This window comes from Phocoena sinus, chromosome 14, assembly GCF_008692025.1.
Source record: "Phocoena sinus isolate mPhoSin1 chromosome 14, mPhoSin1.pri, whole genome shotgun sequence".
Lineage (NCBI taxonomy): Eukaryota > Metazoa > Chordata > Mammalia > Artiodactyla > Phocoenidae > Phocoena > Phocoena sinus.
In genome coordinates this window covers 41,714,590-41,786,678 of record NC_045776.1, presented here as the reverse complement: position 1 = coordinate 41,786,678, position 72,089 = coordinate 41,714,590, and the positions used below count along the sequence as shown (strand labels likewise).

The following is a 72,089-nucleotide window of genomic DNA, read 5'->3' as shown; positions in this document are numbered from 1 at the left end:
AAATTTTGTAAGAAATAGTGAAAAGATTTCTTAAACAAGTTCCAAAACACTTAAAATAAAGGGAAAATGATAAATTTAAGTACATTAAAATTAAGAACTTTTTTTAATAAAAGATAACATAAAAGGACAAGTCAAATGAGAGAATATGTTTAAAACCTACACAACAAACTAAAGATAATCATTTATCCTACAAGTCAATAAGAAATTACAAATAAACCAGAAGGAAAATGGCAAATGATAAACAGGCAGAGAAGAGAATGAACATTTGATGAGTATATTAATAGATGCGAAACTAATTAATAATTGGGAAAAATGACATCACTTGATTATGGAAACTCAAGAGTCCTACATAGTGCAGATACCTGTAATCAGGCTAACTTATGTGATACTAGTTCTAAGAAGCCATTTGAAGCTGAAGTATCACAAGAAAGGAAATTGGTTAAGAGACATTTTAATGTACTGTGACATAACTGTCCCAAATTTTAAAGTGAATAATGCTTAATTGAGTGAGTAATGCTTAATTAATATTCTGTTTGATCCTCTTTATAGCACATTTTCTATGATATAGAAAATGATGTATTTTATAATGATAAAAACATGCTACCTAAATTTTTAGAAATAGAGTTATATTTGGTACGGAGAAATATATTAAGATGAAAAACTTACCCTCGCAACATTTATTTTTAAAGATTTTTTTAATATAGTCCATTTTTTGAAGTCTTTATTGAATCTGTTACAATATTGCTTCTGTTTTATGTTTTGGTTTTTTGGCCACGAAGCATGTGGGATCTTAGCTCTCTGACCAGGGATCAAAACCACACCCCCTGCATTGGAAGGCAGTCTTAACCACTGGATCACCAGGGAAGTCCTGACCCTCACAACATTTTTGTAGAGGTAAGTGATAAAGCAATAAAGAAAAATTATTTTAATCGGTTTTTGATCTGATGGTAGAAGGCAAAATTTCAGGTACCTAGTAATCAAATTATCAGGATACTTAAATGGTTCACATAGGGAAGGCCTACAATACCAGAGGAAAATTTGAGTTTCCCATATATAGCTTCCTATCTGAAATATTTAGACAAGTCTTAGAAATCTCTCAAAGTCACTTTAAATTATTTTTAATAAAATTTCTGTTATTATTAAGCTTAGAATATTACTTATTACCATAAATATTTGAGATATTTAGAAATATTGATTACAACTTATAATCAATTTTATCCAACTAACCACAAAATCCTATGCATTTCCTATTTCTGTCTCTTTCAAAGAGCAAAGAGAAACAAAAGGGGGGGACTAAAAATGTCAAATTGGACATACTTTAAATATGTATGATATTAAGAGTCATCAAATTATGGGTGAAATAAAATACTTTATTTACTTATAGCTCTAAACCACATTGCCCACAAACTCCTGCTTGATACATGTAACATTCTAACTGACCCTGATTTTTCAACTCCATATTTTTATTGGAAATTATTACCAAATATTTTGAATATTTAGATGCTATTTAAGTTCTTGAGACAAAGTATTCATAAAACCTTCTAAATATTTTCTACTCGAAAAAATTAACTTCATGTTGGGAATCTCCCTTTTACTGTAAAATATTTGTAGATGTGAGTACTAACACTGAATACTATCTCCCACAACTGTGACCTACTTTCATCTGAAAAGACTACTCATACCTTTAAACTCACAGTCAATGGGAGGTTTCCTATAACTACCCTATTCAAAAGTCCAAATCATCTCAAAAGCACAGGCAATATTTATCAAACAACACACCAAATTATTTTTAAACTTAAGAACAAGTACATCCTTCCCATGCATTTAAAAGCATGTGCAAAATCTGACATAATTTTTAAAAAATCATTCCTGAATCCACACATTCAGAAGTATTTAATGCCTATAATCTGCCAGGTTTTAGTAGGTACTATGGTTAGTGGTGAATTATAAATAGACTTTAACTTCCTAGATCTTACAATCACATAGGACAGAGATATGAAGAAACAAATAAAATACACTGTGCTAATTTGGTCAGTAAAATGTCATATGAGATTCAAGGGAAGACAGCTATCCAAAGCTTTGGAGGGCAAAGGTAGTTTGTGGGAAGAAATGAGGGTTAAACAGAGATAAGAGAAGATGCATGGGTTAAGGTCCAGGGTTAAGAGAGTTAATCAAAGCTAAAATAGAGTATATGAAGGGACATGAAGCTTAAGAGTAAATATTATTTTATAAAGGACTTTTATGGCATGCCAAGGAATATGAAATAAGCACTGTGACATGAGACATTCAGAAGAGGGTTTTAGGCAGATTACTGGCAACAATACATTTAGAAAAGAGAAGGCATATGGCCTATTTTATGGAAGAAAGAAGGGAGGAGGAAATGACTAAAGCAGAGGTACCAGTGAAGGGCTCTTACAGTAACACTGGCAAAAATGAGAATGGCCTGAATGAAGATCCTACAGTATGGATGGGAAGCACTGTCTGCATTTGAGACACATTCTAGAGGTGGAATAAAAACAAATTAGTAGGAGACTGGTTCAACATGGTGGAGTAGAAGGACATGCGCTCATTCCCTCTTGCGAGAGCACTGGAATCACAACTAACTGCTGAACAATCATCGACAGGAAGACACTGGAACTCACCAAATAAGATACTCCACATCCAAAGACAAAAGAGAAGCCACACTGAGACGGGAGGAGGGGTGCACTCACAATAAAACCAAATCCCATAACTGCTGGGTGGGTGACTCACAAACTGGAGAACACGTATACCACAAAAGTCCACCCACTGGAGTGAAGGTTCTGAGCCCCACATTAGGCTTCCCAACCTGGGGGTCCAGCAACGAGAGGAGGAATTCCCAGAGAATCAGACACGGAAGGCTAGCGGGATTTGATTGCAAGACTTCAACAGGACTGGGAGAAACACAGACTCCACTCTTGGAGGACACACACAAAACAGTGTGCACATCAGGACCCAGGGGGAAGGAGCAGTGACCCCATAGGAGACTGAACCAGACCCACCTGCTAGTGTTGGAGGGTCTCCTGCAGAAACGGGGGGCATGTGGCTCACCGCAGGGACAAGGACACTGGCAGCAGAAGTTCTGGAAAGTACTCCTTGGCATGAGCCCTCCCAGGGTCCACCATTAACCCCACCAAAGAGCCTGGTAGGCTCCAGTGCTGGGTTGCAAGGAGGGAACTCAGCCCCACCCATCAGAGGACAAGCAGATTAAAGTTTTACCGAGCTCTGCCCAACAGAGCAACAACCAGCTCTACCCACCACCAGTCCCTCCCATCAGGAAGCTTGCACAAGCCTCTTAGATAGCCTCATCCACCAGAGGGCAGACAGCAGAAGCAAGAACTACAATCCTGCAGCCTGTGGAACAAAAACCACGTTCACAGAAAGATAGACAAGATGAAAAGGCAGAGGGCTATATACCAGATGAAGGAACAAGATAAAACCTGAACTAAATGAAGTGGAGATAGGCAGCCTTCCAGAAAAAGAATTCAGAAAAATGATAGTGAAGATGATCCAGGGCCTCGGAAAAAGAATGGAGGCAAAAATCAAGAAGACGCAAGAAATGTTTAACAAAGACCTAGAAGAATTACAGAACAAACACCTAGACGAATTAAAGAACAAACAAACAGAGATGAACAATACAGTAACAATACAGTAAAATGAACAATACAGTAAAATGAAAAATACACTAGAAGGAATCAATAGCAGAATAACTGAGGTAGAAGAACAGGTAAGTAACCTGGAAGACAAAATGGTGGAATTCACTGCCACGGAACAGGATAAAGAAAAAAGAAGGAAAAGAAATGGGGCTTCCCTGGTGGCGCAGTGGTTGAGAGTCTGCCTGCCGATGCAGGGGGCGCGGGTTCATGCCCCAGTCCAGGAAGATCTCACATGCCACAGAGCGGCTGGGCCCGTGAGCCATGGCCGCTGAGCCTGCACGTCTGGAGCCTGTGCTCTGCAACGGGAGAGGCCACAACAGTGAGAGGCCCGCATACCACAAAAAAAAAAAAAAAAAAAATGAAGACAGCCTAAGAGACCACTGGGACAACATTAAACACACTAACATTTGCATTATAGGGGTCCCAGAAGGAGAAGAGAGAGAGAAGCGACCCAAGAAAACATTTGAAGAGACTATAGTTGAAAATTTCCCTAACATGGGAAAGGAAATAGCCACCCAAGTCCAGGAGCACAGAGAGTCCCAGGCAGGATAAACCCAAGGAGAGACATGCCAAGACACATAGTAATCAAATTGACAAAAATTAAAGACAAAGAAAATTATGAAAAGCAGCAAGGGAAAAATGACAAATAACATACAAGGGAACTCCCATAAGGTTAACAGCTGATTTCTCAGCAGAAACTCTATAAGCCGGAAGGGAGTGGCATGATATATTTAAAGTGATGAAAGGGAAGAACCTACAACCAAGGTTACTCTACCCAGCAAGGATCTCATTCAGATTTGACAGAGAAATCAAAAGCTTTACAGACAAGCAAAAGCTAAGAGAATTCAGCACCACCAAACTGGCTCTACAACAAATGCTGAAGGAACTTCTCTAGGTGGGAAAAACAAGAGAAGAAAAGGACCTACAAAAACAAACCCCAAACAATTAAGAAATTGGTAATAGGAACATACATATCCATAATTACCTTAAATGGGATTGGATTAAATGCCCCAACCAAGAGACACAGGCTTGCTGAATGGATACAAAAACAACACCCATATATATGCTGTTGACAAAAGACCCACTTCAAACCTCGGGACACATACAGACTGCAAAAGAGGGGATGTAAAAAGATATTCCATGCAAATGGACATCAAAAGAAAGCTGGAGTAGAAATACTCATATTAGATAACATAGACTTTAAAATAAAGAACGGTACAGGAGACAAGGAAGGACACTGCATATTGATCAAAGGATCAATCCAAGAAGATTTAAGAATTATAAATATATATGCACCCAACATAGAAGCACCTCAATACATAAGGCAAATGTTAACAGCTGTAGAAGAGGAAATTGACAGTAACACAATAATAGTGGGGGACTTTAACACCTCACTTACACCAATGGACAGATCATCCAGACTTAAAATTAATAAGGAAACATAAGCTTTAAATGACACAATAGACTAGATAGATTTAATTGATATTTATAGGAAATTCCATCTGAAAACAGCAGATTACACTTTCTTCTCAAGTGTACATGGACCATTCTCCAGGATAGATCTCATCTTAGGTCACAAATCAAGCCTCGGTAAATTGAAGGAAACTGAAATCATATCAAGCATCTTTTCCAACAACAATGATATGAGATTAGAAATAAATTACAAGGGAAAAGAAGTGTAAAAAGCACAAACACATGGAGGTTAAACAATACATTGGTAAATAATCAAGAGATCACTGAAGAAATCAAAGAGGAAATTGAAAAATACCTAGAAACAAATGACAATGAAAACACAGCGACCCAAAACCTATGGGATGCAGCAAAAGCAGTTCTAAGAGTGAGGTTTAAAGCAATACAATCCTACCTCAAGAATCAAAAAAAATCTCAAATAAACAATTTAACCTTATATTTAAAAGAACCAGAGAAAGAAAAACAAACAAGACCCAAAGCTACTAGAAGGAAAGAGATCATAAAAATCAGAGCAGAAATAAATGAAACAGAAACAAAGAAAACAGTAAGAAAGATAAATAAAGCTAAAAGCTGGTTCTTTGGGAAGATAAACAAAATTGATAAACCTTTAGCCAGACTTATCAAGAAAATGAGGGAGAGGAATCAAATCAATAAAATTAGAAATGAAAAAGGAGAAGTTCCAACGGACACTGCAGAAATACACAGCATCATAAGAGACTACTACAAGCAACTCTATGCCAATAAAATGGACGACCTGGGAGAAATGGACAAATTCTTAGAAAATTATAACCTACCAAGACTGAACCAGGAAGAATTAGAAAATATGAACAGAACAATCACAGGTAATGAAATTGAAACTGTAATTAAAAATCTTCCAACAAACAAAAGTCCAGGACCAGATGGCTTCACAGGTGAATTCTATCAAACATTTAGAGAAGAGCTAACACCAATCCTTCTCAAACTCTTCCAAAAAATTGCAGAGGAAGGAACACTCTCAAACTCATTCTACGAGGCCACCAACACCCTGATACCAAAACCAGACAAAGATATTACAAAAAAAGAAAATTACAGACCAATATCTTTGATGAATATAGAGGCAAAAATCCTCAACAAAATACTAGCAAACAGAATGCAACAATACATTAAAAGGATCACAGACCATGATCAAGTGGGATTTACCCCAGGAATGCAAGGATTTTTCAATATACACAAATCAATCAATGTGATACAACTTATTAACAAACTGAAGAATAAAAACCATAAGATCATCTCAATAGATGCAGAAATAGCTTTTGACAAAATTCAACACCCAGTTATGATAAAAACTCTCCAGAAAGTGGGCATAGAGGGAACCTACCTCAACATAATAAAGTCCATATATGACAAACCCAAAGCCAATATCATTCTCAATGGTGAAATACTGAAAGCATTTCCTCTAAGATCAGGAACAATACAAAGATGCCCACTCTCGCCACTATTATTCAAAATAGCTTTGGAAGTCCTAGCCATGGCAGTCAGAGAAGAAAAAGAAATAAAAGGAATACAAATCAGAAAAGAAGAAGTAAATCTGTCACTGTTTGCAGATGACATGATCCTATACATAGAGAATCCTAAATATGATACCAGAAAAGTACTAGAGCTAATCAATGAATTTGGCAAAGTAGCAGGATACCAAATTAATGCACAGAAATCTCTTGCATTCCTATACACTAACGATGAAAAATCTGAAAGAGAAATTAAGGAAACACTCCCATTTACCATTGCAACAAAAAGATTAAAGTACCTAGGAATAAACCTTCCTAAGGAGACAAAAGACCTGTATGCAGAAAGCTAGAAGACACTGATGAAAGAAATTAAAGATGATAGAAACTGATGGAGCAATATACCACGCTCTTGGATTGGAAGAATCAACATTGTGAAAATGACTAGACTACCCAAAGCAATCTACAGATTCAAAGCAATCCCTATCAAATTACCAATAGTATTCTCACAGAATTAGAACAAAAAATATTACAATTTGTATGAAAACATAGAAGATTACGAATAGCCAAAGCAATCTTGAAAAAGAAAAATGGAGCTGGAGGAATCATGCTCCCCAACTTCAGACTATACTACAAAGCTACGGTAATCAAGACACTATGGTACTGGCACAAAAACAGAAACATAGATCAATGGAACAGGATAGAAAGCTCAGAGGTAAACCCACGCACCTATGGTCACTTTATCTATGACAAAGGAGGCAAGAATATCCAATGGAGAAAAGACAACCTGTTCAATAAGTGGTGCTTGGAAAACTGAACAGCTACATTTAAAAGAATGAAATTAGAACACTCCCTAACACCATACACAAAAATAAACTCAAAATGGATTAGAGACCTAAATGTAAGACTGGACACTATAAAACTCTTAGTGGAAAACATAGGAAGAACACTCTTTGACATAAATGACAGCAAGATCTTTTTTGATCCACTTCCCAGAGTAATGGAAATAAAAACAAAAATAAACAAATGGGGGGCTTCCCTGGTGGCGCAGTGGTTGAGAGTCCACCTGCCAATGCAGGGGACACGGGTTCGTGCCCCGGTCCAGGAGGATCCCACATGCCGCAGAGTGGATGGGCCCATGAGCCATGGCCGCTGGGCCTGTATGTCTGGAGCCTGTGCTCCACAGCGGGAGAGGCCACAACAGTGAGAGGCCTGCGCACTGCAAAAAATAATAATAATAAAAAAATAAAAATAATAAAAATAAACAAATGGGACCTAATGAAACTTAAATGCTTTTGCACTGCAAAGGAAACCATAAACAAGACAAAAAGACACCCTAAGAATGGGAGGCAATATTCGCAAATCAATCAACACACAAAGGATTAATCTCCAAAATATATAAACAGCTCATGCAGCTCAATATTTTTTTTCAAAAGCATATAATATTTAATCTTTATAGATCAACAGGCTACATGTTCTTTTCTGTTTTTCTTTACAAACCTTAAAAATGTTAACACCATTCTAAGCTCATTGGCATTACAAATACAGGCTTTGGGCTGAAGTTGGCCCATGGGCTGTAATTGGTTGATTCTTACTATAAAACATTCTCCATGCAGCTCAGTATTAAACAAAATACAACCAATCAAAAAATGGGCAGAAGACATAAATAGGCATTACTCCAAAGAAGACATTCAGATGGCCAAGAGGCACATAAAAAGCTGCTCAACAGCACTAATTATTAGAGAAACGCAAATCAAAACTACAGTGAGGTATCACCTCACACCAGTTAGAATGGGCATCATCAGAAAATCTACAAACAACAAATGCTGGAGAGGGTGTGGAGAACAGGGAACCCTCTTGCACCGTTGGTGGGAATGTAAACTGATACAGCCACTATGGAGAACAGTATGAAGGTTCCTTAAAAAACTAGAAAAAGAACTAGCATATGACCCAGCAATCCCACTACTGGGCATATACCCAGCGAAAACCATAATTCAAAAAGACACATGCACCCCACTGTTCACTGCAGTACTATTTACAATAGCCAGGTCATGGAATCAACCTAAATGCCCATCGACAGACGAATGGATAAAGAAGATGTGGTACATATATACAACGAATATTATTTAGCCATAGAAAGGAACAAAATTGGGTCCTTTGTAGAGACATGGATGGACCTAGAGTCTGTCATACAGAGTGAAGTAAGTCAGAAAGAGAAAAACAAACATCATATATTCAGGCATATATGCGGAATCTAGAAAAATGCTACAGATGAACTGGTTTTCAAAGTAGAAACAGAGACACAGATGTAGAAAACAAACGTATGGACACCAAGGAGGGGAGAGCAGGGCAGGTGGTGGTGGTGGTGTGATGAATTGGGAGACTGGGATTGACATATATACACTAATATGTATAAAATAGATAATAATAAGAGTCTGCTGTATAAAAAATAAAATTAAATTTAAAAAACCAAAAAATTAGTAATTGTATATAAAGGAAAAGTGAACAGTCATTATAATTAATCAACTTTCTGGCTTAGGTTACTGGGTGAATAATGTTCCTTTAATTGTACCTGGGAACACAGAAGAAAGAAATAACTACTTTCATATGTTTTGAATTTGAGGTGCTTCAAAGATATATATAAAAAGATGTTCAGTAGGCATTGGGTATACGGGTCTTATAAAAAAAAGTGAAATCTGAGCTGGGAATCTCAAATTGGTATAAGCATACAGTACATAAATAAAATAACATACATTCAAATGGTATTATCCAAAGGGAGAGTAAAATGAGAAGAGGACATGTCTGGGGAGCACGAGTATTTTCAATATGGTCAGAGGAAAAATGATCTGCCATACAGACTGGAGGGAATATCTACCAAAGTAGGAATAAAGCCTGTTAGAGTCAAGTTAGCAAAATACATTAAAAAAAAAATAGAAATGGGATATTTCCAGAAGGAGAAAGTGGTCAACAGTTTCATTTTCAACACTACACAGAATAAAATTTTCCATTTTACTCACTTTAATGTGGTGTATACACACACATGCCTGTACATTTCAGTGTCGTATTCAACAATGCATAAGTTACTGCTGCAATAATAAGCCACTCTTAAACTTAGTGGCTATAAATATTCCCCATTTTATTTGCTCATAATTTTGTGAGTCACCATGTAAGATGGGCTCAGTTGTGTGGTTTTTTTGGTCACTAATGTGACCTCAAACTAATGCAGTCATCTGGCAGCTTGACTAGGATAGAAGTGTTCAAAACAACTTCACTCACAAGTCTGATGGTTTGTGCTTGCTGTGGGTTGGGTCTATCTCTCTACTTGGTCATTCATCCTCAAAGAGGCTAGATTATGCTTCTTTACCTGGGGAACTTACAGCAGCAAGAGAGTGAAAGCAGAAGCTTCAAGGCTTCTTGACACTCTGCTTAGCAGTTATATGACATTTCTTCTGACATATTTGTTCAAAACAAGTCACAAGTCCAGTCTATGTTTAAAGGTTGAGAGAATAGACTGTTAATGGAAGGAGGTATAAAGGAGGAGGGTAGTCATTTTTAATCCACCATTATCTTACCTTTGACTCCAAGGATATACATGTCTCCTATACGTAAAATGTATCAAAGATTTAAATATAAGTGCTAAAACCATAAAACCCAAAGAAGAAAACATAAAGGTAAATCTTCATTACCTGGGATTTGGTAATGAATTCTTAGATATGACAACAAAAGCATGAGCAACAAAAGAAAAAAGAAGATAAACTGAACTTCATCAAAATTAAAAACCTTTGTACATCAGGGAACATGATCAAGAAAGTGAGACAACCTACATAACTGGAGAAAATGTTCACAAATCATATATTTGATTAGGGTCTAGTAATCCAAAATATATAAAGAACTCTCACAACTCAAGAACAAAAATATTTGAGCTATGAAGAAGAGTTTGGTGGTTCTCAATAAGTTAAACATACAACTACCATATGATAAAGTAATTCTACCCCTAGGTATATACCCAAAAGAATTGAAAACAGGTGCTCAAATAAATCCTTGTATATGAAGGTTCATTTCAGCCATATTTACAATAGACAAAAGGTAGAAACAACCCAAATGTCCATTAACAGATGAACAGTTAAACAAATTGTCATATATATATACAGTAGAATATTATTAAGCCATAAAAAAGGAAGTACTGATACATGGCGCAATGCAGATGAACCTGAAAATGTTATGCTAAGCAAGAGAAGCCAGACACAAAAGATCACATATTGTATGATTTCCTTTATACAAAAACTCCAGAAAAGGTAAATACATAGAAATAGAAAGCAGATTGTGGTTGCCAGGCCAGAGTAGAGAGTTAAATGACGATTAAATCTTTAATGTGTGTGAGGCTTTATTTTGCAGTGGTGAAAATGTCCTGGAACTAGATAGAAGTGGTGACAGCACAGCTTTGCGAATGTACTAAATGCTGCCAAGTTGTTCACTTTAAAACGGTTAATTTTATGTTACATGAATTTCATCTCAAATAAGCCTAAAGAAATTAAAATAAAGTATGAACTACAGTTAGTAATAATGTACAAATATTGGTTCATTAATTACAACAAATGTACCATACCACAAATGTACTGCACTAATATAAGAGATTATGCAATGTAAGTATATATGAAATCTCTGTATCATCATCCCAATTTTTCTAGACGTCTCAATCTGTTCTAAAATAAAGTTTATTTTAAAAAACCAATACTATTTAGGAGAATATAAAAAATTACCTAACTAAAAGAAATTATGTTAAATAAAGAAAAAAAAAGAATATGGCCACAGCTTTTAAGTTGTGGGGTTAAACCCAATGAGATTAATATGAAACCCTGAAGTTCTTAGGAGAATTGAAACATTTTGGCCTAAAAAACAAGAGAGAGTTCAAAATACAAAAAAGCTTCTGAGCTTCCAGCTTATTATGGCAGTGTTATGGACTGAGCTGTCTGCCCCCAAAATTCATATGTTGAAGCCTTAATCTCCAATGTGTCTATATTAGCAGATAAAGTTAAATGATGTCACAAGGGTGGGGTCCTAATACAATAACGCCTGTGTTCTTATAAGAAGGGGAAGAGACACCAGAGCTCTCTCTCAGCATATGGGCACAGAGGAAAGGCCATGTGGGGACACAGTGAGAAGGAGGCTGTTTACAAACCAGGAAGAGATTCCCCAATAGAAACCAACCCTGACAGCACCTTGACCTTGGACTTCCAGACTCTAGAAGAACTGTGAGAAAATAAATTTCTGTTGTTTAAGCCACCAGGTCTATGGTATTTTGTTATGGCAGCATGAGCAGACTAATACAGGAAAAAGCCTGAGATAGCTATTCAGGTCTATTATGAAAATCAAAGAGCAAAGAGCTCAGATAGTAGATTAAAGAGACAAGGAGAACAAATTCAGAAACTATTCCCAGGAAGCAGAACTGAGTCCTAAACCAAGAAACATTCCTTGGTTCCAGGTGTGGTAGACCTAACATCATGTGCTCTGATAAATTTCAAAATTTTATGCGTTAGTGAAAGCTATGTGCCTTTCATTCCTCCCCTTATGTAAATGAGAATGTTTTTTGTGATGATTCTGTACCTGCTTCACCATTATATGCTAAGTATGCAGGAACAGTATTTAACTTCTCATTTTAATTCATATATTTCTGGGTCAAAAAGAAGCTGCACCTAAGAAACACTGCCTGCGTCAGATCTTTTGCAGTATGTGTGACCATGGACGTCTGCATGATACCATTATGGAATAAGACTTTTGGGGAGCTGGTGATTATAGTTTGTATTTGGATGGATGGTTCATCATGTTGCCAATGGACTAGCTAATAGATTGCTACATAAATAGTTCCCAAAGAATCATGTCTCCTGGTATCCACATTTTCTCTAATACTCTACTGGATTAACAGGGGGACTGATTATAAGCTTGGCTTTGGCCAGTGGGACTTGAGCAAACATAACACAAACAAAGCTTTACTAAGCACTTACCCATTGAGATTTGTCCTCTTAAAATACTCTCCCAACCACCAGGCATGTGAGCGAGGCCATTCTTATCACTATTTCCAGTTGACTTAGCAGATATGTGCAGCCACATGATTGGCCCCAGGCAAGAACCAACAAAATTATCCAGCTGAGCCCAGAACAAACTGCTCAACGGTAACCAAATAAATGCTTGCTCTAGCCACGAAGTTTTAGAGTGTGTGTGTTTGTGTGTGTGTACACGTGCACATGCTTGTAGCAATAGATAACAGGAAAAACAGTGGTTATTTTTCTGAAGATATTTTCATTAGAATAATGAGGACCAAATATAGATTGCAATGAATAAATGAGCAACTGGGAGGTGAGGGATCAGAGATAGTAAATTTAGGCAACTCTTTTCAGATGTTTCATGGAATGAGAAGAGAAAGTGAAAAGGGGATATATTTAAAGGGATGTATGGGATGAAAAAATTTCTTGAAAACAGGAGTAATGTCAATATTTTAAATGTTGACAGGAGTGAGTTAATAAAAAACGAGATTTGGAACATAGGATGGTTGGAACAACGCCTGATGGAACAAGATCCTTGCAAAGGCACAAGACAGAACACAGGTGAAGGGAGAGCCATTGTGGGGGGGGCAGTGGAATCTTCCATGGAAGGACAAAGGGTATTATGTTTGTGGAATTCAAGGACGTGCATAGGTGAGATAACAGGGGTTTGAGGCATTTCTATTATTTTATCTCCTATTTTCTTTGGGAAGTAAGAGATGACTGAGCAGTGAGGTGGAGGATTTGGAAACCTGAACAAAAGAGAGGAATAGAGTAGCCACCAAAGAATACTAGGGAAAGTTCTGATTGACAAATAGAATAATATCAGAGCACTTTGAAAGGTCCCATTGAGGTTGGAAACCATGAATGCATAATATCTCAGATTTGGATTATTGTGTAATGTTCTCCATCACTATTCAGCAGCCTGGGTGTAGGAGTGAAGATGGCTGACCATCAGCGAGAGCTCATTAGATATGGCACTTTGTCAGACTAAAAGGACGGCAGGATAAAGAAATAAAGGACCAAATATACCAACTGGTGAGTGTTTTAAGAGATGAACTGGTTAGGCGAGGAAGTAGAAGAAAATGGGTATGATAGAATGCGAAATGGTACATGTGTCAGGTGTGAAGTTTCAAATGAAATAGAATTAACAGAATGAGAGAACTCAAAGTATTTGGTCAAGAGGGTCAGATGATCAAACATTAGGTTTCGGAGTTAAAAACGGATACAAAATGGTGTAAGCAAAGCAACGTTTTCCAAGTATAAGCATTTTAACATTTATGTTATTGGGTCCTCATAGCTGACATGCCTTCAGGCATAGAGATGACTCAGTACAGTGGTGAACAGAGTGGTCATAGGTCTCAGACACACCTAGTCTGGATGCTAGCACTGGGAGAAAGGAGAAATCAACCTTTGCAATCATTTTCCTCATCTATAATTGGGGATAATGGCACTTTCTACCACACAAGGCTTCCATAAAGATTTAATAAAATCATGCATATTAAGTGTTTAATACAGCCTATGACATACAGTAAGCACTTAATAAACATTAGCTTTATTATCATTGTTATTAATGATAGTTATTATTTTTGTACAATATATTCTTTATATTTTAAAGAATGATTTCTAAATACTTTCTCTCTAAGCCATTCTTTTAAATCATAGTAGCATCTTAATGACTTGTATTGATTAAATGAAGAAGAAATTTTCAATTTAGTAGAGATCATTCCAAATGAAATAAAACTATCTCTATTCTAGGCAGTCTGGGAGAATCAGGTGCAAGAAAAATAAAACAAAAACTCTTATTTGTATAGGAAGTTATCCAGGTAATTATTTCCATCATTTTTCCATGTCTTCTCATTCTTTGCAAAAAGAAGTATAGATAAAACGTTCACAGTAACTGTACTCTGAAAAATTTTCTTTTCAAGATTCAGAATTGCAGTTAAACGTCTATGAGTGGATGGACAAACTTAATAGCAGCTGGCTCATTTACATAATATATTTACACAAAAAGGCTGGTTTTTCAGTTTTCCTGAAGATAAGCTATAAAATAACTTAGCTTATTTTGTGAATTACTTTTATCTAAGGTAATATTTTAGCTGGTGCCTTATCCATAGTGTTTAACAGTTCATTAACTGCTCAGAATCCCAAGCAAGATTGGGTAATGAACATGGGCTTTGATAAAAGAGGGAGTGTGTTCAAATCCCAATTCTGTCATGACCTTGAACACGATTCTCAACTACTTTAAATTATTATTTCCCCATCTATCAGTTAGACATAACATTAACAATTCAACAACAGTTTTGAGTTATTACAATGGTTTATAATAGCTATTATAGTACAGTTACTATAATTGTTTATTAAAATACCTATGAATCTATTTTCATCATTTTTAACAACAAGCATAATTGTTAATTAAAACACATGTGATGTGTACAGCATATCATATTAATTAATATTAATTCTCTTCTATCTATTTAATATACTCTTCAAGGCCCAGGCCACCATTAGACCTGTGACCTGTGAAGGGGTATTCTGGTTTGGGGAAACAAAAAAGCAACAGAGATAAATATAATACTAATACAGAATGATATAAATAATATTGTAGAAATAACAATACACATAGCTAATATCATATGCTAGCACTTTATCTAACACAATATTATTATCACGATTCCCATCTAAGTTCACAGAATATATGGCTCTAAGGGCTGTGATCTTAAAGACGGCACTCTAATGCCTCTGGAAGGAAACTATACCCTAGATCAAGCATGATGAGGGCCCATCAGAACTCTCTCAGAGCCAGATCCAGTAACAGCGGTGAAGGAAGGGAAAGAGCACAAATCTCTGACAAACTTATCTTCCTGTCTGGGCAGCACAGTTGTGCATTAATTGCTTAGAAACATAATATTAATAAAATGTATGAGAAGGTTTTTTAATCATTCCTAAATCATCCTTTGAAAATAAATGAAAGTTTCAGTGATTTCAAGATTGAACTCCCTTCAGAATAATAAAGGCAAACTTCATCAGTTTAAAAAGACAAAGGAAGAATCATTATATTCTCTTTTAACAGACTTGTTGAGTATTTCTTTAGAACAAAATAACTCATTAAAGAGGGCATTCTGTCCTTTTATACACCAATGTACTCAGCTAATCATCTAATCAGTTTAGTGTCCCTAAAAAGGATGTAAATGCTATTTAATTTACTAGTCAAGTTGGCTATGGAAATTACTACTTAGCATGATTGCCTGTGGATAAAGAACAAACACGTAGGAAAAAAAAATCTATTTAATAAGGTCATTTCGCCCTTCTGAAATGACACTATCAAAAACATGTCTAGATTAGTAAATTATGTAACTGAGCCAAGATTCTATAAAGTAGTCCAAGAATCATTAAAAAAAAATAATAATTCCCCGGGTTCTTTAAGTAACAGACACTTACAGGCCCTATAGTGCTTACAAAAATGTTAGCATGTTAATTATCACTTACCTGTTTCAGATGCTTCTGTATTTTAGACTCCACATCTTCAATGTGTGAAATCATTTTGTTGACACATGGTGCTGGGATGTTTACTAAAGCACAGCTTTTACGTCGGCATGGGTGGCTAAAGTAAATGCCTGCATTCACCCCTATAGATAAAGCAGACAGAGGACATCAGTTCACAGTCATATACAGAATAGTAAACCCTGATGTTCAGAATGTACAAAAAGTATTCTGCTTTACTAGTACTAACACTCAAACTTTCTTTAATCAACAGATTGATAAATGTCAGAGAATTATAGAATTAACCTTCAAATAATCTGAAAGCTAAAATAAAATGATCATTTATAACTTAAACTGTAACAAATAAAAATAAATCTAAGAAGCAAGAATAAAACTTCAAGCAAGTTAAAAAGTTAAAGTGTTCCACAGCATCACGAAAAAATTTAGAAAAAGGTAGAAACCAGTTAATCCATTTTTCTAAATAGATCCTGAATCACTTAAAACATGACTTTGACATGTATTTTAAATTCTCCCCTTAAAGAGACCCCACATGTTCCAATGTAAATAATATCTAACCACTCAGGCATTGAAGAACTTCTTCCTTAAATCCAGCATGGTTTCTCTTGCTGAAAAAAAGTAAAAGCGGGTCCCTATCATCCTCATAATAACCTCATTTTCTACCTTCCATCTCTAAAAATTGAAGTCTCATGTAAAGAGTGACTGATGTTCTCACTATGGCATTCAAGTTGTACTCATCATAAAATCCACTCAGTCTGATGTGCCTCAGTGATTCTAACCCTGGCATGTTCCGAATCAACTGAAGGTTGCAGCAGCACAGCAAAGTTGTCCGTGAAGACTCCACCAAAGTGCTTACTTGCAGTCTTTTTGCCTCTAAGGACTCTACTGGTCTGGATTACAGCTGCAATCACTGATCTTAAATACAAGACACAGAATAGGCTCGGTGCCTCAATAAGAACAGTCTGATGTCCTCATTGCAGTTAACCTTGAGGAACACAGAGTAATGCTGTTGTCTCCAGTCTGTGCCTTTTGTTTCAATGTCAACACACAGAGATGGTAAATATTTTAGATAGCTTCATTTAAACTGCAATCTTTTAAATATCTTTAAATGATATCTCATAATATCCTCCTCCAAAAATGCAATCTCTGTCAAAATGGCATGTGTTTAATTTATAAGTGTTTACTCTATTCCATATATATTCCTATCCCATATATAAAATAATAGGCCATATAGAAATATATATATATATAAACAGTTTTGAGCACTAAAATATGTGCCAAACATGGAACTGTACTAAGTTTTGTTTTTTGGTTTTTTTTTTGCGGTAGGCGGGCCTCTCACTGTGGTGGCCTCTACCGTTGCAGAGCACAGGCTCCGGACGCGCAGGCTCAGCGGCCATGGCTCACGGGCCCAGCCGCTCCGCGGCATGTGGGATCTTCCCGGACCAGGGCACGAACCCGCGTCCCCTGCATCGGCAGGCGGACTCTCAACCACTGCGCCACCAGGGAAACCCTGTGCTAAGTATCTTTGATGTCACATATTATTTAATCCTCACAACAATCTTATGAAATGGGATTATTCTCTTGATTTCACATGTGAGGAAATCAAAGCTTAGAGAGGTTATATAAAGTGCCCTATTCCACAGAGCTGGGATGTGGGAGAGCTGGGACTTGAACTATATTTCTCTGGCTTTAGAGTGTAAGCAATACCATGAAGGTTGTTTTTATATTTTTTTAAATGTGGCAAAATAAAGAGAAGCAGTTCTTAAAATATATTTCAGGGCACCTCTCAAAAGTTTCACATATCACTTGTTTTTGAAATTCAAATGTTCCTTCAAGATATCAATGCTGATATTCTAATGTATTTTACCATGGTTTGACCATAGTGAACGCATATACTCAGTATGACTATTTTTTTGTGTTATATTCCATTTTACCTCTTTAGTTCATACACACACACACACACACACACACATATATATATATATATATATATATATATATAGTTTTTTTCATCTCTGTAACAGTCAAAGGACCAAAAAATAAGCTGGTAAAAAGTACATATTGATCTCTTATCCAAACGGCCTGATAAGGGCATGTTGCCCTTCCCCAAGAAATAAGGTTTTAATATAGTACATTTAGCAACCAGGGAATTGCCCTTATACTCAAAAGCATTGTTTTGCTTCATTAAATGTGGAGAAAACAAGGACAGCAATGACTCATTTAACATTTTTCTACGTGTGCCATTCTCAACCTACTAGGTGAGTATTAATTAATTTCCACCACACTCCATGGTTTAGGATTAACATTTTACATATGGTTAAGTGGGGAAAATGAAATACTGTGAAGTTAAATTTTGCACTGAAAGTCTACAGAAGACATGGCATCACAAGCAGCACAAGAAAGAACAAGAATTCAGGAGTTCTTATTACTGCTTTATTCTAAGACATGCACAGTGTAAGTTAAAACTTTCCTTTCCACTTCTTTTTAATTTTGCCCACATTATAGATACACTTAGGTCACAAAACTAGGTGTCCATGGTCACTCATTTTTCAACTTGACTGATAAGTAACTGTGCTTTTTTAAGCTAAAACTACTCAGTTGCTAACCTCAGATTTCTCACTGAATAAATGAACTAGTTGGCAGTGTGTTATATAAGATCATTTTCACCTAAAATTCCATGATACAATGAAGCCACAGTTTCAGTTAAACATAAATGGATAGAACTCCTCCTCTTGAAGCCTGTGCACAAAGGATCAGGGTGAGTATTTCAAGAATTAAGCTCAGGCAGGACACTCGCTCTAAAAATCTGCCCAACTCCAATTTCCTCGCTCAGAATCAATGCATAAGAGCAAGATCCTGCTGGACCTAGGCCAGAGCTGAGGTTTGTTGAGACTGCAACATGAAACTTTCGTTTGAGAAAAAATACCGTCAGCCTGACTGTGCGGGCAAATGGCAGTTTATGTTCATTAACTGTCAACTCTCCTTGCTCAATGAATTTGATCCTTACATAATTAGTTACTCACACAGGCCCAATAATTTAAGATTTTATCACTACCATCCTTCCTTCTCTTCTGATTTTAATATGTAATTCCTTTACATCCATCACCCCAGTTACTGTATCATTCCTTTATCTGACCTCAGCACTCTGAGTAAAAAACTTATCTGAACACAGATTTCTTTTCCACATTTGATTATCCCTTTTAACATCTTGATTTTCTTCCCAAAATGTAGAATAAGCTAGTGCTCTTAAGTTAAGCAATAATTTCTTGTCCTTGCAAAGCCTCTGTGTGATAAACAGAAAGTACCTTTAACTTTTTTTGTGAAAAACAAAGTTCCTTTTAGTTTTGTTATACACTGGGGGTGGGGGAAGGGAGAAGGAGACCTTTCCCTGAGTAAAGAATGAATGGGACGATTAACTGATAAAAATTATCCAATCTAGAGACTTCCCTTGTGGTGCAGTGGTTGAGGGTCTGCCTGCCAGTGCAGAGGACATAGGTTCGAGCCCTGCTCCAGGAAGATCTCACATACCGCAGAGCAACGAACCCTGTGCACCACAACTACTGAGCCTGTGCTCTAGAGCCCGCGAGCCACAACTACTGAGCCTGTGTGCCACAACTACTGAAGCCTGCATGCCCAGAGCTTGTGTCCTACAACAAGAGAAGCCCCCACTCGCCGCAACTAGAGAAAGCCCAGGTGCAGCAACGAAGACCCAACGCAGCCAAAAATAAACAAATAAAATAAATTTTAAAAAATTATCCAATCTGAAGAAGAGAAACAAAAATGAACAAAAAAGAACAGATCCTCAAGGAATTGTAGGAAAAAATCCATCAGTCCAACACATGTGAAGCTGAGGTTCTGTAAGAAGAGGAGAATGAAATTTGGAGTGAAAAATAACAGAATAACAGCCAAAAAATTTTCAAAATTTGATGAAAAACATCAATTCACACATCCAAGAAGCTCAACAAATCTCATACAATTAAAATATAAAGAGAACTATGTCTGGGAACATCATAGCCAAACTGCTGAAAACCAATTGAAGAGGAAATCTTTAAAGCAGCCAGATAACAAAAGGACACATTACATATAGGGGACATGGATATGAGTAACTGCTACATTTGCCATCAGAAACAATATAGGCCAGGACATAATAGAAAAATATTTTTAAAATACAGGCAAGAAAGAAGGAAGGAAGGGAGGGGAGAGAGAAACATTTAAAAAATAAATTTGACTTCATCAAAGTCAAAACATTCATCATGCCTCAAAAAGGTATTACAATATGAAACGACAAGCAAGAGAGTGGGAGAAAACATGTATATATCCAACAAATGATTTATATCTGGAATGTGCAGAGAAAATTTACAACTTCCTATATAGGAAGACAACCCAATAAAGAATGGGCATAAGACTTGGAATCTTCCAAAAGACAATACACAAATGACTAATAAGCATGTAAAAAGATGCTCAGCTTCATTAATCATCAGAAAAATGCAAATTTAATTAACAGTGCAGTACAACTTCACAATCACTAGAATACCTAAAATTTGAAAGACTGGCAAAGCCAATATTAGTGAGGATATAGAACAACTATAACTCATATATTGCTGGTGGAACTGTAAATGACTTTTGGAAAATAGTTTGGAAATTTCTTATAAAAGTTAAGCATACACTTATCATATGACTCAGCATTCCACTTCTATGTATTTACCCAAGATAAATAAAAATCCATCTATAAAAAGACTTGTGTGTAAATATTCATAACAGCTTTATTTATAATAGCCCCAAATTAGAAAATCCCAAATTTCCATCAATGGTTGAATAGATAAACTATACAGCACTCATGCAAGGGAATAATACTGAGTAATAAAATGAACAACTACTAATATATGCAACATTGAAACTACTAATATATTCAACAACATGGATGAATCTCACAGACCTCTTTCTGAGTCTTTGAAAGAAACTGGACACAAAAGAGCACAAATGGAATGATTCCACTTATTTAAAATTTTTAAATGTTAAAACTAAAATCATATCAGTGGATATGAGGGGTGGAGTGAAGAGACAGTGACCACAAAGAACATGAATGAACTTTCTGAAAAGAGTATCTATATCCTGTTTAAGACGGTGGTTAAATGGATGTATACATTTGTTAAGTCATTGAACTGTATACTTAAAATGAGTAGATTTTATTACACTTAAATTTTACCTCAACAAATTTGTTTGATTACAAAGACCACCAGCCATTCCCTAGTGACAGAATTCAATAACCTTGTACCACTCTCCTTCTCTTTTAACTCATACAGAATATAGTAGAAAATACTTCTTTGAAATGTTCTTTAATAGCTTTCTTTTACTTCCTCATTGCCTATTTCTCCTCATATTCCTTAATCATGACTACTTGGTAAGAAATAATCTTTCCCCTTTATAGTCTCTCCCTTGGTCATCTCCTCTGAGTGCTTGACTCCTAAGTAAACATCTTTAGACTTAACTTTACACTGAACTCCTTGCCAAATGTATTCCAAAACCTGTCCTTCCTAGAGCCCAAGCCTAGCACTGAATGTAGGGAAGGGAAGGATGGACTTGCTAGATCCTATGCAGTAGGGGAGGAAGAGAATTAAAATTAGAATGTACTCTTTGAGAAATTGATATACCACAAACAAGGAAATAAATTCATGACATCAGTAAACTAAAATGCCAAAGTCAGAAAGGCTACAGAGGAAAATGAGCACATTTGTATGACCAGATATAGAGCTGGAAAAGATTAGGGAGATGTACAGAGGGAGGTGGCAGGGTGGCAGGGATCTGATACATTCCAAGCAGTGAGCATAGTGTCTGGCACAGAGTCGATAATCAGGAACTATTTGGCAAATAAAAGACTGATGAGAGAGTAAAGACATACCCAGATGAAAATTTCGGTTTCAGGCCCATCTCCAATATACTTGGTATTAAACATTTGGACTTTGTCAAGGACAGCAAGCCAGAGGTAGTCTTAAAAGGACCAAACCCATTCGCAAAGCCAGTATTTCTAAAACTAAACTCATCTTCATTCCTTTCCTTTCTTACTTCTCTGTTCCCATTATCAAAGTTTGCAACAGTTAAACCATTGTTGAATCCTCCTTTTCAAGTTCCTGTAACAATATACCCAGTCGGTTTACCAAATCTTAACAATTCCTTTGTAATCTCTTTAATTCCTATCTTTCATATCCGTTTATCATTCATAGATCAAACCCTTATTACCTTAAGCACAAACCATAATAAAATAATCGTTTTTATAACAATTAATAAACAGAAACCTCAATTAGAGTCACGAGACCAGCAGGGGGAGCTCTCACACCCTGCGATGATAACAGAGCCCAACAAGGAGGAGGACTCCTCTTCCTTCCTGGCAAGGACTCAGCCAATGAAAAGCCATGGGCTCTTTGTTTACTATAGCCCTCCCAACTTCCTTTTCCCTTATATAAAAGAGTTCTCCTTCTCTTGCCTTGGGGGAACTTGCACATGGCTCACTGTGGTTTCACACCCCAAATCTGCTGACCCCAAATAAACCTATCTTTTCTGGAGAACTATCCAGCAGCTCATTTGTTTAGGTGAATAGTTTCCATATTTCCTTCTGTAACCAAATAATTCTGCATAGTGCACTCAGACTCATACTTTCAAGCAAAGAATTTGGTAACATAATATCTCCAATCGAATCTATATAGGACCAGAGACTGAGCAATAATGAAGTTCACACTTTTGAGCCCGAAATTCAAAATGCTGCTTGACTGCCCCTCAATCATCTCTAGCTTTATTTTAACCAATTATCTTTAAATTTCTGAATCTTTCCTATGCTATAGTCAAAGTAATCTATTTTTTCTGTATTTTGTGTTATTTCATCACATTATTTGACTCATTCTGTGGTTCCTGCTTAATTTCCCTGCTCACGTTTCTTTTCATATACAAATACATCCTTCAAGATTCATTTCAAATCCATCCTTATCCATTAACAATCCTCTTAATTCTTAGAGGCCATACAAACTGGTGTTACTCGAAACACTAAAGATTCTTGTCCACAGTATTCATTTGTCATACACTACTGTGATACTGTGATTTAGAATAAGCAATATATATTTGGTCTTCATGTGTTTGTAGCACAGAGTTCCTAAAACCCTTGTAATTTCCTAACTGATGAGAGCAATTAAAGTGTCCTTTGTTATGTTAATGAGGTGACTTTTGGACCCCACCTAAGGATGGGGACTCCTGAGAACCAATCTTGTGATTACAGAGTTGGAACTTTCAGTCCCGCCCCGAACTCTAGGGAGGGGAGAGGGGCTGCAGGGTGCATCAATAGCCAATGGCCAATGATTTAATCAATCTTGCCCATGTAACGTAGACTCCATAAAAACTCAAAAGGACAGGGATCGGAGAGCTTCTGGGCTGGTGAACACATGAAGATTTGGGGAGACCAGCACACTTCGAGAGGACATGTAAGCTCTGTGCCCTTCCTCCATATCTCACCTTACGCATCTCTTCCATCTGCTGTTGCTGAGTTATATCCTTTTATAATAAACCAGTGATCTACTAAATAAAATGTTTCTCTGAGTTCTGTGAGCCACTCTAGCAGATTAGCCAAAACCAAGGCAGGGAGGGGTGTAATTGGAACCACCAATTTATAGTGGTTGGTCAGAAGCACAGGTGACAAACTGGGCTTTTGACTGGCATCTGAAGTGGGGCAAGGGGTAGACTTGTAGGACTAAGCCCTTAACCTATGGGATCTGACACTATCTCTGGGTAGCTGATGTTAGAATTGAGCTGAATTGTAGGACATCCAGCTGGTGTCCAAGAATGGCTTAGTGGTGGGGAAACCCCATGGTCACAAACTGGAATTGGCTGCAGAACCTTTTAAATACTTTGTGTCATCTTTGTTGTTACTCTATACAACCATCCATTTCTATTGTTTTGTACTAATTGGTGTATAATTATATTTCATTTGGCTTGCAAGATTATACATTCCATATAAGAATCATTTCTTAAATATCTCTGCACCCTAATAGCACATGTATATTCCAGTGTCTTTAATTAATTGGTTAATAAATCAATAATTTGATATTTTAAAAAATTTGTCTAAAACTAACTATGGCCCATAACTAACATTGGGCAATAAACTCTAAGCCAGAACATTAAAATTCTATTCAAGATTTCTATTGAACAAAAATAGATAAATAATCAGAAGGGTAACTTATACCAATTTTATCCTGTCAAACTAACAACCTGCAGAGCAGAGATTTACCAAAATTTAGATTAAATATTTTAATAAATATGGAGTTCTCCACCAGAATGATCTGAGAAGAAACAAATATGAAACTCTATACATAAAATGTATACATTTCATCATCTCTTTCTACTTCTTACAACATAAGATACCAGAAACACTTTCTGAGCTAATGTTTCATGGATTTTCAATAAACAATTTTTAATTCTGGATTTCACACACCAAAAACATTAGTCCTTATTCTTTTTCTTCTAAGAAACATATCCTCAATGAACTAGAAAGCTTCTAGCACTTGCCAATCCTGGCATGAAGGATAAAGAAAATGTTTATTTCAAAAATTCATACATTTCTGAAATTGTAAACAATTCTTATGAACCAAATTTTAATTAACAATATACTATTAATAAAATTTATTAAAATATTATATTCTTATATATCATTACTCTGCTAACTATTAATGATATTTACAGTGTATTTCTTAATAAAAATTTAACACTGACATTACAAACTAATGAGTGAATATAAATATAGCTTATATAGGTTACTATACAATTTAGATTCAGTCCTTACCTTCAGTATTTGTCATTTTATTTTCAAGAATAATCTCAACAGCTTCCTTAGGGGCACCAAATAAAACCAAAGCTTGTGATGTGGCATTGTCTTTTTAAAAGAAAACAAAAATTTCAGTGAACAGTTAATATTCATTTTTAAAATAAGCAAAATAATGTACAAAACTATGTTGTGAAAGTGCTGTCCTTGAAAAAGCAACTAAAATATTGATATTAAACAAAACCCACAGTAGAATATCTTTAGATGTTTTCCGTGTTATTCATTTGGCTTAACTCTCACAAGTAGGTATTCAAAATAGCATGCAGCTATTAAAAGCAGAGAGATCATCCAGAGTGACATCACCAAAATGGTGGGGTAGGAGACCCTAGACTCCATCCAACAAACTTCAACAATTAGACAGCTATCCACAAACAAAAGTAGCTCTGGGAGAGCTCAAGAGTCCACTAAAAAAACTTCAGCAACACAGTGGAACAACAACAACAACAACAGAGAATAACCACACAAAAAGGAAAGGAAGACAGTTTCATTTTGTCTGCATTATCCCACCCCCTAGGTCCACACTGCTCAGTGCCAAGAGGGAACTCTCTGGTCTGAAATAGTTCCTCTCACTAGGAAAGGGTGAGCAACCAGCTTCCCCACCCTTTTGGGGCACTGCACAAAGGACCATCTTTGGTTTCATTCCACCCAGAGATCAGCAAAGCTGAGAAGTATAAAGATGGCTTGGCACAAGGAAGAATGGCAGAGGCTACCAGTATCAGTCATGCAGCAGCAGTGATCATGCTTTACAGTGGCCTGCTCTGCAGAGGACCTCAGCTTCTTTGCTGGCAAAGTTGTCCTTCAGAAATGAAGGAGAAAGAGTTTCCCAAACAAGAGCTGAGGGAGTTCATCAACATTTGACTTTCTTTACAAGAAATGCTGAAAGGAGTTCTTCAAGTTAAAAGAACACAAATTAGCAACACACAAAGATGAAAATATAAAACACATCAGTAAAAGTAAGTATATATTCAAATGTAGAATACTCCAGTACTACAGTGGCATATTAATCACTTAACCCTAGAATAAAAGTTAAAGGGCAAAAGTACTAAAATAGCTATAACTGCAATAATTTATTAATAGATACCAAATATAAAAGATGTAAATTGTGACATCAAAAACACAAAATGTGGAGGGTGGGGTATAAAAGGGCAGAGATTTTGTATGTGATTGAAATTTAGTTGCTATCAGCTCCAAACAGACTGTTATATCTATAAAATGTTTCATTTAAGCCTTAAGGTAACCACACAGCAAAAACCTATAGTATTACAGATACACAAAAGAGAAAAAGAAGGGAGTCAGGGTATACCGCTATATTCGATAAGGAAGACGGCGAGAGGAAGAAATGAACAAAGGAACTACAAAACAGGCAGAAAACAATCAACAAGATGCCATTAGGAAATCCTTTCCTATCAATAATCACTTTAAATGTAAATGAATTAAACTCTCCAATCAAAAGGCACAGAGTAGTTGAGCAAATTAAAAAAAAAACAAGACTCAACTATATATATATATCCTATTACAAGAGACTCATTTCAGCTTTAAGGGCACATAGAGGCTCAAAGTGAAGGGATGAAAAAAGATATTCCATGCAAATGGAAACCAAGAGATATCAGAGGTAGCTGATCATATATATATATCTTATGACCTCATATAGATTTACGTCAGACAAAACAGTCTCATTTACAATAGCATGAAAAGAACAAAATATTTAGGAATAAATTTCACCAAGAAATTGAAACATCTATATACCAAAAACTGTAAGATATTGATGAAAGAGATTGAAGAACGCAAAAATTGGAAAGAGTTACTCTTCATGGATGAGAAGAGTAAATATTGTTAAAATGTCCATTCAATTCAATTCTTATCAAAATTTCAATAGCATTTCTCACAGAAATTTTTTTTAAATCCTAAAATTCATTTGGAACATCAAAAGACTCCTAATAGCCAAAGCAATCTTGACAAAGAAGAATAAAGCTAGAGGCATCACACTTCCTTATTTCAAACTGTGTTACAAAGCTCTAACAGTCAAAACAATATGGTACTGGCATGAAAACCGACACATAGATCAGTGGAACAAAACAGAGAATCCAGAAATAAACCCATGCATATACAATCAATTAATATTTGACAAGGGAGTCAAAGCTACTCAATGAGGAAAGGATAATCTCTTCAATATATGTTGCTGGGAAAACTGGATATTTAAATACAAAAGAATGAAACTGGACCCCTATCTTACATCACTCACAGAAATTAACTTGAAATGTATTAAAGACTTAAAAGTAAGACCTGAAATCATAAAATTCCTAAAAGAAAGCACAGGGAAAAAGCTCCTTGACATTGTTCTTGTAAGGACCTTTTGGCTATGACACCAAAAACACAACCAACTAAAACAAAAATCAATAAATGGGACTACATCAAGCTAAAAAGCTTCTGCACAGGGACTTCCCTGGTGGCACAGTGCTTAAGAATCCACCTGCCAATGCTGGGGACATGGGTTCGATCCCTGGTCTGAGAAGATCTCACATGTCACAGAGTAACTAAGCCCGTGTGACAAACTACTGAGCCCATGTGCCACAACTACTGAGGCCCGCGTGCCTAGGGCCCATGCTCCACAAGAAGAAGCCACCGCAATGAGAAGCCCGTGCACTGCAACAAAGAGTAGCTCCCGTTCAATGCAACTAGAGAAAGCCTGCACACAGCAACGAAGACCCAACACAACCAAAATAAGTGATAAATAAAAAGTTTAAAAAATAAATATAAATAAATAAAAAAGCTTCTGTACAGCAAAAGAAACAATCAACATAATGAAAAGGCAACCTATAGAATGGGAGAAAATATTTGCACACCATATATCTGATAAGGGGTTAATATCCAAAATACACAAGGAATTCATACAATTCACCAGCAGTAAAACAAATAATCTGATTATAAAATGGGCAAAGGACCTGAGTAGCCATTTCTCCCATGAGTACTAACCAAGGGAACACAAAACAAAAGACAGTACTCCAAGTACTAAAACCAAGAATGAAAGAAGGGTATTACTATCTTACAGAGTGGTTTACCAGGGAATACTATAAACAAGATTCTACCAATAAATTAGATAACCTGGATGAAATGAACAAGTTCTTAGAAAGCCACTAGCTATCAAAATTGACTCAAGAAAAAACAGAAAATCTGAACAGAACTATAACAAGTAAAGAAATTAAATCAGTAATAAAAAATCCTCCCACAAAGAAAAGGCCTTGGCCAAATGGCTTCACTGGTGAATATCACCAAATAGTTAAAGAATGCCTCACTGATGCCTTTTTAACTTTGCCAAAAATTATACAGAAGAGAGAACACTTGCCAACTCATTCTATGAGCCCCATATTATCCTGACAGCAAAATCAGACAAAATATTATAAGAAAATAAAATTATACACGAAATATTTCCTTATGCACATGGATCCTCAAAAACACTACCAAACCAAATCTAGTGGCATATAAAAAGAATTATACATCATGTCCAAGTGAGATGTATTCCAGAAATGTTTCAACGTATGAAAATCAATCAATGCAATACTAACCACACATTTCAATAGATGCAGAAAAAGTGTTTGACAAAATTCAATCCCATTCATGATAAAAACACTCATCAAAATAGGAACAGTACGAAACTTCCTTCACAAAGGTGAAAAATCCACAGCTAACATCAGATATTACAGGAAAGAATGAAGTTTTTCCCCTAAGATCAGGAAAAAGATAATCATAGCTACACTTTGCCACTTTTATTCAATACTGTTCTGAAGATTGGAGCCAGAGTCATTAGGCAAGAAAATTAAAGGCATCCAAAATACAATTTAATAAAGGCATCAAAAAGAATAAAATATTTAGGAATAAAATTAACAAAAGAAGTGCAAGACTTGTTTGGTTAAACAAGTTTCACTAGAATCTACAAAACTGTTGAAAAAATTAAATACCTAAATAAATAGAAATATATCCTGTGTTAGTGGATTCTAAGACAATTTTGTTAAGACACCAAAACTCTTCAAATTGATCTATAGGTTCAATGCAATTTCTATCAAATTTCAGCAGCTTTTTGTTGTTGCTGTTTTTCAGAAATTCTCAAACTGACCCTAAAAATAACATGGAAATGCCAGGGACCCAGATTAGCTGAAATAATATTGAAAAAGAAGAGCAAAGTTGGAGGAATCATACTTCCTGATTTCAAAAATTATTACAAATCTAAATAATCAAGATGGTGTGGTACTGGCATAAGGACAAACATGTAGATCAATGAAATAGAAGTGAGATTCCTGATATAAACCCATATTTATGGTCCGTTGAATTTTAAAAGGGTGCAAAGACTATTCAATGAGAAAAGAATAGTCTTTTTATCAACAGATAGTACTGAATATATGAATGTAAAAGAATGAATTTTGATTTCTACCTCAAACCATGTACAAAAATTAACTCATAATGGATCATAAACTTAAATGCAAGAGCTAAAACTATAAAACTCTTATAAGAAAATGAAGGGGTAAATATGACATCAAAGGAACAAGCAATTTAAAAAATTAAATTGGCTTCATGAAAATAAAAATTTTTGTGCTGCAAAGGACACTATCAAGAAAGTGAAAATAACTGAATTACTTTGCTGTACACCTGAAACACTGTACATCAACTGTAGCTCAATTTTTAAAAACTCACATAAAAACTCCCCAAAAAAGAGAAAACACAACCCTACTATGAGCAAAAACATTCATAAATCACATATCTCATAAAGGTCTAGTTTCTAAAAGATATAAAGAATTATTATGACTCAAGAACAGAAAAAGACTAATAACCCAATTTAAAAACGGGCAAAAGATTTAAAGAGACATTTCTCCAAAGAACACATACAAGTGACAGTAAACATATTTTAAAATCCTGATCATTATTTGTGATTAGGGAAATGCAAATCAAAACCACAGTAAGATGCCACTTCACACCCACTAAAATGGCTATAATAAAGTTTAAAAAAAATAAAATTTAATAAGTGTTGACAAGGGGGTAGAAAAACTAGAATCCTCATACATTGCCATTTGGAACATAAAACCCTGCAGCTGCTTTGGAAAAAAATTGGCAATTAGAAAGTTAAATATCAAGTTACCAAATGACCTAGCAATTCCAGTCCAAAGTGTAGACTCAACAGAAATGAAAATAGACGTCCACATAAGAACTTGTACTTGAATATTCATAACAACATTATTCATAATAGTCCAAAAGTGGAAACAACCCAAACACCCATCTACTGATGAATTTATAAAACAATATGTGGGGGGCTTCCCTGGTGGCGCAGTGGTTGAGAGTCCGCCTGCCGATGCAAGGGACGCGGGTTCCTGCCCCGGTCCGGGAGGATCCCGCATGCCGCGGAGCGGCTGGGCCCGTGGGCCACGGCCTCTGGGCCTGCGCGTCCGGAGCCTGTGCTCTGCGACGGGAGAGAACGCAGCGGTGAGAGGCCCGTGTACGGCAAAAACAACAACAACAACAACAATATGTGGAATATACATACAATGGAATATTTCTCCGCCACAAAAAAAGAATCTCGACAGAATTCCAGTTTAAAAGAAGGCAGACACACAATGCCAGCTATTTTATCAATTAATTTCTATGAAAAGTCCAAAACGGTCTCCCAACCCCCCTCCCCACACCCTCCACTTGCCAAATAAATCCCTGCTGTGAGGGCAATTCTGTTACCTCGGAAGTCCTTGCTATAAATGTCAGCAGAAAAGGTTATCAGGCGTTAACGTTGAGAGGTGGCACCGAGTGGAACCTAAAATCCCGTAGGCGGAGCATCACTGCGTCCGGACGTTCTCGCGGTGTCTTGAAGAGAATGCGCGGCTCGATGCTGCAGTCACTCACGGCGGAGCAGATGCTGCTCCGTGAGTTGTTCAGGAAATTGTACGGCTGGACTCCCTTGCTTTAGGCTTCTGCTCTTGCGCGTCTCCGCCACGACCTGGCTGGGGCGCTGGTGTTGGCGAAGGGGCCTCCGGGCAGGACTGAAAGTGGTCACACACACACACACACGGGGGAAGGCCTGGCCGCCCGCGCGTGTGGGACCGCAGGTTGGCGGTGATGCCAAAGGGCTCGCTGACTGGCAGGTAGGCCTTCACGACATGGGGGTGCGGGCCACCTGGGACTCCTCGAAGACGCGGCTCCGCTTCTGTACAGGACACCACCAAGCACTTGTTCCTGACCCCGGCTCTCCGCAAGGTACTGGGCTCCAGGAGCCCGCGCTGGCTGTCAGCATGCGGCGTAGAGGCGGCGCCGGGCGGACGGTGGGAGCGATCTGAGTAGCATCCCGGGCGGTGTCGCATCTAGGACCTCGAAGCGCACGCCCCGCGTGTTCTCCTGGCACAGCGCCCCCACTGGAGGCCGGCCACGACGCTGTACTTGCTCTCGTTGAGGGACTGCACACCCCTGGTGATGTCGGTGGGGATATCGGGGCTGGTGCCGGCGCACGAGATCTTGCGGGCCTAGGCCACATCCCACTCGTACTTCTCTTCCAGGTAGTTGGCCCCAATACTTGACCTCCTGGTGGGCGGACACCGCGCTCCTACTGTCCACCGCCAGGTCATTGGGGACGGGCCACGCTTCCATGTGCAACGGATTGCACTTGTTGCAGGTCTTGGACAGGCAAAGCACATTCGACTTTTCGGAGACGGTCTCACGGTACCAGATGACATGGTTGGATTTCTTGATAGGGGATGCAAGTGTGGTCCTTCAGGCAGATCACCAGGTGCAGCTCAACGGCACCTGCAGTGATGTGCTCCCCGACTCCTTGATGATGCACTGCTCCCTGGGATCCGACTTGGCCTGCGGCTTCAGCCCCTCCACCTGACCAGTTTGGGCAGGTTAGCCGGGTTCTTGGCTTCCACAGCGAGCCTGAAGACCAGGCTTACACTGAACTTCATCACGTGCGTGTAGTGGGCATGCTCAAAGGTCGTGATGGTGCCTGTCTTCACCAGGAACTGGTCGACACCCACTAGGCCGACGATGTTACCGAAAGGCAAGTAGCTTTGTGGTTGCCAGGGGCTGGGATGGGGGGTGGCAGCTAATGGTATAGGGCTGCTTTTTGGGGTTATGAAAGTGTACTGGAATTAGATAATGGTGTTGGTTGCACAACCTTGTGATTATACTGAAAATACCCAATTGAAAGAGGTGAATTTTTATGGTAGTGTATGAATTATAATTCAAGTTTTTAAAGTTAAATACAGTATTATTGATACCAGCACTGAATAAAGCTACACATGCTGAGTGAATCTCTGCATGATGAGTCAATTTTCATGTGAGTCTGATTTGACATCCAGTCCTTTTTATTATCTCTATGATATGTGAAGGGAAATTTGTAACTTCAAGAAATTTATATTAGAAAAGAAAAAAGGCTGAAAATTAGTGATTTAAGCATCCAAATTAAGAATATATGGGAAAACAAACCCAAAGAAAGTAGAAGGAAGATAAGGGGGCAATATCTGAAATTAACAGAAAGCAAACCAACAACAACAAGAAAACAACCCTAGAGATTATTTAAAAGGTGAGAAATTACCACTTTGAAAAATATAGCACCAATGAATACATCTGGCAAAATTGATCAAGACAAAAGAGAAGAAACAGAAGAAACAAATACAACTTATGAATGTAAAGCAGAAATATTGCATACAGAGGATATAAAAATAAAACATTATTAACAATATTGTATCAATACCTGTAAAGTTTAATCAAATGAAATAAATACAATTCAATACATGTTCACAATTTATAGTAAACTATAAAAAAAACTAAAAAAATCATATTTAGTGGTGAAACATTAAAAGTCTCATCTTAAAAATCAGGAACAGGGAGATAAGTGAGCACATTTTTATTGCCTACATTTAACAGAGTACTAAAGGATCTAGACTAAACAATAGAAGAAAGTAAAACTATTAACTCATTTTCAGATTGTCTAATATTAGTGAATTAATGACAGTTAAAATTAGGAGATTAAATATGGTAAACTATATAATAAAGGTATATTAGCATATTTACATATAATATATAAAACTAAATGTGATTTGGAAGAGATGAGAGAACACAGTGTACTGTTTCTTAATGTGCATTATGAGTGCACAGATACTCGATTTTATCAATGTTTGTTGTCCTTTACATATATGTTACAGATATTTTTACATGTATGAAATATTTCCTATTTCAACATAGAAAGGTGCTATTCTCTAAAAACACAGTATTATACAGTCTCTGCCTTTTATATGGAAAGGATGCATTATGAAAAAGAATACATAGAAAAATTAAGGCAATATCAGTATCTTAATACAAATAAATAAGTGATGCTGCCATGAAATGCACTTTAGTGAATATATTGCCTGAGTATCCAAATATTACAGGTGGTAAGTTTGTAAAAACGTACTTTTAATTGTAATAGAAATTAGTATCCCAGAGCTAACTGTTTGTAAACAGGAGTCATGTGAAAATACTGTTGGTCAGCATGTTTAAGATATGGCTGTGACTCTACAGAACAATTGGAAAGTTTAATAATTTGTTTTATTTTTTATTTCAACTGAGAGCACAGAATAATCATCCAGTTTGCTAAGCTTATTTATAGTATAATAAGAATTTTGATATAACCACAGTAGTTGCAGGGTGATTTACACAATATAAGGAAGGGATTTATTTTTCATGTGAAGAAGAGTATTATTATGTTGAATATCATCTGGTGGAAGTTAATAAATAAGATCTGAGGTTGTCTTCTTGTGATGTTAATGACAAACCTTTTCAAAGGTTGGTGCATAATTAGGTTCAATACATCATCCAGCAAAGATTGCTTTGGGCTTAAAAGTTTAAAATTTGCTAAGACTGCTAAGTTTCTGTAGTTTGAACATGGACATCTCAATGCTTTGCTTGATAAGCTGAATGTTCTTTATAGTATTTGTTGTTGTCTTACAAAGAGGATAGGGAGCTTAATGATGGTATGATGCCAAAGAGATAGAAATCAATTTTAACTGATAATCACTGTTTATGCCAGCGTTCCAAATATTGGTCCTAATGTCATTTAAATACAAATATCCTGAACTTACTGAGTACATTTCAAAAGACAATTTATTAACCATATTATTTTCTACACAGTTAGCCAGCCAGATGTATTTCCATTTTGTATGCATTTGCAGGAATAATCTATATCAAAGAACCCTTAGATTCCACTGTATAATGTGATGTGTGGTTTTATCTGACTGTATATTTCTCCATTGCATAGACAGAAAGTAGGTGTCCTGTCGTGTTTAACATGATTAACTTTCTCCTAATGTACCACACACAAGAGCTTTTGCTTGCAATCCAGTATGGACTGGTCATTTTATGTTCCAGTACAAAATAAAGAGTCTTTGTCAGGTTATTCAGAGGGAAATCACCAGCTCAGCTCTATGAAGTCTTGGAACAAACTATTAGTTTTTAATTAACATTATAATTAATCCAAAAATGTTCAATAGTTCTTTTCAAATATTTAAACATGAGATAGGCACAAGTATAATTTGATTATCCTATCTCTTTCCAAATTGTATCTTTGGGAAAATTGTTTTATGTGAGAAACCTAGTCCATTTTGCTAATCTAAGGTTGAAGTCATTTTCCAGACATGAAAAGGTTTTGCTTAAACATCACTACACAAAATCTGTAAAAATGAAATAACATCAATTTTGTTACATAATATTGATAGAATGAATAAAGAGATAAAAAACAAACTTACTGAAATATTCTGAAAGTAACTGTGGTGCTAAGCCACTAAAAATCCTACACGAGATTCGTAATCCTACATGAAATCCATGGTGTGATATCCTCAACTATGTTTGGAATACTAAATGACTGCTTTCTTTTATAGCCCAAATAAGACTGTGGTGCTTTGATTGCAGTAATAGCCCCACTAATTTTCTCCTTCCAGTGTTCACCTTCTGCAATGTGACTTTGCAGCATCTACCACTAAGAGGTGGAGTCTAATCCCTTGCCTTTTGACTCTAGGCTGGGCCTATGACTTGCTTTGGCTGATAAAATATAGCAGAAATGATAGGGTGCCAGTTCTGAGCCTTGGCCTTGTGACCTTCTGTTCCCCCTCGTACACCACGAGGTCAGGCTGCTGTAAGAGTATGAGAGACAACATGGTGCAGGGCTGAGTCAGTGTGGTTTTCCCAGCCAACACCCTAGGCCTGTGAAGGCCCAGCTCAAATGAGCAAGATCTGTAATGATGCTTAGCTGGCCTGTGGCTTACTGCAGTTGCGTGAGTGAGCCTTCCTGGGCCCACTTGAGAACCACCCAGTACAAGTGAGCTAAAATGAATGTTTATGATGCTCTATGTACCTGCATTTTTTGTGGTTGGTTGTTACATGGCCTTAGGGCAGCAATGGATAACTCATATGAAGACTATTGTTCCCAGTTAAGTATTCGAGACAAAATTCTATACCAAGGATTGGTAGACTTTTTTTATAAAGGTCCAGGTAGTAAAAATTTTTGGTTTAGTGAGTCACATGCTGTCTCTGTTGCATATTCGTCTTTGTTTCGTTTCTTTTTACAATCCTTTACAAATGTAAAAACTATTCTTAGCTTTTGGGCTGTACAAAAAGGGTTGCTGACCAGATTTGGCCCATGGGCTGTAATTTACTGACCTCTGTTCTATATCAGGCAAAGACATGATATTGCTAACATGATGCAGAATAAAAGATGCAAAAGGGGCCCAAGTTGTAAAGTAATGTGGTAAAATCTAATACAATTTTTAGAATAGAATTATACAAGTATTTTTTTCATTTTTCATTTTGTATGTTTCTCTTCAGTGGTGTACTGGTAAAATTTTAATAACCACCTGTCACCATACCACCAATTTCAACCAGTCAGTGGAGTGGAATTGAGAAGAGATGTATATAATTGGCTCACATGAGCTAGTAAGAGCTGACTCCAGCAGACCATTGTACTACCTACCTATGGTACTGCTTATACTGTAGTTCAGTAGTAATTATATAAGAAATTGATTATAATCCATACAGTAGGTTTTCCTTAAACTGATTTACTCCTTTTGCTTACCTCACCTTCCTGATGCCAGTAAATTTTGGTTTTGTGACCCCTGGTCCTGGAGAACACTACTGTCCTAACAACTGTCTTCTGTGAGTGACCTGAGTCACATTTATCTATGACCTAGTTTCAAAGAAAATCACTTAAGGATAAACTTACCTTTCTTTGTTTGCTCTCCTCCAGTGGAAGGATAGGAAATTATCTTATTTTCAGGCATGGTTATTTACAGTCCTTTGAAACCTAATTAAAAAGAAAAACATTTAACTATCATGAATCAAAATTAGTTTTAATTATACTAAAAATTGTCAACTCAAGAACTGGTAATGTCAAGATAGGTTTCTAATAGTATGCAAGTTATATATGTAAAAATCAGTACTAAATTATGTTAAAATGTAAGGAAACCAACAATATACTCTTTTTCCTGTGATGACTTCTATGAACCTAGTTAGGAAAACGAAATATAAAAATTCTCATTAAAGAGGCATCTTTGATCCCCTGCTCTGCTGTTAGCTTAAACAGACACTGGGCCTGAGTACTAGATAATTTAGCATTCATCATTGAAGTTGTGGGCTCAAAGCCCTTTGGGAATTCTAGAACCTACATTGTTTCATTTCATATGATAAAGTTAAACCTTGCTGTCATCTCTTCTTTACATTCCCTCAGTTCCTTTTTGTAAAATATGTTTTATTATGGACCAAGTCAAATATATACAGAGGTAGAGAGAATTACCAATGTAATTTGGTTGCAATAATAGCCTCAAAATCTCACATGACGAAAGTGAATTAAGGTGACTCTTACCCAGCACAACTCAAAGGAAACCCAGCACACAAAAGGACTAGATAACACAAGTCAACAGAAAAGGAAAGATAGCAGAAACTGATCCAAAGTTACTCCAGAGTGTGAAATTACCAGATATAAACCACCTAACAACTATGCTTAACATGTTTATAAATATAACATCAACATTTTAAATTTCAGAACTAAAAATTATGTAAATTGATATTGCAGATTTGAAAAGAAGCTAGTTAGAAATCCGTGAACTGCAAACTGCTATGTAACTGCAATTCTAAACTCACTGGTTCAATTTAAAAGCAGGTATGACAAGACTGAAGAAAGAATTAGTGAAAAAGTTCAGGAAAAAAACTATCTTGAATATAACAATACAGAAAATACAGAAGCAAGCATAAAATTCAGTGTGCTCAATCTCCACTTTCAGGAAGATGGAGTGAATGTAGTTATCCCTATTCCTTTCTCTACATACAACAAAAAACCCTGGACATTATATGTAAAACAATCATAAGACTTTGAAAGGTGGAGAGAAGAAGGCAGACTGGCTAGGCACCTTGAGATCAGAGGAACAATGAGGTGGTGAGTTTCCAAGATTTTCTTTTTGTCTGAAACATCCCATACTTGAAGCTAAAGAAACCAGATATGCCAATGCATGCAGACCAAATAACGCTTTCTCTAGCCAAGGGACCAGGAAAGGGGCAGCTTAGCAAGAGAGAATAAATTTGGATAATAACCTCTCCACTCCAGCCAAACACCACAGAAACAACTGACCCCACAAAGGCAGAGTGAGGAGCCTAGATGATTTCCACTCTTGCTAGGTGGAAACGAGGCACCCCCAATTTCCTGCTGGGGTAATGTCAGAAGACTCTGATGTCCTGTAGGAATCCAGGACTTCCATCCCCACTGGTTGGAGGCAAGGCTCCCCCATCTCAGCATCAGTGGATACTGTGTGGGGAGACTGGACTTCCACACCTCCCAACAGCACTAGTGAGTACCTCTTGCCTTCCCCACTGGGGTGGCCTCAGAGCAAGCTTAATAGTGAGTCACAACTTGTACTGCAGTCCAGCAGTAATGAGGCCACACCCTCTCTGTGGTGTCAGTGGCGTCCATGTCTGAAGCAGTGACTAGGCACTCCTACCTCTCCTGGTGAAGGAGGTGTCAGTGAAGATCCAGTGGGGAGCTAGAACCCACAACCTATTCTCAGCAATAAGAAGTAGAAATTAAAACCTCAGTGAGATATCTATACACCTATCAGAATGGCTAAAACAAACAAAAAAATAGTTGCAACACCAAATGCTGGCAAGGATGTGGAGAAACTGGGTCACTCATACACTGCTGGTTAGAGTGTGAGATGATATAGCTGCTATGGAAAATAGTTTAGCAGTTCCTTTTAAAACTAAAAATGACTTGTCAATATGACCCTGCAGTTGCATTCTTAAACATATATCCCAGAAAAAGGAAAACTTATTTTCACTCAGAAACTTATGCAAGAATATTCTTAGGAGCTTTGTTCATACTACCCAAAACCTGCACACTACCCAGATGACCTTCTGTGGTACATAGCGAAACAAATTGTATACATCTGTAGTGTGGAATACTACCCCACAGTAAAAGGGAACAGAGTCTCTATACACTCAACAACTTGGATGAACCCCATATTAATTATGCTTAGTGAAAAAAAGCCAATCTCAAAAAGATTTGTATTGCATATTCCATTTTATTCATGAAATAACGTAATTATAGAGATGGAGACCAAATCATTGGTTGTCTAGGGCTAGAGGTGGGAAAGGGGTGATATCAGGGAGTGTTACAATGATGTACAGTTAAGTATCTTGATCATGGTGGTGCTCACACAGAGCTATACGTGTAATAAAATTTCATAGAGCTATATATACACACACAAATAAGTGCATGTATTACTGGTGAAATCTGAATAAGCTCTATGGTTTGTGGTTTGATATTGTACTATAGTAACTTATGATGCTAACACTGAGGGATGGTGGGTGAAGCAGACAGAAAACCTCCTTGTATATTTCTTTGCAACTTCCTGTGAATCTATAATTATCTTGAAATAAAAAGCTTACGATATATAAAACTATAAAAGAAAAAAACGATAGCTAGAAAATCCTCATGCTTGTGGAAATTAAGAAATAAACTATATAGAAGAACATGTCACAACGGAACTTAGAAAAATATTTGGACAATGATCATGACTATAAACATACCATAACACGTGGGACGAAGCAGAGCAGTGATTGGAGGAGACAGCGTGGAGGTGGGAGGGAGTCCCTTTTAAAGAGGGTATCAGGGAGAAGTCCTCTTTGGGAAAATGACGGCTGAGCATAATGAACTGAGAGAACGTGCCAAAAGATCTCAGGGAGGAGTCATCCAGGAAAAGCTGAGACGCAGAAGTCCTAAAGCAGGAATGAGCTAAGAATGGCCCAGAAAGAGTAATTGTAAATAATTTACTCTAGCACCAACCCTAATGCGAGAGCAGAAAATAACAACAGAAAGGTCTAGAGCATTCCAGCTGACATCCATCCAAAGCATCCTATCAGCCTGGGTCCGATCCCTGCTGCCAGAAACCCTCAGGCTGTTTTCACCACGGCCGACTAGCTTGTTAACTTGCCCTTCACAGGCCTTGCCAGAAAGCTGATTGTTAAATTTTCATTAATTTTGCAAGTCAGTTGAGACCACGTGGTAGTTTGAAATCAGCCATGGTGAGTAGATTTATACCATGAAAATCAGCAAATGCCACAAATCAGGTCTTATTTCCGTTTTTGTTTTTGTCTTGAGATGTGGTTATTAAAATTTATTTATCAGTGCACTACTACCAAAAAACACAGATTCCTGAGAAGACGGGACATGAGCTACATGATTAGATAGGCTACTGGAAGAGGGGATGAAAGAATTACAGATATGATTGTTGAATTGGGCTAGGTTATTAAAGCTGGAATGGTTCCACTCAGTTGGAAAACAATGAATAATTTGGTTCTAGAAATTGGGTCATGAGGAGGAATAGAGTCATAAGAAGGGTAGGTAAGGGAGAGTTAATTTTAGGATAAAAAAGTTTAGACATCAGTTGTTTCAAACCTTACATCTTCTTAAATTATTTCCAATTTGTTTCTTTTGAAAAATATCACCCCCTGCTTCAGAGAGGAATTAGAAGGAATCACACTTATATTCTAATTTAATATCACCAAACAAATCTGTGCCCTTCATGGCCTCCTCCTGTTCTGACAATGCAGGGTATCCCTCTACTGGTTTGTCTTATCCCTCTGCTTGTGCCAGGGAGCTCATAACATTCTCCTTCCTGATTTATTCCTTCTGATTACAATTGTAAAATTCTTGTGCTCTTTTCTTAAAACAGTTGTTTCTGTTGGCATTTATGAAGCCACACATTTTTTTCTTTTCAGTTCCCTCCCAATAAATGGAAATGCCTTTCCTTCCATTGCTATGATTCCTTATGAAAATCCCTGCATCAGATCATCCCCTTCACTCTCTACCCACTTACTCTACTATATTTTCTTCTAATGACTCATTATTAACATATATTACAAGTTTATAACCGTTTCCTTTATTTCCTCTTTTTTCCATTAAAATTCAGAGTCTGGGTTTTTCATTGCTGTCGCCCTAGCATCTATAATAGCACCATTAAATAGAACTTTTTACAATGACAAAAGTGTTCCAAATCTGTGCTGTCCAAAATGGTAAGCATTATACTAAGCCACATGATCACTTAGAATCACTATTCACTTGAAATGTGGCTAATGTAACTGCTGAATAGATTTTTAATTGTATTTCATTTTAATTAATTTCTATTTAAATCACCATATATGGCTAATGGATACTATGTTGGACAGCACAGATCTATCACAATGCCTGGTACATTGGAGGGGTTTCAAAAGGTCTTGTTGAAAATGAAAGGATGCGTGAATGAAAAAAAAATGCATGAAAGAATGAAATACCTGCAATCAGCTTATAATCCTACAGATTTGGTTTGGGACTGTCACCTTCCCCTCCTTCTAGTCATGCTTTTTGGCATTGGCTTTGTTTCAGTTTTCATTTAGAATTTTTGCTTGTTTCCAAACCTGAATAGCATATGACATGTAGAATTCCTTTTGTTTCACCACTCGTAGGCTGGCATCTTGGCAAATCACTATATTCCTCAAATTTTGTTTAAAAAACAAAATTTCTGAGCTACCTATCTTTCTAGACAGAAAACCTTCTCCTATTAGCCATTTCCTCTCATGATTTTATTTGTAATTGTTTGTTTTAAATATTCTCATTGTGAAATATTGCATAGCAATATTAAAAAAAAACTTTGCATCTTACAATGCAGCCTAAGAAGTAAGTGATTAACAGTAACATTCAGATTCCAGTGTATTCCTCAGTGGTCACAGTTCCCTTCTTCCCTCACCAGAAATTACAACCATCAAATATATAATCCCCATGGTTTCAGTTTATTTTTATTACATATGTATTTCAAAACAATATACTCTACAATACTGGTTTAGAGTTTTACATCTTTATATGAATGATATTATACCCTACAGATCATTCTACAACTTTTTTGTTTAGTACGTTTCTGAGATTTATCTGTTGTTACATATAGCTGTATTTCATTCTTTTTCACTGCTGTACAGAATTCTGTTCAGTTTCCTGTTGATGACCATTTACGTTTTTTTCAAATATTTGCCCTATTGTAACTAAGTGTTCTATAAGATTCCTTTATACTTTTCTTTGTGAATTATACTAGAGTATCTCTAGAGTATAAACATGGGGAAATACATGCTGAGTTGTGCTTTTTTTTTTTAATCAACAGTTCTAGATATAGTCCTTTGTTATTAATATGCGTTACAAAGATCTTCTCCTAGTTTATCCAGTGTTTTTATTTGAAGCAAAATATTTTTAATGGAATTAGGCATGTAAATCAGCCACCCATTGCCCAAATCCACAAACAATATCAAAAGTCAGCATTTAGACAACTTAGAGACTCATAGCCAACACCTACAAAATTTAAAGCCTTAAAGTCAGTGACAGAAAGTACCATCTGCTCTTCTAAGACCTAATAAGTTGTATGTATTTATAGATTTTATCTTTGTAAGATGCTGTTTGTTTGTATCTGTGTTATTTTAATGGCTTTGATAAGGCTATGAATTAATGTGCTACTTTCCTGTTCTTTCATATTCTCATAAAAATATTAAGCAACTTTACCTTAAATCATTTCAGTAGCCATGATTCATTCACACATTCTTTGCAGTAAACAGTGCAAATATACTGATATTCTTCCAGTAATTATGAACACTATATTTATTTGTTTACTCTCACTGGCTTTATCTATAATTCAGCTGGTTTATTTTATTCTAATCTAAATGTTAAAATCCACATTCTTTTCACAAAGAAGATTTTTTTAAAAAAGATCTGACAATGGGAAGTACTTCATAAACTGTTATAATATTCAAAAGTAATTATTTTTTTCTCCAACTTTTTACCCTATCGTAAGCTGAGATTTTTAAGCTCATTTAAAATGATGGTTCAAACAAAAATTATGTCAAATATTCTATCTATGTAGCTTCTAAATCCCTAAACCAGTTTAAATATAGCCAGTAAAGAGCAAAGAGTATAAATGCAAACCATCAAGCAAGGCAGCAAATGGGAATCAGAGTCAGGATCCTGGCCAAGGCCAGTAATCAGAGATTTGGAACTTGACTGACCAGAAGGATGACCAATCACTACTGAGACTAACGATCTAAAATCACTAAACCAGGGGCTTCCCTGGTGGCGCAGTGGTTGAGAGTCCACCTGCCGATGCAGGGGACACGGGTTCGTGCCCCGGTCCGGGAGGATCCCACGTGCCGCGGAGCAGCTGGGCCCATGAGCCAGATTGCCAATTATACTGGTTCTTCTTTAGTTGCAGATGAGAGAAATTCAGCATAAGCAGAAATGAAAACATAAAAACACACACACACAAAAAAAAAAACGAGGAAAAACTACAACATTAAAAGGAGTATTTATGGAAAAGACACTGGTTAATTAATGGAAATATCAGCAATCCATCTGTAAGAGAAGCAGGAATACAGGGACTCAGATGCCATCAGCATTCTCTGTGCCTGAGCCTCAGATATTCTTTTCGTACTTGTTCTGGTTTTCCTTCTACAACTTGACGTTTTCTGTGTTTCAGAAATCTTGGCTGCTGACACCTCCTGAGTTTTATATTGTAGAGATTCAGCCACCAAAGAAATGTTGACTTTTTCTCAGATTTGATTCCAGTTATCTCGGGAGGATTTTAATTGGTCTTACTTGGACCAAGTACCTGTATTTGACCCAATCAAATATTGGCCTTCCTTATTGCTAGGAAGTCAGGATATTATTATTGGACTAGTTTGAACCTGCTTTCTATTCCTGGCCACAGTTATGGCCAGGGTAAAATTGCTGTCTATTTGCATAGCTGCCCTCACTATAATTTGGGGGGTGATGTATTTGGGGAGAAGATAGGGAAGACCAAGCAGACCCTCCTAGAGGCCCTGTTCCAAAAATGGCAGGCAAACTCATAGGTGGTGGTTCTACACCAAGAGGAAGAATATTTTGTCAATCATGCAGGGATGTTTCTAATAATTCCAGTTTTTCCAACAGTGAGCAAAGCTATGTTGTGAGGTAGAAAGCATTATATCACTAAAAGTGATTAAGGAGAAGCTACAAAATCATTTAAGTATTGTATAGGAAGAACTTAGAAAATGTCTAGAGACTGGACAGAATTACCTTCTAAGATCCACTTCACTTTAATATTTGATAATTCTTAGTTTATTTCATTTCACCCATTCATTGATTTGTTTCACAATTTTCAGTTCGTTTCTTGTTTGTGTCACAGTGCTACTTGTTTAGGGTACAAAAGAATATTCTAGGGTACATATTCTGTACCCTCAAGGTATTCATCAATTTGATTATATCTTGTATATTTTTAGTAATAACCAAGGAATTTTAACACAAGGCCTAGAAGTTACATGTCCATGAAAATAAAAATATTCCTTGCCTCTTTACCACATGTTTTATATTCCAGCCACACCAGTCATAAAAACGAGCCTTACTTACACTTCCATGCTGTCATCCCTACACATTCTTTTTACTCTTCCTTTCCTTAAGTCTCTATGTAATATAGTGTAATATATATAATGTCTCCTTTTACTTTTTATCACAAAACAAATTTACCCACTCCTTCTCCCTGTACTTATATAAATTCTGCCTTAAGTGTTGCTTTCACAAACAGTGTAGTTTTTCTAATCCTTTTTTTTTTAATACAATAGATTGTTTTGTGACAGTGTTGAGGCTATTGCAAAATAGTAATGAAAATTGCAAAAAGACAAGGCATTTTTCTACATTTTTTTCTATCCATACCTATAATAGTTTCTTTTATAAATCTTTAAACTCTATTCCTCTGATTCCTAATCTCTTCTCTCTTTCTTTGATGGAGTTCTATTGACTTTATGTCTGTATTACATTCAACAGATTAAGATGCATTAAATATTACATCTCACGGTTTTACTAAAGCTGAGCACATCTTCAGAAAGATTAAATGTCATCTTTTTCTACAAATCAAATTAGTACTGAAAAAGCCAGTTTCTACACATATATTCATAAAGATATCTCGTACTGTATTCTGAATTTGTCTGAGAAATGAGCTTTCACCTTTTGGCAATTACTTGAGACATAAAGAACGGCAAGCAAATCAAGTCAGTTTTTATGACGTTAAATTATTTCATAGGTTAATATCATGTATTAAATTATTATTTCACCTCTGAGTCACATCAAATGATTTTACAGTGAGTGTACTGAGAAACACTTGCTGACAAAATATAAAGTACTTGTCATTCATATTCATTAACTACCTTGTCTCCAATGTGAAATAACAAATTCTTATAAATTTGACTTTTAAAATTCTTATGGAAGAAATTCTTTATTAATTAGAAAATACTATTCCATTTTACTATGAGACAGCTTTTGCTCCTGAAGAAATGTGCCTTTTGATTTTACTTTTTTAGAATTTTCATAACTATTTATAGATCACTTCTACCTATTTCTGATAGACATTTTGTGGAATGCAAGAACAGTATGAGAATAACCACTGCCCTCCCAAAGTTTCAGTTTATTTGGAGATATTACTGACTCATGAAATAGAGGGATCTTGACCCAAGGAAAACAAAAATGATAGCTTATACTTAAAACATACCACATATGCATTTACTCTTCACAACAACCTGTGAGCTAGGTACCATTACTGGCCCTATTTTGCAAAGGAGAAAGCACTCGCCAGTGTCATGTAGCTGGCAGTGCAGCACCGGATTTAGCCCTGGAGTCGACCACCATGCTGTACTCCTGCTAAAGAGGACCAGTGTTCCTAGGGTGAAACAGAAGTAAGAAAAGAGTTCTCCGGATCCTCTAACATGCTATTGACTTTAAAATAAGAATAAACTGTGCAATATGTTCCATTTGTAAAACGTAAACCTGGTTGAACTTTGGAATCAGGGGAAATGATTACAAAGTCTCTGAGACTACAGAATTAGTCTCAAAATTAAATAGATTTAAAGTTTAAATGTAAAAGAAAAACAGCTAAAGGAAACTGTTGATGTAAAAATAAGATGAGGGCTTCCCTGGTGGCGCAGTGGTTGAGAGTCCGCCTGCCGATGCAGGGGACACGGGTTCGTGCCCCGGTGTGGGAGGATCCCACATGCCGCGGAGCGGCTGGGCCCGTGAGCCATGGCCACTGAGCCTGCGCGTCCGGAGCCTGTTGCTCCGCAACGGGAGAGGCCACAACAGTGAGAGGCCCGCGTACCGCAAAAAAAAAAAAAAATAAGATGAGAAAGGCCTCTGAGCATAGCAGCAAAACACATAATGTTCTAGAGAAGATACGGCTAAACAAAAATTTAAAGCCACCTTGCTATAAAAAATATCACTCAAATCAGGAAGAGATTATTAAAACGTGGGTAACAAAGTAGTTTCCGGCTTAATATATAAATAGTTAGAAAAATTGGTTTAAAAAATGAAACATACAAACAGAAAAAATTAACAAAGGACCTGGAGCTGGCAATCCCTATACACACACAGGCTCATGCTCATACACACTGGGGGGAGAGAGAGCAAATTAATATAGGAAAAGTGTTTAGCCATCAGTCATTAATAAAAAAAAATTTTTTTGCAGAGTTATTATACAGTAAAGTAATAGAAGAATCATGTTATCACGTAGGAAAAAGTAATAGACATGCAAATTGAAAAGGGATGTCACCTAAGGCGATGACATATTTACATTCTGAATGGATTACCTAAATCCTGTAGGGTAGAGAAAATAGTATGTAATATAAATAATATAATTTCTCTTTGAGAAAGGAAATCGTAAATTTTTTTTAAACAGACGTCTTTTAATTCAGGGAACCATACTTAATGAGTTAGAAAATGAAAAGAAAAATCACTTTCACCTAGATATTCTTTTTTTTCAGGTACCCACGTTGTACATCACTTATCTTCATTAATCATTCAAACTAGAGGATATAGAACATTTGCAACCCCTGGAACCAGAGAATCTGTTTGTTAACAAAAGTAAACTTGAACTTGAGATTGCTTCACTGTGAGATTTAGGTTCTAACGTGCTAGGTTTTCCAGTCATTCCATGTAAAAAGATAAGCACCTGCTTATAAAATTATTTCTCTCCCACCTAAAATGTAACCTTTTCATTTTTCAACACTTTTGGAACATGTATAGATAATTATGACATATGATAAGGCACAGCTACTATAAGAAAAAGTATTGGTTCATAAATCGAATTTATTTTGATCACTTCAGATATATCTGCACCTACAAAGAATTATCTCCCCAAAAGATTAGCCTTTGTTTTTCCAAAATTAAAATATGCTAGAACAGCCTTGCTTGAATAAAAAGCAGGCCTCTGGGGGCTTCCCTGGTGGCGCAGTGGTTGGGAGTCCGCCTGCCGATGCAGGGGACACAGGTTTGTGCCCCGGTCTGGGAAGATCCCACATGCCGCGGAGCGGCTGGGCCCGTGAGCCATGGCCGCTGAGCCTGCGCGTCCGGAGCCTGTGCTCTGCAATGGGAGAGGCCGCAAAAGTGAGAGGCCCGCGTACCGCAAAAAAAAAAAAAAAAAAAGCAGGCTTCTGATAGCTTCTAAACCTAACCACAATAAGCCTAGTGTGGGGCTTTATTCATTCTTAAATAACATTTTTTGTCAGCAATAAATATTAAGGGCACAATGAAGCACTTTTGACTAAATATTCTTTTATATCTTAACTATTCTGAATTATATTTGGGGATTGTGGTAGAGTCAACACTATGTGTTCACTGCATAATTTTCTCTTCTTGGGCACATAGGAAAACTAAATTAGAGTAGTCCTTGACCTTATAAACAATCCATTTGCTCCTCCAGCCCTCTTTTCCTTTCCACAGCAACCTTGGAAGCCATGTGTTCTGCATCTTAGAGCTACAGTGATAGCAACTGGGTCCCTGGGCCATCTTTTAAAAAACACCCACTCAGGAAAACTCCCTTGTCTACATCACTGTGATATCATTAAAAAAGAGGCCTTTGTTTCATTAAATCACTGTGGTTTGTGAATTTTTACATAGCATAGTCTAAGCTGTTCTAATAGAGCGTTGCATTATTAAAACAATTAGCTGATTTAAAATATTGATCAGTAGTTTAAAACCATAATTGTTTAAAAATGAAAAAGACCAATAATAATGGAAATGGCTGAAATGATGATTCACTGTCTTCAAAACTAGAAGAATCAAGTTGACATAAGTGAACTATAAGTGATTACTCCTTTAACAATGTCATAGTAGAATATGCAAAACAGACCACTTGTATTTTATAAAGTTCTGTGTGTTGAAAGCTAAGAATACTTCCTGTATAGTAAAGCATTTTCACATTTTTCTTGGAATATCTGAATTACAGACATTCTCAATTATGAACATAATTTAATTGTGATTTTGAATTCAGGAACATAATTTTTCATAGAAACAAGGTCATACTGTATTATTTCACATCTGATCATTTGTATACCACCATCAGTTTTTTTGTTATTAGGTTCATGTACTCCCTATGCTGTAATTTAAGTAACTTACACCAATTCACATTTTAATATATATTTTCTACTAGATATTAAAATAATCACTTAGCTATAAGTATGGTCAGGGATGGTCACAAATTAATCTTGTTGTCACCAGTGATATAAATACCCCTCTTAGGAACCGCTCTTACAGTAAAGGATGATTAGGTTCCCAAGTGACCAAATCACATCCACCTTTCCCCCAAATAACACTATGTTTGTTAAAAATATTATTCTATCAGATAAATCTATTGAAATATTAACTTGTATCTGTTCTCCCCATATGCTCCCTCACCCCCTTCTTCCATTTTAATCTCATAACAAGACTTTGTAGTTCTTTGTTGTAAGGTTTTTAGCCTGGAGAAGAGCAGAGGCAGCCTGTAGTGACTTTAGCTCTTGGGGTGTCCTGGAGAGGAAAGTAAGATCAATAAGGTAGATAGAAGTATTCCCCAAGACTTGGTGATAGAGGAGGTCTGTGAGTCCAAGAAGGCTGTGGCAGCAACCAAGGAGATGACCAGACCTGGGGGGTTGGGGGGATGACTGTTAGGTGCAGTCAGAGAGACTGCATCAGAGGCATGAGGACTTCCATACTCCTAGGGGGCATCTAGCCAGAAGACCTGTGTGATCAACCAGGCCCATGAAAAGCCTGGGACTCCCAGTGGACCAGAGGACACATGGAAGGAGGTTGCTGGGTGGGATAGTTACATTTCTAGATGCTCTGGTGCATCCAAAGACCCCACATACTTGGCACAAATGGTTTGATTCCATTTGGGGAGCAGGACAGAGACGATACCAAGACTGAATAATAGTAAATTTCCTGCTAAACTGGTGGGATGGGGCCACCAAGCTGGAATCTAGTTGATTTAGAGGAAAATTTTAAGTGTGGTATTCTTTACACAGCTCAGTTTGTAGACTAAGAGCTATGCTTTCTACATCAATAAAAGCATTCTGCTGGTAGAATCTAACCACCTTTTAGCAGAGTTTTTCTAAGGGAACCATAAGTTTCACTTCAGGATGGCAGTAATATATTTCTCCGGCCCAGATATTAGTATTAACCCCTTGTGTCCTCTCCCCAAACACGTGTGCACGCGCGTGCACACACACACACACACACACACACACCGATACAGTACTCCTAGGTGTACAAGCCAATAAGGGCTCTTCCTGCTAATTTTATACACTCTAGGCCCCTCGACAACAAAGAATTTCAAATCTATTATCTATAAGGAACTAAGTGTTGACAGCTCAGTTACATTGATTAATATGGTATTAAGATACATAAACTATGACCTTTCCAGAGGTTTATTTATTGCCTTTATAAGAAAGACTCTAATATTATCAACTTTTCTGAGGTTATATTTGAATAATGAAGAAACTACTCAGTGTTTGTTAACATTAGTTTAGAGATTTTAAAGACACTGAGTAAAAGCTGTTTATTCTTCTAATGTAAACTCTTCAAAGGGTTTAAAGATTGGATAATCTGAGAGGAATCCTGAGTTTTCCCACAAGGGATACCTATAAAATTCTACTGAGAATTGTTACCTAGTGCTGATTTTTCTGCTTTTGCTAAAGGATATCCGTGCCTTGGCATGGAGCCTCCAGAGCATATAGCTGATTTGTATTCATCCAGATTCCCTAAATGATCTTCCCCCGAATGCAAGCTACTGAATTAATACAAACCATATGTTGCTAAATAAGAAAGAATTCTTGTTCATATGAGCTACCAAATTAAAATTTAATAAAAATGGAAAGACTAACTCTCCCTTGAATATGACCTCGGCAAAAGGTCATTTTATCCCCCTGGAGGTCCTCAACCACTAAATTGAAAACAGGTAATGTACTGCCTCTACTCACACCCCATCACCCATTATTCACTCAGTGTTCCTCTTCTTACCTTCTTTACCAGAGCCCAGTAAGTCATCTGAAGGGAAGGGAAATATGAGACTAAAACTAATAAGAAAATAAAGAAGAATAGGGTGAAGTTTGACAATGAAGATTTATTTCCCTCTTAACTATAGCTTTAAGCCATTAGTTGAAAAAATTTAATAATATGCTGAGGTTTCCTATTACATGTTTCATTCTAAACAGTAATGCATCTTAACAGATTCCCATTCAGTGATTGGGCAATAATTCAACAAGAGTGATTTCTTTGTATGGAAAGGTATACTTCCTATACTTTTAAAAAAGAAAATCAAAGTGGATGTCACTATGAGGTTGTCATTCTGCCACTGGGGGGGCAAGAAAGTAAGTAATGCTTTCATTAATAATTCTATTTTTGAAAGATTTTAAAATATAAATGTTTGGTTTTTTTAATTACTGTGATTTAGGAAAGATCTCAGTACAAGCAATACTTAGTATATTTTCTAGGAATTATATAATTTTCACTATTAAATGATTTAAATTGTTAACGTTCAGTATAGAAATCAAAATTCATCCAGTGGTATAGCTCTTGAAAAATATTAAGTCACACTGGAAAATTAAGCTCTCCACTAATTTCCTCTTCTTAAATTATCAGTTAAGAGGAACAGTTTCTGTTTGCTGCAAGACAAACCAAAGATATAAATAAAAGTAAATAAATAATAGCACCCAGTAAGAAATCTGTGCTCAGAGAAATAACAGAAAAATAGAGTGCAAATATGTAGCCATCTGGAGAATAGGAAAATCAAAAGTAACAAGCAGCATCCGGAATTTATTACAAAGAAATTATGCCAAGAGCCTCTTATTGCATTTTTCTGCAATAAGTGTTCAAATTAGTGGGCAAAGAAATACATTATAATGGTTCTGAAGAACCTAGGGGCAGGACTGGAATAAAGACGCAGACATAGAGAATGGACTTGAGGACACGGGGAGGGGGAAGGGTAAGCTGGGATGAAGTGAGAGAGTGGCATGGACGTATATACACTACCAAATGTAAAATAGATAGCTAGTGGGAAGCAGCCGCATAGCACAGGGAGATCAGCTCAGTGCTTTGTGACCACCTAGAGCGTGGAGATAGGGAGGGTGGGAGGGAGACATAGAGGGAGGAGATATGGGGATATATGTATATGGATAGCTGATTCACTTTGTTATAAAGCAGAAACTAACACACCATTGTAAAGCAATTATACTCCAATAAAGATGTTAAATAAATAAATACATTATATACTACATATCTGGGCCCTAGTGATATCATTTTGTACATGATCTCATGGCATAATATTTGCTAACTAATCTAAATTATCTTGGCTATAAATGCTATCATAGTGATTGAAAATTTGCTATCATACCACAAACAGCCAGTTTTAATGAATGACACAGTTTAATGGAATTGTCTAGAGCCAGAGGGGCGATACTGGGTCATCTTTGACATCAGATCGTAGAATGCAAAGAAATTAATAAATCTAAAAGCAGTTGAGATATCAAGCAGATAAAAAATAGAGGGTAGAAAAGAGAGGAGACATAATGAAAACTACATAGGTCAAAGAAACCAGCAAAATTTATCACCACCTTCAGGAGGAGTAGACAGTGGGATCCAAAATGGGATCACAAGTATAATTTTGACAAGTCCACTCCCATTTGCTACTTCAAAATCTAGATGTGGGAGGAGGAAGAGAAAAAATAATTTAAAATCTTCTTCCCCACTGTTATCTAAATCAACCCTTCAAAATACCCACAAATATCAACAGTTCCAAAATCAAATTCCATTACCAGTTGGTGTTTTCCTGCTGCACCTTTGAATGAAGAAATTGTTTTATTTCTCTTTGAAGCCACAGTGTATGGCATATCTTAAGTGTTCAAAAATATTTCTTGAATGAACACTGTGTGAGAGAACATCTCCAGAATTTTAGTTTTAAGTGGTGATTAATGGAGCAAAAGAGAAAACTGCTTTTAATTTATTCCACTTAAGAGTTAATTGAATACAAAATTTTTAAAGAGCAATTTCCTAGAGCTGTGCTGTCCTATACTATAGACACTAGCTATATAAAACTTTAAAATTAAAAATTCCGTTCCTTAACTACACTAGCCACCTTCAAGTACTCAGTAGCCACAGGTAGCTAGTGGCATCTACATTATCGAACAGTTCTATCATTGAAAAGACTTTTGAACAACATTGTTCTAGAGCATGTCAGTAGCAGATCATCATTTTCTATACATATTTTCTAAACTCTATATTCATTTATTGAATATACCTTATATATTAGGCACTGAAGATACAAAAATAAGCAAGACCACTTTTTAACCATTTAGAATCTTTCGTAGGAAGATATTAGTGATCTGATAGCCACAGTCCAGTGCCATGCCATGGAGGGTTAATAGGAAGAAAGGCAAGAAAGATGGAGAAGATTACTAAAGATTCATTACTGAAGTAATCACGGTTAATATTTTTTAAATTAAGGCAGAGGAAGTAGAAATGGGGAGGAGAAGAAAGAACCAAAAGATATCTAAGAGGCATAAATAGCACGATTTGGTGAGAAATTGGATGTGGTAGGTAACAGAGAAAGTGGAGTCTAGAATAACTCCCAAGTTTCTATCGTGAGGGAATGAAAGAATGTTATCACCATTATATTATATCATTATATTAAATTGAGTCTATGTGAGGAAGAACCAGTAGGGTTTAGAGGAGAGATGCCTTTTAATTTTATATATGGGTGGTTTTTAATGGTTATAATGTATGTTTGTCCAAAATCTATGAGAAAGTTTGAGACTGGAACTAGAGGGTTTTTTTTTTTTTTTTTTTTTTGATATTAACATTGTGGAGCTGGTAGTGGATGAGATCACACAGCAACAAAAAGGAATGTTGACAATGAAAGCCAAGAAAATTAACATTAAGAATTTCTAGAAAAATGGCAGGAAAAACAGAAATGAATGGGATCATAGAAACCAAGAGAAAGGAGTTTCAAGAAGGAGCCAACAACCTAAAGAGCTTTAAGAAGTTATATGAGATAAAAGCTAGAAAAAAATGTCCATGCCAATAGGTCATAATTGAACTTAACATGAACATATACCTTAAATGACACTAGCAGAATTTCGGTAGCAAGAAACCCAGGAGTGAATGAGTGGGGAAGAAGGAAAGGTGTAATTAGACCATTTTTTCCAGAAATTGAACATATTTGAGATGGAAAGAGCTATACATGAAATGATATGTAGATGCAAGAGGGGATGTTTACTCATTTGCTATTTCTATTATGGAAAAAGGCTTGAGCATTTAGTTTAAAAGTTGCTGTGTCCATAGGCCATGCATATAATGGGTTCATCTTAGCTGGTGTGGATTAACTGAAGCTTACCTACAGAGCTACTGACCCTTGGCCAATGCTATGGAATGCATTAACTAAAGATAAAATGTTTTGAAACCATGGGCCTGTGAATTGTTGCAGAACAGGATGTATCAGCCTGCCAGCACTGTTTAGTAATAATAATTGGATTTATAATTGTACTTAATTTCAGTAGAGCCTGCAGGAGGGGACTTACAAATTAAAGGCTGGCAACATACCTAGAATATGCCTATTATGAGGAGTTCATTATGAGATCTCCATCATGAACAGATTGGGTTTCCTGCGTGCTTGAGATGTGCACATGTAGTGGTTGCAGACCTATACAGACCAAGAGTAGCTGTGTGACCCAGAGATGGGAGAATAAAGAAATCTATGCCTGAGATCTCTGGACCTTTCCCCATGAATGTCTTCTTCTGTTGTGTCTGTGCTATATCCTTGCCTGTAAAAAAGTTGTTCTGAGAGCATAAACTGAGTAAACTGAGCTCCATAAAGCAGTGGGATACTAAGGGTGATTAACACATAATTAACACTGGCTAACATAATTTCACGAGCAAAAATCCTCAGTTTTTAAGTCTCTCAAGGAATTTGTCACAAGTGTAATTTTGGGGCTCAACAATTACAATTCCTGAGGCTAGTTTTTTCCTAAAGGAAAAAAATAGAAATAGAGTCTCAATTCCACAAAACAAATTTAAAAGAAAGAAAAATAATTGTCCAGTTAACCATGAAACATCTTACTAACAATCAGTACAGGGATATTTGCATAATTGATTTTCCATGCAAACTATTTGATTAGTTTATTAAGAGAAGCAATCCTTTTTAGGTACTCATACCCTCTTGGTTGTATTCTTCACTGTATTTTCAGCCATTTCTTTACCCCTCCACCTTCACTATGTAATTTTACGTGCCCAGGCATCTCATCCATTTCTTTGGTTTGTGATTAAAGCCAAAGTTTTTCCAGCATCCTTAACAGTGGATTGAGTCCCTTCAGTTCACACAGAAAAGACTTTTAATTATCTCTGTTCACACAAAGATCCTATAAGTACGTAGGAAAAGAGTCCAGATGGTAATGTACATAGATACAAACTAAGGTAAAATAGAGTGATATAGTGATGAAAGCAGGAGATTATCAGACAGTTTAATAAAGTGCCAAGGAACATAGATTTTAAATCAGTTAGATGTGGGATTAAATTCCAGATGGGCTCCTAGATATGACCTTGAGAAGGGAAGGGTACTTAATGTATTTGAGCATCAGTCTCCTCCACTGGAAAATGGTGAAAACAATAATGCTTCATAGTGTTATTGTGAGGATTAATATAACATATATATGCAAACTGTTTAGTCCATTGACCAGTGTATAATAAGTGCTTAATAAATGGTAATGATTTAAATTCAGTGAATGAGGGTTCATTAACAAATTATATATTCATGAATATAATACTTAACCTTTCCAAATCTCTCCATATCTCAGTTTTTCCTAATAGGAGAGTAAAATTAAATTTACCTGACCAAATTTTTATGAGCGTGGAGGGACTGAATATACAAATGGATAATTACCAGATCACATATAAAAATAGAATTCCAACCCACAGTCTCTGCACCAAACAGTACAGGAAGCCAAACCACAGCCTCTGTAGTAAATCATCCCAGAACAGTCAGGGCTTTGTCAGTGACATCCAGCTCCCCTGTTATTTGCCTGCACTTCTAACTTGGGACCCACCAGAGAAAGCCAAATAAGCCCCTAAAACCAATCCCATAGGATGCCCCACCTCTAGTTAGCCTGCCTCCAGTTTCCCCATGTCAACAGCCTCTAGTCAGAGCATACCTGAAACCTTTATTTTTTCCACTGTAAAACTTTCCCACTCCCCTGTCTGCCTTTGAGTCTCTGCCCTAAGCAATGATGGTGTCTGACTCCCTTGCTATAGCAAGCTCTAAATAAAAAGCTATCTCTGTTTCTTTTCATTTGGGTGGTCTTTTTTCCACAACATTATAACTAAGGTTAACCTCAGTTCAATGCCAATTCTAAAATGCCATATATATTTCATTAGTGTTATTATTGTGCAGAAAACAGACATCATGTTCATTAAGGCTCATCCATGCAACCATCTCTACTTGTGGATGTACTACTTTTCCACCAGGTACATAATACAAATGTTTATGATCAATCCAATTTTCTCCCTACATCATTAGCACAGCACACATTCAACTACTTTGAGTATTTCAGGTGCTTAATCTCTCTGCTTTTCCTTTCTGATCATACCTCCCACCTTTTCTGTTTTGTCTGGACTCTGGTGTCTAGCGTTCTAGCAATTCTCTAATGTTGCATTTTAGCAACATTCTCATATGCGTAGATAAGTCTGGGTAGACAAATATTGTTTGCTTTTTTTCCCAGAAAGGGGCTCCTTTCTTTTGAGATACTGTTTTCCCACGCCATCCACATGGTTTGATAGATTGCTATCAATCCTAGTGGCCCCATCCCCAACATGACTGCTCTAGGGATAGGCACGCTGAACCAGTTGGGGTAGGGGAGAGTTGTGCTAGGGCATTTCTAGATCTTTCTTGTTAGGTACAAGACTGAGAATTTGTTAGTCCAGAGCTCACAAATTTCCAATTTGTGAGATTTGCAGAGCTCTTGGAAGTCATGGTTCTAGCCTGGTGGAATAAGCCAGTGTGAGAATAAAGTCCGTATTTAAAAAGAAAAAGGAAAAAGAGTGTATGCATATTATCATTCACTTCTCTAGGGAATAGAGAAGGAAGAACAAACTCTGAGGATGTAGTTACAGGTTAGTTAAGTCTGAGATTATGCTGAATCTTGGACAAAAGCAGAGGAGAGAAGGCAGGGTCGTGGATAAGAGCTATGGCAGTTACTACCATGATGGGACTTCACCGAGGGAGAAGGGGCAGATTAACTTCAAACTCATATTTTTAATAATTCTGAAAACTAGCCAGATATTGTTAATAAGGCTTCAGAATACAACAGTAAAATGAGAAGTATTATATATTCGAGATAAAAATGCACTAGTCTCACATGCAAATGTCTAGGTAATAGTTCAACATAAACAGCTGAAAATCCTTCAGATTGTTTGATGTGTCTGGCAATTAGCCATCCATTTGTCTCTGAGCTCCTAACTTTGGTAAATTTGCTATTGCCATGGTAGGACCAAGAAAAATTATTGGGGTGGGGGAGAATATCTCAAGAATGCTACATTTGGGTCAGGGTGCCCAGACGGATCACGCAGTAGTAAGTAGGCCTGCGAAGCTACCAAGTCAACTCTCATTTATTGAACAACCAATGAACGTCAAGAAAGAAACAATAGAAAATGCTTTGAATTAGGAGTCAGGAGACCCTTAGTCTTCCCAGTCTGAAGCTTGCAAATTCTTGACCTTCGTTAAGTCATGTAACGGCCTGAGCCTCATTTTCCTTATCTGCGGAAGGGAGGTGTTGTGGACCATCTCATTTGGGGTCTTGCAGAGCAAATAAAGAAATACAAAATCCCCAGCCTCTTCCCTAAGAAGACGTGCAGTATTCAGGCCGACACTTGTAAGATGAAATATCAAAAGAAGACATATAAATAACAATTCAAAATAATAATACTCGGCCCCCACAAGGAGGTCTTATAAGCAAAATAAAAGGTAGAAATAATTATTTTAAAAGAATAAGACCCTAGGGATGCAGTTTTAGACAACGTGACGTGAAGTACAACTGGACGGCCGGTGGAGGGAGACCTTCCGTCCCTTCCCTAGGCCCTGGGGATTTTTCTCATACTCTCTGAGTGACAGCTTCGCCTCAGCCTCCAGAAAGGGACTGATAACTAAGGGACTGACCAAATGGGATATTAACCCAGGCGGAAGCGGCCCAGGGTACTCGGGTCTCTATGCCGCCCATGGGAGCCGTGCAAACGGCTGGAGTGGTAGGCGCCCCAGACTCACCGGCTCCGCCTGCCCACCCCGGCGGCTCCGCGGCGCCGGCGGCCGAGGCCCTCAGTTCGGTTACTCGGTGTCCAGGCAACCGCGGCGGAAGCCGCCTGGGACCCCGGGCTCTTGCTCCCCGGGCCTCCCGGGCGGGTCCTGAGCCTGCCCCGCGTTTCCGCTGCAGACCGGTGCCGCTGGGGCTCTGAGCGCGCTAGGCCTTCTCGGTGCCGCCACCTCCCCGCTCTTTTTATTTCCTTTCTAACCAGTTTAACCCCGCCAAACTCCTTTCCCTCCTTACTGAAGAGGGAGGGGTGGGGACGAGTGAACTGCAGTAGTCATGATTAGAATCGGGATCAGACTTCTTTAATGTGAAGACAGTAGGACTTTTTTCTACACTCACAAATGGGAGGTTTCTGATATGCTACCCTCATTATCACCTCTTAAGAAGAATTCAAGGACTACAGGTGATAAGCTCCGCTTGGTTTGATTGTCGGTTCTAAGGTGACTTTGGTATTGAGAAATCTGAACAAGCTATGGGAGAGAATAGGAAAACTTTGCGTCTGTAGGTTGAGGTGGGGAAAATGATGAATTCAAGCCGTCTAACGGTTTACTTCTAATAAAAACAAATTTTTGAAGCGTGGTTCATCTCACGAAATATCAGGTGCCACAAAATACATACCAAAACTTTGTTTCCACCTCAATGAATGTATACTGTGACCTGAAATAGAAGTGTCTTCCAAGAAAGAGTCTTGTGCATTAATTACAGTATGCTTACCTTCAGTATTTCTGGGATGAAATCAAACACTAAATGATAAACCGAAGATGGTTAAAAACTTAGGATTAGGATAAAGATTAGTATCCTCATGCAGACAAATCATATTTCCAGGCAACACTGTATACAGGCAAAGGCCTGCCAAGGTTAAGGAAGCGAAATATACTATCTTAAGACACAATTCAATTAGTAATCGTTTTTAATGGAGGGACGTCCACAGGGCCATACCTGGAATAAGATCATTCCAGCCAAAGATGTAAAAGAGGAAAAGCAATAAGAAGCAACCTGGAGAGAGGTCTTAATCTTAAATTCATATATGCAGAAGCAGAGCTTTTTTTGTAATTAAAAATTAGACTCAGAATGCACTCTCCAGTTTCCCATCTCCCTCCATTAATTATTTAACTTTGACATGTTAGCAATACAATGTTAAATTTAAACCAGATGAATCATTTGCATACCAGTAAATATATATTCATGAGGGTTCAAATCATCTAAGTGAGTATATTAAAGCAATACCTAGATTTTTCTCGCAAAACAAAACTTTACCTACTAGAAACTTCATTCTTGAAATTTTTCTCTTAATTAGAACTCAGTGATTGTTAATTGCTATACATGCACCTATTGTGGTAGGCAGAATTCTAAAGTGAACCCCCAAGGACCCTAACTCCCTGGTATACATGCCTTGCATAATCCTCTGGACTATTAATAGGATGGATTTTATTCTGGTGATTAGCTTGTTACATGATACAATTGGCTTTAAAAAGGGAAATTATCCAGGGTGAGTTGGACTTAATTGGGTGAACCATTAAAAGGGATTGGCCTCTTCCTGGAGTCAGAGATTTGAAGCTTCAGAGAAGCATCTGACACAAGAGATATTCTTCATTGTCAGCTTTGAAGATTTAGAAGCCAAGCAGCAAGAAATTCAGGCAGCCTCTGGGAGTTGAGAGTGGCTCCAGCTGACAACCAGCAAGGAAACTGAGGACCTCAGTCCTACAATCTTCCAGGAACTGAATTTTACCAACAATCTGAATGGGCTTAGAAGAGGACACTCTGCTCCCAATGAAAATACATCCTGCCGACACCTTGATTTTGGCCTTTTGAACCCTGAGCAGACAACCCAGTCAATGTCACCTGGATTTCTGACCTACAGAACTGTGAGCTAATAAATGGATGCTGTTTAAAGCTGCTACATTTGTGGCAATTTGTTATGTAGCAATAGAAAACTAATATACCTTTTAACTTACTTAAAATAAACAAAAGTAGCAATTTTTTAATATAGATACAGGGGTATCTCAGGAAACTCAGGGCAGGATTGTAGGTGAAACTCAAATAGACCAGACTTAGACACTGCAAAATGAAATCAATACTAGATCTATTGTCATAACACAGTGGATAAGGTCATCTTATTAGCAAATAGAAAAACAGATTTCCTACAAAAATAGAACAGAAATAGCTGATTTTTCTGTAGCAACAATTAAAGTGCAAGGATAGAATGAAATATTAACCATACATAGAGAAAATAATGATCAAATAAAAATACATTCCCTGCAAAACTATCATTCAAGAATGAGAACAACAGCAACAAAAAAACCCATATTTTGAAGGAACAAAAACAAAAACCATTGGCAGAGCTATACTGAACTACGCACTTTAGGAAGAATGAAAATAGTAAAGCTATTGGAAAGATGTGTGGTTAAATCTAAACAATCTGCCTACATGAAAACAGTCAACCATCCACCTGTCTTCTAGTTGTTCTTGTCTTTCTCTTCTTAATTATCTCCTGTCCAATTTGTCCTTAAGACATGCATGCAACTGTTTTAATATATCTCCTGACAGTGCTAGACTATTTCGAGAATTAGATTTAACAACAGAGTGCTCTGGGCCTCTCCTTTCTTACTTACTGGAATTACTTAGAGCCACTTAGATTAACTAAATGCATACCGCACCTGCCATAGAAAATTGGCTGGATACTCCTATTTATTAATAATAATGTTTTATTAAGATGGACCAGAAGGATCCTCAGTAGACAGCTGGAATTGGCATATAATTATATCTGAAAGAGTGGCTTGATATAAAGTTTTCTAAATTAAAAATTATTGTCTTTTGTAGACATTCTCCAAATTTCAGTTTTCTTACATCAAATTATAATACTTCTTATAGCAACTTAGCTTATTTTTACATTGTAACTCACACTAATGTACAAGGAGAAAATAAGACATTCAAAAAGAGCATTACTGATGTTTTTCCTTAATGGTATATGATTCAAAATATTTCAAGATCAGAACCATTTTGCTCTATCATCAATGCTATGGAATTCAGAGACAATCTTATACCTATTCGTGTGCTAAAGATTACCATTTATGCTTTCTAAATTAAATTTTCAATGATCCTAAATACTACACATTCTTACAGATATCTCTGTTGCCACCTTCTGTAAGTTGTAGTCATTTATCCAAGCAAGTGCCACTGAGTTTTCTTCATAAGATTACATCCATCTCATCTGCTTTTCATAAAGCATATGGATCTGCTTTCAATCCATATGCATTATAAAATACCTACAATCCAGTACTTCATCAGAGTACATAACCTTAAATTCTCTCTGGGCAGTTTTATCAAAAGCTTGCCTAAAAGGACACTATATGCAGAATATTTGTTGTTTTAAAGATGTAAAGTTGTATGCCTTTTCTATATGCTTAAAGCTCTTTTCCTGAATCAGATGCAATCAACATCAAAATACCTATTTGAACATTACTAGCTTCCCACATAATGGGATCATTTTTATTGTTACATTTCTCTTTCAACTTTTATCAAAGGGACCTCTGATTAAAAAGACAAATGAGGGCTTCCCTGGTGGCACAGTGGTTGACAGTCCGCCTAACGATGCAGGGGACACAGGTTCGTGCCCCGGTCCGGGAAGATCCCACATGCCGCGGAGTGGCTGGGCCCGTGAGCCATGGCCGCTGAGCCTGCGCATCCGGAGCCTGTGCTCCGCAACTGGAGAGGCCACAACAGTGAGAGGCCCGCGTACCGCAAAAAAAAAAAAAAGACAAATGAAATGTACCACTACATTAATGGTGGATGATAATGTCCTTCATATCACTCAATGGACCCGTACAAAATTCTGTGTAAGAAATTGGTGTGTGTGTGTGTGTGTGTGTGTGTGTGTGTGTGTGTGAAAGGGAGGGAGGGAAAGAGAGAAGTTGAGGAGATTGAGTATTAGGTGAGATCAAACAGGCAGTTAATGCAAGAAATCAGTGTAAACCATGTCTAAATTATGAGATTTATATAGATATCTGAGTTTATCCTTTTATCTTGTCTCCCAGACACTAAGCTTAATTTTAGCAACCATGTTAGCCCTTTCGTGTTTATTTTCTATTGCAATTAACATTGCATTTGTTTTCATTATATATTTTTGTTGTATAGGACCTTACATTTGTTGTGAGAAAAAGTGATTTATATAAACATAAATCGAAAGTGTTTATGAAGAGTAATGCTCAATAGAGATATAACCTGTGAAATTCCTATCATTCAATAACCTATAAATATTAATTTCTGCATTATTGGGGGAAAAAAAGTTGCTATTTTCTAAGACAGTCATGATGTCATCTGGTCCATAACACTGTCGTAGCACATTTAGGTATCGCCTATAAGACAGCATTGACTAAAGCAGAAACTAGTGCCTTAGAATTAATCTTGATAGTGAAAAGTAGAAGACTTGCAGTTTGCTGAAGACATAGTACTCACATCTCCAACCTAAGCAGTTTAATGAGGAATTATTCTGGTGGTTTTGGCATATTACCTATGCCAGAATCCCTACCTCAAGTACCTGTGCAAAGCAGTCCTTTTAGTAGCAGGCACCATCTTAAATTTGATCATCTTTCCCTCTTTTGATTTTTCCTTTCCTCTTTCAAGGGGTAGAGTCCTAATCTTCTGGTGGGAAACTTTGTTCCTTCATCAAAGCAAGTCACTTAAAAATATAGGTGAATTGGATAAATAAATACATACATACATATATACATAACACGAGCAGGTCCCATGAAGTACCTTTCACTAAAAACACTTGTGAAAGAGAAAGAAAAGAATCTCCCATCTTTGCTCAAGCCTCTGTATCTATGATCAATGAGAAGGATCATTTATCATTTCTAAGTTTACTCATTTGTGTTTTGCTTTTCCTGAGAAAGTTCTGAATAATAAATTGTAATATTTATGCTATCATTTATTTATTGAACACTGGCACATGCCAGCCTGTGCACTTTCCTATACTCAGATCTACCTCTTGGATAGATATCATCCTCCCCCTTTTTTAAAATGAAATTGTCATTTGGAATAAGTTAAATGACTGGCCCAGAGACCAGTCATTAGTAGAGTAATATTACTGGCCCAGTAATTAGTAGAGTAATAGTCACACAAAGTTGTGACTAAAATCTGTGCTCTTCACAACACACTACTCACAGAGCCTCTTTTACAGAAAAATATAAAAGCTCATCCCCAAATAGGTGTTTAATTATTGTTTACTCTTCTTATTTCCTGTGAAACATGAACCAGACAATATGGTCATGATAATCAAGAGAGACTTGAGGATGAGAGTCAGAAAGAAAAGAACCTGTTTTCTTTAGCTGGGATCCTGTCAGGAAATAGATGGAACACTCGTGTAAGGACACAGAGGAAAACTTAATAAAGGCACTATTTACACAGTGTGCTACCCAGGAAGCAATATAGAATTAGTTGAAAGCAGTCTTAGATTAGTTGTAAATATATACTGCAAACTCTATAGAAATCCCTAAAAAGATTCTTTAAGAAGTATATTTGATATCATAAAAAGGAGAGTGGAATAAGACAAAATGCCCAATTAAAACCTCCCAAAAGGCAGAAACAAAGGGGAAGATTAAAAAAAAGAAACAAATTCAACAAATTGAAAACTGATGCTACCTAACTTCAAGACTACTATAAAACTGCAGTAATCAAGCAGTGTGGTTTTAGTGGAAGAATATACAAACCAATCAACGGAACAAAATAGAAAGCCCAGACATAGACCCAAACAAAGTCAATTAATCTTTTGCAAACGAGCAAAGGCAATTCAATGGAGAAAGACAGTCTTTTCAACAAATGGTTCTGGAACTACTAGATATCCACAAGCCAAATAAAAAAATATATATCTCTACAGCAATCTTAGACCCTTCACAAAAAAATTAGGTCAAATTGATCATAAACCTAAATGTAGAATGCAAACCTTTAAAACTTCTAGAAAGCAACATAGGAGAAAATCTAAGTAACTTTGGGTTTGGTGATGACTTTTTAGATACAACACCAAAAAAGCACAATCCATGAAAGAAAAAATTGATAAATTGGACTTGATTAAAATTAAAACTATCTGCTCTTTGAAAGATGCTGTTAAGAGAATGAAAAGTCAAGCCATAGACTGGGGGAAAATATTTTCAAAACATATATCTTATAAAGGGCTTGTATCCAGAATATGTTTTAAAACTCTCAAAACTCAACAACAAGCAGCTTTCTTTTTTTATGGTCCAAACTGAACAGACACCTTATGATTCAGGTCTGATATTTGTGAAAATAGGGTGGTAAGATGAGGCCCGGGCTATAGTGCAGTCCTAAGAATGTCTCACTCAAGCCAAGGGGGAGCTCCAGGGCAACACCTGTCCATTATAGGAGTCCTGTGTTGGGCAGCAATGGCCTGGTTCTTGTATCGCTGCCATGGTACCACTGTTGTACTCAGTCATTGACTGGATCCTGGGGAGAGCATGGCCTCAGTGTGAATGCTATGAGGCATCCCAAAGTTGCGTCAGCAAGAGGCTGCCAGCTAATTACATTAACTACATTATATCCTTTCTCACAGGGGCATCTGAGCTGGGCATTTCCATGGCTTTCAAAGCAGTTTTGAGTAATTACTTGGTGTTCTAGTTCAGATGTACACCCCCCAAAGAAGTCCATTTAACAATCGAGGAACAGCTACTCCAATAGGTAATACTTTTCAGCAGAGTAGATCATGAACTTTGACAAAATGCAATATGAGCTCTAGTGCAGCTTCCCAGAGGCTCTGTAAGACATCTCAACTTGAGACAAACTCCCTGAATACTATTGCATTTACCAAGACAAAAGGCAAGAAGCAGGATATTTTACACCCTGAAGATGCTGCACAGCACTTCACAACTCCAGGTGCGATTGGAAACTGACAGCATTAGGGTTACTGGTAAACAGGTCAAAGCAGCACACACAAAATTGGTATCTGTTGCCTTCAATATCCAAAGAGGTCCACCAAGTGTTTTGCTTCTTTGGTTAGTGATAAGAGGTGCCACCATTTGTTGTCTCTCTGCAGAAAGTATCTTGACATGCTTAAGACCACCAGACCCTAAGAAGCTTCATATTTGTGACAAAACCCTGAGTATTTGCAAGATATCTTCCATTCTCTGGAATTCATGTGTTTTACTAAGGCATCTAGGGAAAGTTCATTTTCTTAATCACTAGTAAAATTAGCCTTATTTCATTTACACAAGGAAGTTGTATTATATGCTCTGAAATTCTCAAATGATAAAGGGTCCTCCAGACTACACTAGGAAAGAGAGGTGAAGATTTGTCTTATTGTTATGGCAGGAAGTGAAGGCATATTACTGTCTTCCAAATGAATCTAACTTGTTTCTGATTGTATCTGCTGATAGGAACCGAAAAAGGGGACATTTGCTAAGCCTATAATTGTATAGCATGGACCAAGGGATCTGTTGATTTGCTGCATTAAAATAACACATCTGGAACCACAGTTGCAAATCACCAACTGAATTTTCAGCAATTCTACAATCATTCTCAAGACCCAAGTGACTTTTGCACCAAACAGGGAGGTAACGTGAGGATATGTTAGGAATCAGTATCTTGGTTTCTTTAAGTCTTCAATCAAAGAACTACTTTGTGAAATTCATCTGGAGATGTGGCATTCATCTGGAGATGTGGTTTATTTTCTTGCTGAGAGATAGGATTAGGTAAAGGGGCTTCCACTTGTCTTTTACACCATAATAACTACCACTTCATGGGCCACAGTATCACTGCTGAGGTTGTACTAAATGCTAAATATATCCCATTTGCACTATACATTTTTGGATTAGGGTAATAACCACGTGATTGGTATATGGTCACAATGAAACTAGTGGAAGGAGAAAGGAGGACAAGTTCCATGTATCACCTAGGATTTCTGTAGTCCTCACTCTGACTGTTATACTTTATGGCATTTTGGGTTTCCAGAGATAAGCATCATTTCAGAAGCAGGGCCTAGTAATGTACAGAAGTTCTGGGTAAATTCCTTAACCCAGTGCATGTGGTAATGACCATTGGTCCTTGTGTGCAAGGTTTAGAGAGAGAGTCAGTCTATACTAGCAATTGCTCAATTAAGGTATTTTATTTCTGGGAACTGGCTGAGGTCTGAAAGTAAGTAAGAATATATGAATCCCTTAAGAGACATGATTTTGGTTTTTGCCCAATAGATCTAGAGACTTTCTGCCTATATGTGTAAAAAAGCACCTTACAGGCGGCCCAACTATTTTATTCCTAGAGACCCCCAAAACAACAGGACTACAACACAGTTTCCTATGGGACACTTCATCTGATTGTCACTCTACCTGTGCTGTTCATTATGGTCATTGTTTTCACCTTTTATCTGACAGGAAAGTGCTATAAGCAAAGGAATGACTGACATGAAAGGAGGTTCGTGGAGATTGAGGATTCACCTGTGTCTGTCCAATGTTTTCCTTTTTACTGCTCAGTTAATCCTTTCTCCATCAATGCCCTTGGGTTAGCATAAGAGCCCTGAAAGTGTCCTGCTCTTAATTGGTGCTGGATCTCTGCCTTCATTAGAGTCAAGCCATGGGCTTGATCCTTAGCCATATTTTCCCTGAGACTTCAGGAGATGAGGAGTTCCTTGAAAGCTAACATAGAAGCTTTCTGATTTTCCACTCATGTTCTGAATTAGCATTCAAGGCCCTCAGTTTGTCATTTCTCTGTATATTGCTATACAGGATCACATGAAAAGTCAAGTGATCACCTAGCCGTTATAATCATTACTGTTTCCACAGGACTAGTTAACAAATCCACTTTATCTCCCAACACCTTACTTTCCACATAGACTTCATCTTATGCTACCACTAGTAACAATTTGAATATCGATAATGCCATCACATGACTCATACTACTGTTACATTTCTCTCTAGTGAGCAGTGTTCACTAGTGCTCCTTAGCTAGGTGAGAAACCAATTTCAGAAGTTCAATTTGAAGTTCTGTTTTCTGGGACCACAGTCACTTCTGCTATCAAATCCAGTTGATCCTTGAACAACTCAGAAGTCAGGGGTACCAACCTTGGCAAAGTCAAAAATCCACTATAACTTCACAGTAGGCCCCTGTATCCATGGTCCCTGAATGCAGATTCAACCACCCTCAAATCAGATTGTGTAGTACTGTAGTGCCCTATATATTGAATAAAACCCATGGTGTTCAAAGGTCAACTCTACTGTAACAAAGTATGATCAGCAAAAAGAAGGCATTCTAAAATGGTAATGTGGAGAGCTAAATAAAGGGACAATTCACAACATGAAAGTAGGTTTAAGGGAAACCAAATTATTAGTGAAAATTCCTGGGAATAACAAAAAGGGGAGCTGTTACCACCACAGCCTGATGATGTAATGGGAAACAGAGGTTAGCAGAATGAAGAAAAATGAGATATAATCCTAGAAGAGGATGTCTGACAAGAGCTCTGACCTTCAGCAACCTGGTAGGAGTGAAATGGGAGAGTGATTACCCTAGTAGTAGTCTCTTCTTACCCCTCCAGTCTCTCACTGGTGTCCCCATTAAGAGATAGAACCTAGAGAGCAAGGGTTCCCATGGACTTAATCCAAATTATTCAGCCTTCTAGTGCACAGAGTGGTAAATGGTACAGAAATGGGTCCAAAGGAGCAAATAAGAAGTATCCAGCAGAGTTTTAAATGCTCTTATGATATCTAAGAAGGCACCCTGAACCCACATGACTCAACGTGGACCTAACTTCATGGTAACAGATAATAGGAAATAGCAGAAATTCCAGATATTTTGGGTAAGGATCTAAAGCAGAAGGATACATGAGCCTCACTTTCTGGTTAAAGATGCCAAGCCTCGGGCTTCCCTGGTGGCGCAGTGGTTGGGAGTCCGCCTGCCGATGCAGGGGACGCGGGTTCGTGCCCCGGCCCGGGAAGATCCCACATGCCGCAGAGCGGCTAGGCCCGTGAGCCATGGCCGCTGGGCCTGCGCGTCCGGAGCCTGTGCTCCGCAACGGGAGAGGCCGCGACAGTGAGAGGCCCGCGTACCACAAAAAAAAAAAAAAAAAAAAAAGATGCCAAGCCTCAGAGAGAAGTCTCTAAAACCAGCATGGCTTAATGACAGTAAATTGAAATTGTGACCGAGAAATGCCACACGGAGATAATCTGAGAAAGTCCCTTAACCTGCACTTGCTCAAGTCTCCTGTAGCCATAGAAGAGGGAGAAAGCATAAATGAAATTTTCCTAACTCACCACCCTCCTCGAGAGGATTGTGGAAAGTCTGAGATAGCCGGAGGAATTGAAAAAGCCCTCCAAATAGTGATGAGAGTCCACAGCCAACCAATAAAAGGTACAGTGGGACCTTAAACATGGCTTCAGATGCCAGTGAGACAAAATGCTCACAGTCAGAGACCTTAGAATGAGCCCTGTCTCAGTTTGGCATCATAGGACAGAGGATCTGCCACACCCATCATCGACAGTGGGACGAACCATCATGGGAAGAAGTTTTGGATGTCTCTAATTTGACTGACTACAATTGAAATGAAAAATAATGAGATGTCAGAGCTTACCTGAATCTGATTAGAGTCAATTATCAGCCATCAGTCAGAATACATGTTCAAAACACAGAGGTTGTTCAATAAACAAGTAAAAAGTTACATTTGCCCCTTGAATATCTGACTTGAGAAATCCTACCCCAAAACCTGTAAACACACACTTATATATAGTACATTCACATAATGTGCTACACTAAGGGCAATTTGAGCAAAAGTTTAGATTAGAGGGAACAGAAATAATTTTCAATATCCATAATTCTGTTCTGATTACCAACAGGCATTTCAATGTATAATTTCAAAAAAATATTTTACCCAGATGGCACACTGGGTTAATCAACACCATTCAGCTTAAGCTATGTAAATTGTCTCTTCAACACATATTTCTATAACTCAATATCATCAGGAAGTTATGTTTTTAAAGCAGCGATACATTTGCAGTTATTTTCTCTTACTTGAATGTGAGATTAATTCTAATTGAGTGTACTTAAAATTTATAAATTTCACAAAAGGAATAGTACAGTTATTAGCCTTAATGAAGCCCCTGTGGTGTGTCAGCCCAACCAGTGACTATTTACCACATGTCTTATTTGGTCTTCAAATTCTTCCTCTGCCACAACATGCTATTGCTAAACTAATTATAATCTAGAATTCCCATTAAGTTTATGTGCATGTGTTGCCTTGCAGTCTTCAAAATTTAATCATGACTTCTGAAACAAAAATTTCCATTTGAAGAAAACTGTACTTTCCATTAGAGTTTAATAAATTAGAAATATAAAAGTAATGTTTTTTCTTGCTTTTCAAAATTTAACAGTGAAAATGTCTAACTAATGAAAAACCATTTATGCTTCAAATGAACACAACATATGCCGGGTTTCAGCCCCAAGACAGCTTTTATGACCAAGTCACCAGATCTTAAAAAAGAAATTTTTATGGTAGAAATGACACTTCTTTAATATACACACAGTAATTTCAAGGCTTTTGTCACTAATTATTTTTTTTAATAATCTAGAGGCTCAAAAATGATTCTTGATTTTAATGCCATGCTGTCTGTTAAAATGTTCTTTTATATTTTCTATCTTATTAAATTTATCTGCTTCGAGATGTATTTTTCATTGAGAGATTTATACACCTAGCTAGAAACACACACTAACAAAAGTAGTGCTTCTAAGGCTACATGGTCTACAGGCTTCATTCAGGAAACATTTACATCAGAAAGATTAAAATTCTCCTTAATTTATTATTAAAAATAAAGGATCTCTCCATTTACTTATTTAGTAAGTAGCTTGTATTTAGCTATTGTTCTTTTTGGCATTCTTAAATGCTTTGCTGCTCATCCCATTGATTTCCAACCTCATTTAGGAAGAAGAATGAAATATGGCAAACACTTACTATACTTACTGAATATTTATTACATACCAGACACTGGTCTAAATGCTTTACATTCATTAATTTATTTAATCATCACAGTGATTCTCTGGGGTACTTACTATTATAGGTGAGTGAACAAAGGCAGACTTCCCCAAGATATCACAAAATCAGTAGGTGATGGAGAAAGCAGTCAAATGCAGGCAGCTAAGTTACAGACATACTCTTAGCCACTTTGCTGCACCACCTAACATATGAGAAAACATAGGAAAATACAGACTGTTCACTCTAAAATCACTGTCTTTTATATTTTAAGTACAATTTTTGTAATCAAGTCCTATGACCTTCCTCACGTACCTCTACTTAGTTTCTACTGTAAGCTTGCATGTGTCTCCACTCCCACACACTTTCCGTAGAAGCCTGTCCAGGATGGCTCAATTCCGCTTAGTAAGGGTCAAACCTGTTATTTCCCCCAGATTTTTAACCAATGGGAAATGAGAGCTCACTATTCCACTTAATACATGAGAAATAAGGAAGATTAATAGGGGGTTGTCAAAAATAGGCTGTGAAATCCAAACTTAAAAGGAACAAATAACTGAAGAGATTAAATGTTTGTATCACCCAGTATTGATCCTTCAGATACCTCACTGGAAAATAAAGAATGTAACTAAACAAATGTATGGATATTACTATAGTCAGTTAGACTTAAATTTTCTGATTTAAAGATCCAGCATTCCCACCATGCCACAGAGCTTTAACTTAGTCTCTTGAAATTATTAACGACGACAATGAGCATCCTCAGGCAATTCTTTTTAGTTAAAAGAATTTTAGCAATTATATTTAAGTTAGTAGCATTGGTTTATGGCTAAATGTATTAGCTCAGGAAATTACTTTAACTTTTAGGTCTAAAATTATTTCTTTTATTTAATATGTAGTTGAATATGAGAAATGGTTTTCCCAAAGTAGTCTGCATCAAAAGTTCTTTGTGAAAAAAAGTGTTTATTATAAGAAGAAACCATCCATGCATTGAGTCATTTATTCATTAATTCAACAAATGCTTATTGAGCACTTAGCTATTTGCCAAATATTTTTATTGCAGTGAACAAAACACATAAAGGGCCTGCCCTGATGGAGCTTACATTTTACTGCAGGAGACAGTCAATTACTTCATACACAAATGAATACATATAAAGTCAGGAGCCGAAAGGAAGTTAAGGGGATAGAGTAATGCGGGTGGGTGTTATTGAGATGTATTATACAGGAAGGCCTTTTGGGGAAGTTGTCATTTGAAAAGAGGCTGAATGAAGTGAGGAAATAAATCATGAATAAATACTTGGAAGAGTATCGTTGACTGAGGGAACCACATTTTCCAATTCCCAGAGGCAAGAAAATGAGGTGTTTCTGCTATTTTTACTGTATTTATACTAGTAGTGGAGGGTAGAACTGCTTTCTGCAAAAATATGGCCTTAAAGGGGAATTAAGATTAAGAGCAGATCGTGCAAAATCTGTACAAATGTGAAATCAGAGAATGTAGAAGTCATTGGTACCACAAACTGGGTCACCCAGGCAGGTAGCTAAGTTTGAATGAAGGCAACCATAGTGAATATTTAAAGTTCACAAAAGTAATAGGTCGAAAATCAGTTGGCAATGCTTAATAGCGGAACAGGGCTGTCAAGAGCTGAGAGAGTGCAGAAGACAATAAGTTTCTAAGAGCATGGGCCAGTCATTCGATGGGCTTGAGAGACAGTCCAACCCACATAGCTGAGAGCTACCCAAGGCTGGGGGTGCATCTGGCTAGGTTAGGGATGCTGGGAAAGGAGCCTTTTTCTTTCTTAGCGTAGGTTCTTACCCCTAATGTACCAGCTGAGCAAAGCAAAGCTTTCTCTCCTGCTGAAGTAACCTCTCGATATTTTGGCTCCCTTTGGCTAGGAAAAATCGCATATAAACCCAGTGCATTGTGCTGGCTTCATTACCCTGTTCACCAATAAAATAGAAGCTAATATGCATTGCTAACACATGTAGAGAAAGGACAAAGTTTGATGTATTATTGGAAGAAAAATTAGGACAGTGTGTCCAGAAGTCAGTGAGTGAGCAGGAGTTCTAGGAAATAACATCAAATAAGTAGCTAAGTAGCCAGGACCCAATCCTATAGAGCTTAGAAGGGCAGACAGATCCTAATCATACAGGCCTTAGGACTTCGGATTTTTGTGTAAGTGTGATAAGAAGCAATTGGAAGGTTATGAGCAGGGGAGTAAAGTAATCTGTCTTCCATTTTAGAAGGAACATTCTGGCAGTTGTGTGGAGAATAGGATCTAGGGAACAAAAAGGGAAAACTGAAAATGAGTTAAGTAGCTATCCAGGTGAGAGCTTATGGAGAATTAAACATCATTGAGCCATGGTGATTGTAATAAATGGTCAGATTGTGAATATGTTTTTAAAGATAAAGCCAACAGGATTTTCTGGTGGACTAGATGTAGTTTCTGAGAAGAAGAGAGAAGTCAATAGATTACAAGGTATTTTTGCCTAATCCAACTGAATATAGGTCCCATTTACTGAGATGGTAGACACAGGGAAAGGAGTAATTTTAACAGGGGCTCAAAAAGGAATCAACAGTCTCATTTTAGACATATTAAAGTTAAAATACCTAATAGAAATCCAAGAAGGGATGTGAAGTCCCAAATGAAGAAGAAAGGTAGGCCTAAAACTATAAATAATTGCATTATGATCATATGTATAGCATTTGAAAGCATGGGGCTGCATGAGATCACCTAGGGAGTAAGTATAAATACAGAAGATATCTGAATGTGATTCCTGGGTCAAACAGACGTTAATAAAAAAATCAGAAAACTTGATAAGGGTGCTGCAAAAAGCCTGAGAATGAGTGAAAAGTGAGGCAAAGGACACTCAGGAGAACTGAAATAAAGAAAAAGTTTTAAGAAGGGAGAAGTGATCAACAGTGTCAAA

At 37.1% G+C, this 72,089-nt stretch overlaps 1 protein-coding gene and 1 pseudogene across 1 annotated transcript in view; both read right to left on the bottom strand.

Moving 5' to 3' along the window:
* CCDC178 (coiled-coil domain containing 178) overlaps positions 1–25,655 on the bottom strand; it is a 365,322-nt gene extending 339,667 nt beyond the window's left edge. Inside the window, exons 1-3 of the mRNA XM_032654041.1 lie at positions 25,628–25,655; positions 24,989–25,078; positions 16,153–16,292 (exon numbers count right to left, since the gene is read on the bottom strand). Of these exons, the coding sequence (XP_032509932.1) occupies positions 16,153–16,292; positions 24,989–25,078; positions 25,628–25,655 (258 nt within the window). The remainder of the gene's footprint in view (positions 1–16,152; positions 16,293–24,988; positions 25,079–25,627) is intronic.
* A 5,244-nt stretch (positions 25,656–30,899) lies between these two features.
* LOC116764997 lies at positions 30,900–36,306 on the bottom strand (annotated as a pseudogene).
* Between the last annotated feature and the right edge of the window lie 35,783 nt (positions 36,307–72,089).